We start from the raw sequence: 72,089 nt of genomic DNA, 5'->3' as shown, positions 1-72,089 counted from the left end.
TTCATCTTTCCGAAGAGTTCGTGACAATGTGTACAAAGAAATCGGCCCTTTTTTTCGTTCGCGAAAACTATATTCAGTGTTATGAACCGCAATATCTTGGAAAATCTTTCGAAATAAAGGCTGAAAAGAGCATACAGAGGACTATCTATAGTCTGAGAGCACTATAGATCGGGAAGCTTGCTAGAAAATTTTTCGATAAAATACGAAAAAATTCTCAGGCAGCGAAAAAAAGTACCCTAAAACTCGAAAAATTTCCACTCCCAAAATCGCAACGATCATTTTTCGGCGAAAAAACATCGAATTCTACGCGAAAATGCTCAAAACATGTCGAAAATCGATGATTTTCACTTTCCGAAGAGTTCGTGACAATGTGTAGAAAGAAATCGGCCCTTTTTTTCGTTCGCGAAAACTATATTCAGTGTTATGAACCGCAATATTCTTGGAAAATCTTTCGAAATAAAGGCTGAAAAGAGCATACAAGGACTATTCTATAGTCTGAGAGCACTTATAGATCGGGAAGCTTGCTAGAAAATTTTTCGATAAAATACGAAAAAATCTCAGCAGCGAAAAAAAAGTACCCTAAAACTCGAAAAAATTTCACTCCCAAATCGCAACGATCATTTTTCGGCGAAAAAACATCGAATTCTACGCGAAAAATGCTCAAAACATGTCGAAATCGATGATTTCATCTTTCCGAAGAGTTCGTGACAATGTGTACAAAGAAATCGGCCCTTTTTTTCGTTCGCGAAAAATATTCAGTGTTATGAACCGCAATATTCTTGAAAATCTTTCGAAATAAAGGCTGAAAAGAGCATACAGAGGACTATTCTATAGTCTGAGAGCACTTATAGATCGGGAAGCTTGCTAGAAAATTTTTCGATAAAATACGAAAAAATTCTCAGGCAGCGAAAAAAAAGTCCCCTAAAACTCGAAAAAATTTCACTCCCAAATCGCAACGATCATTTTTCGGCGAAAAAACATCGAATTCTACGCGAAAATGCTCAAAACATGTCGAAAATCGATGATTTTCATCTTTCCGAAGAGTTCGTGACAATGTGTACAAAGAAATCGGCCCTTTTTTCGTTCGCGAAACTATATTCAGTGTTATGAACCGCAATATCTTGGAAAATCTTTCGAATAAAGGCTGAAAAGCATACAGAGGACTATTCTATAGTCTGAGAGCACTTATAGATCGGGAAGCTTGCTAGAAAATTTTTTCGATAAAATACGAAAAAATTCTCAGGCAGCGAAAAAAAAGTACCCTAAAACTCGAAAAAATTCACTCCCAAAATCGCAACGATATTTTTCGGCGAAAAAACATCGAATTCTACGCGAAAAATGCTAAAACATGTCGAAAATCGATGATTTTTATCTTTCCGAAGAGTTCGTGACAATGTGTACAAGAAATCGGCCCTTTTTTTCGTTCGCGAAACAAAATATTCAGTGTTATAACCGCAATATTCTTGGGAAAATCTTCGACTAAAGGCTGAAAAGAGCATACATAGGACTATTCTATAGTCTGAGAGCACTTATAGATCGGGAAGCTTGCTAGAAATTTTTCGATAAAATACGAAAAAATTCTCAGGCCAGCGAAAAAAAAAGTACCCTAAAACTCGAAAAAATTTCACTCCCAAATCGCAACGATTATTTTTCGGTGAAAAAACATCGAATTCTACGCGAAAAATGCTCAAAACATTGTCGAAAATCGATGATTTCATCTTTCCGAAGAGTTCGTGACAATGTGTACAAAGAAATCGGCACTTTTTTTCGTTCGCGAAAACAATATTCAGTGTTATGAAACCGCAAATTCTTGGAAAATCTTTCCAATATAAGGCTGAAAAGAGCATACATAGGACTATTTTATAGTCTGCGATCATTTATTTAGATCGGGAAGCTTGCTAGAAAATTTTTTCGTAAAATACGAAAAAAATTCTCAGGCAGTCGAAAAAAAAGTACCCTAAAACTCGAAAAAATTTCACTCNACTGCGCGACGTGTACGGAACTCTTACACTAAAAATTTTATAATTCAAGCAATATAAGTAAATTGGATAATTATTAACTATTTTGTTAATAATTTATTATATATTATGAGAAGTCTTCTTCCAAGTTAATTAAATTGTTAACGTATAAAAAGACTATCTTGAAAAGACTTGTCTTGTATAAGGAAATAATCGTGTTGAAGAGAGGACTTTCAAGCACAAATGTATAAGTATAAAATAATTATACAGAGGTAATTAAGATTTAAGTGTTAAGAGTATAGAGGTTGCCGGTAGACTGCCGAGAGGAGTCTCTAAGCTCCCCACGTCGAGTCCCGTACGGCAGAGTGGAGGTACCCCCACTCGCGCTAGGTGCTTCCTCCACTACCGATTTACCAACCCGTGGGAAAGGAATCTGCTGATCTTTTAAGTTGCACGTGTGTGAATAAATATTAGTTACAATCAAGCTCTAAACTGCTGTCGTCAGCTGGGAATGGAATTTGCCTCGAAAAAATATCATTTACTATCAAGCGCTAATTCCCGGTAGCGGCTAAAGTATCAGGTTACTATCAGGCAGAAATTCCCAGAACTGCACGTGCGCCTTATACTTGAGCCAAGAGATTTCCTTTCATTGCACGTGTGCTTTATTACGACTGTGGGAATATCTTATGTGCTGGCTAGCATTATTGCCTTATATAAATGTTATTAACTATTTGTTTATTAATTATTAATAATTGTTGGAGTTTATTCTCAATTAGAAGAAAAAATGAAATATGTAATAATATTTGTATTTTAGCAAATTTAATAAGGCCAAATGCTAGTAGTAATCATTATATTATCCAAGTATTAAATAATAGTGTCGGTAATGTAGGAGCACGAAGTCGGTATTACCGACTTCCACTTATCGAAAGATCCGCTTACCGACCTAAGTTGTCGGTAAGACAGGTTTCTCTATGAACGACAATTGACATTTGTTCTACTATTACCGTCTGCTGCCAAAATGATATTTATCGATGGTCGTTCATAAGAGTACTTAATACAAAATAGAATTTACAGTGAATATAATGTAAATTATTATACGGTTATATGTTATACAAAGGTAAAATATTTTAATAATCGTATCGTAACATGTGTATGTGTAATTTGTACAAGTAAAAATATAAGTGATAAAATTTCAAAAATTTTCGTATATGTGACGGAAGGACAAATCACAATCCGGATGGTACGTTTTGGTATATCGAATCGTCACTAAGACGTGACACCTCCCCCCTTAAAGAAGAAGCAACCAAGAAACTATTTTCTGGTGCTTCGTAAAGAATCAATAGCACTGTGGGGAATTGTCTTCCAAATCGAAACGTACACGCTTACATGACTTTTGAGGTTGAGAATCGCTTGTGATTTGATCTTCCCGTTGTTCCGATACGATTTCCCTTAATTCTACTTCTTTTACGTCTACTGGTGGACTTTGGCGCCCACCTCCGTTTTTCAGGTGCAATAATAGGTGTTAATGACCCCCAAATAGCGCCAAGAAGGTGCAGACTCCACCCATACACCGTATGCAATGCATAACCGCGCAAAATAGAATCGATCACTAATTTTAATAGTTTGAAGATGAAGACTATACCTAATATTGCCGCACTGACGGTTCCGAACTTTAATAGTCCATTCCACATACGTGTGGTAACCTTTTCGGTTAGTTTTTGCATTTCACTTTCACTCACAGATTCACAAAATTTAATGTTTCCGGTTTATTTCCTTTCCGGCGGCTCCTCTTGCGATATGATTTATTATTGAAGGTTGTTCCATTGGGAACATGACGTGGTCCCGTAGATTTTCCAGGTCCGCTTGCGAATAGATACCACTTGTCGCGCGAGAGAGCCCGCATCGGTATATTTCCAATTTGCTTCGGTTTGTGGTTGTAAGATATGTGGTTCTTTAACATAAGTTGGTTTTGGCAGTAGTTGATACCAGACGCCTTCGACAAAGTATACATGTGGGAGTAAAGAATTACAGGGCTCCTGCGTGCCTCTGCTTACTAAAATTCTAGATTTAGGTCTTAGGAACATACTTGCGTTTTGGTATGTTACCGGAAGTTCTCGAAAACAACTATCTGTGTGTCTAATTTTAACTGGAACAGGGGTGCATTTAATGATGTGCGCTACTTCTCCACCGATGATTGCCATATATCCTGGGCCCTTCATAATTGTTACCGCAAAAACGTCAGGGAGTAGTACCGCAAGTGCGAGTGCGTTTTTGATGACTTCCTTTTTCTAGTTTGCATCGTTGTTGTAGGACATTATTATATAAATTTTCCATTTGGTTTTGATGATGTTTTTCCACATAAACAAATTTGGAATTGACATAAGTAAATAAATCCATATTGTTGGTTGATAATTTTGTTCTTGATGTGAATGTCCTATCTCGTCCAGTTTCCAGGATAAATAATTTTGGATGCTCGGTCCTTATGAGTTTGTAACCGCATACGTTTTCTTCTTGTTTTCCCATTAATGCGAATGTCGTTTCGCCCTCAGTCACTGCGTAGATGTGCGAATTATTGTCGAGTGTTGTCATTTTAACCGCTTCTCCCTCGTATAGCGCAGAATACATCTCGAAATGGCACGATGACCTTGGAATGACTGTCCAGAATGCATTCCCATTCTCATCGGTGAAGCAAGTCTCTCCGAGAAGGAACACTGGATGTGTCCTCTTAATGCTATGGAATTATCTTTGATTTTAACTATTCCCGTATACGTTCTTATATTCGTACGCACTACCCCTTGAACCACGACACTTTCCCACGTTCCGTCGGCGTCGGAATATTGCGTTCCTTGGCACCTGCCGTCGATGCCGATTGAACCTGCCAGCGTTATACTTCGAAAGTCCGTTGTGTTGACTTTAAGACCACTTATTTGAGTGAAAGAGTTTAATGAAAGAGTTCCCGTTTTAATGATCGAACCGCACACTTCGCGTGAGATTTCGAGTAAGTACACGCGACGACCGTTATGCACGGCTGAGATGTGCGAACTCATCCCGCAATAGTATATTGTTCTGTCGATTTCTACTCTGCACTGAAACACCATGGTACTATCGTAGTCTACTAATTGTAACAGTTGCACGTATGTTTTTGTTTTGTTGACAGTTGTATTGGGGAGGTCGCATTCTCCTGTCTCCAGTAGTGAGACCGTTGTGATGTTCGCCGCCGTGCCTCCGCAATCGTAGCCAAGTAATGCGGATACTACGGTGATGTGGTAAATGACAAGGATGCCCAGTATCGTCTTCATTTTATACGCAAAACTAAAAGATATTTATTTTATATATTTTTGGCGATTTTGACCTTGTCCTTGTGTACGATTCTACATTTATTCTTAAAGTTAATCTTAATATTGTTTTTAGGGAGCAGTTCTAGAATCTGGTGGGGGCCGGAATATTGACTGCCGAGTTTTGTCGTTGGTTCTTTTAAAAGATATATATATTGACCAACCTTTAAGTCTTGACCTCGAGCATTTCGATCGTAGTAAAATTTTGATCTAATTTTAGCTCCCACCAGGTTTTGTCTTGCTATGTTCTGAGATGTCTTAATTTTATTAACGAGATCTAAATAGTATTCTAAATATGTACTGTCTAAAGCTGCATTTGTATGTATGTCTGCGGAAGGTATGTTAGCTTGTTTTGCGAATATCAGTTCGTGAGGGGTAAACCTAGTTCCCTCGTGTGTACTGGTGTTATAGGCGAACATGGCGTGTGTTAACCACTTATCCCACTCGCTCTTTTTGTCTATATAATGTTTTAAATATTCTATTAGTACAATATGAGACCTCTCTAGTGATCCATTTGACTGAGGATGGAACGCCGTAGTTCTTATTTGTTTTAAATTATATTGTTTGGCTATTGCCTTTAAAAGTGAACTAGTAAAGTTTGTTCCCTGGTCAGTCAATATGGATCGAGGTGCCCCGAAAACATTGCAAACATTATGAACTAACCCTTCAGCAATATCTATTGACGTAGTCGTTTGTAATGGTATAGCAATAAAATATTTTGTAAGTGCGTCCTGTATTGTAAGAATATATTTATTTCCTGATTTAGTTTCAGGGAGTGGCCCGACTATGTCCATAGATATTTTGTCGAATGCCGCTCCTGGCGTATCAGTAAGTATCATTGGTTCTTTGGACTTTACTCTTACTAATTTCTTTAATTGGCAACTTGTACAATTTTTAATAAAATCGCTAATGTCCTTTTTCATATTTGGCCAATGATACTTATGCCGAATTTTATTATATGTTTTTGTGACGCCTTTGTGCCCACCAATAGGCGAGGAGTGGCATTCGGCAAGAATGTCATCTCGCTGTTCTAACTTAGGAACTAAAATTTGATTTAAACAGATAGTAATGCAGCAATTTTCTGAATCAAACGTATTACATAATTTCTTTTGAATCCGAGGCCATAATATGCCATCTAAGCTTGGTGTCTTGGCTATGCTTATAGATTTTAAGTCGAGCTCTCGTACTACTGAGAGCAAGGAGCCAATTGCCTCGTATATCGTTTCCACTTTTGCGCTGTTTGCGATGTTTTCCTTTATAGGGATAATTATTAATTTATGTTTCCCTATGTTAGATACTTTGGCACGAGCTAAGGTCAAATCTTTTAAGTGTGGAATAAGTTTTGTTTGTTCTAGTAGTTTAGCACCAGTATCGCAAGGTGTGCCGTTTAAATCAGTAAATATTACAATATTGTCGTGCCTTAATTGTAGAGAGTCTCGTGAGACTCCTACATTTTGTGTTATCATATTTAAATTATTGTTTGTTTTTTGCTGTGTGTGTGGAGAGTATAGTCGTTCGAAGTCACTAGAGCTTTCACTGTCTGTATTTTCGTTCTCTAGTGTTGGTGTTGCTGGTCGTGACGCGTTGTCGAGGTCATCTGTGCCGTCAGTTGTCACGTCGGGGTCACTGTCCTCGTTATCTGTCATCGTGTCCTTGGTTTCAAAATGAACAATACTATCGTCGGAATCGTATGTGTTTATAGGAAGTACTTTTTTAATTTCTGTCGGATTCCGTGATAGGGCGTCAGCGTTAGCATTTGCAGTTCCTGGTTTATAAATAATTTTAAACGTATACTCAGCCAATTTCAAACTCCACTTTACTAATCTTGATGTCGGGTCTTTTACCGACTTAAGCCAAACTAGTGGTTTGTGATCAGTTATAAGGGTAAATTCTCGGCCGTACAAATATGGCCTAAAATAATTTGTAGCGAAGACTATTGCCAATAACTCTCTTTCAATAGTAGAATAATTCATTTCAGCTTTATTTAAAATTCGCGAGCAATAGGAGATGGGTAAATCCTTACCGACGGGGCCTTGACTCAACACGGCGCCGATTGCATAACCGGATGCGTCCGTTGTAACGTTAAAAGGCAAAGAAAAATTTGGATACTGTAGAATTGGTTCTTTGCATAAGGCATCACGCAATGAGCAAAATGCGTTTTCTTGGGTGGATTCCCATCTGAAATAAGCCTCCTTTTTAAGTAAATCAGTTAGAGGTTTTGCTACTTTTGAAAAAGCTGGTATAAATCTTCTGTAATATCCAGCAAGACCTAAAAATTGGCGAATTGATTTAATGTTTGTTGGACGCGGAAATTGTTTTACTGCTTCTAATTTTTTTGGATCAGGCTTTACGCCGTTTTCTCCTATAATATGGCCCAAATAAGCTACTTCTCGTCTGAGGAATTCACATTTGTCGGGCTGCAGTTTTAGATTTGCTATACGAAGACAATGAGCGAGTTTATTAAATTTCGCTCGATGCTCGCTGAGTGATCTCGCGTAAAGAACCACGTCATCCAAATATACAAACATTTCTTCGCCCTGTAAACCGGTCAAGACATGGTCCATTAACCTCTGAAAGGTTGCTGGAGCGTTTTTTAATCCAAATGGCATTCTATTAAATTCATAATGACCATGCGGGGTCGAGAAAGCTGTCTTGGCGCGGTCATCCGGATGCATTTCGATTTGATGAAATCCGGATTTCAGGTCAAAAGTAGAAAAATATTTTGCCGCGCCGAGTTGGTCAAGTATCTCCGTAATATTTGGTATAGGGTACGCATCTCCTACCGTTTTTTCGTTAAGATTCCTATAATCGATCACCATCCGCCACTTTGGGTTACCCTTTGAGTCCGACTTTTTCGGTACTATCCAAATGGGTGAATTATAAGGTGAAAGAGATGGCCTTATTATGCCATCGTTGAGCAACTCCGAGGTTTGTTTCTTTACTTCTTCCTTATGTATTGGCGGAAATCTATATTGTCTGGTGTGCACCGGAATATCATCGGTAGTAATTATTCGATGTTGTAAAAGGTTGGTGCAACCAAGCGGTTCGCCAGGAAGATGAAAAATATCTGCATTTTTGTCTAATAATTTAGAAACAGATTCTGCCTCTTCTGTATTTAGTGATCAAGGCGGAGGAGTGCTCTAACGGAGTCTGGTCTGGAGAAGGTTGGAGTTTTAGGAGATTCTTGAATTTTACTTGTTTCAGTTGGATCAGCGCAAGGTAATTCGGATATATTATAAAGGGTGTGCAAGCATTCGTTTAAGTTATCAACTTCGGATGTGGATTTATAGGAATCACATGGTAAACTTGGAAGAGTTCCTATATTATATGCCAAAAGTTCCAATTTTGGAATTTGTAATGAAACAAATCTCGAAGTTGTATTAATGAGTCTGAAATAGGCTTTTCCGTCTATATTTTCTACCAGTGCTTCGCCGGCATAAACTCCCTTTGGAAGCTGTAATCGCGGAATATAACCGTCTTTAACATCGGCGTTTATAACGTGACAGAAAATTACCCTCGACGTTCTAGGTGGAATGCTAACCTTGTCGCCGACCGTAAATGGAATTTCTTTATATTTTACAATAAGCACTTCCTTGATATAGTCAACTTTTGTCGGAATGGAACGAAGGAACTCGTTGCCTAATATTCCATCCGTAGAAATAGGGAAGTGATTGTCTATTGCGTGAAATGTGGTCTTCTCTCCGAAAATAACGAGTTCGACAGTACCTAATGTCTTTTGTATGCCGGGAGAGATACCAGTTAGTTGCACTATTCTTTCTGTGTTTATAATTGTCCTTTTAGTTAAATTTTTTATTTTAATCAAGTTAATATCCGCGCCTGTGTCTATCATAAGTGTCACTGCTTCTCTCAACCGTGGAGAAGTCGCGGTGACACATGGAGCCGTCCAAATATTATTTCGTCTTATGTGTTTGATTTCGACGGGCCCGCTTTCGGACTTGGGCTTCGTGGACGCTCCTTGGGAGTGGGGGAGCGACGCGCGTCTTCGTTCGCGCCCCTTTTCAAGTTTCCCGAATTGAAATTCTCGATTTTATATTTAAGTTTCCTACACTCGAGAATTTGGTGCCCAAGGTTTTTACAATACTGGCATTTCTTAAATGGGGTCTTTTTCTTGGAAGGAGACCTAGATTTAGTAGGGGATCCAGGCCTACCAGGAGGTTTTTGCTCGGTTTTGGAAGGGAAGGGATACCCATTCTTTTGCCAACAACTGTTTTCTAAATGCCCATTTTTTTTACAATAATTACAGTTAATAGTACTATTAATTGGTCTGATGTTCGCGACGCGATTTTTACTTATTGAAGTACCTAACTTATCGTCTTCCTCTTTGATCCGTTTGTCTATCCTAAGGAGGCAGACTAAGACTCGTCAAAGTTATTATATCTTTCAAATCTTAATTCAGTTTTATAGTTTCGAGGAAGACCCTTAATGAACGCGTCCAATCCCTCCCCTCGATCGCCCTCCGTCCCGCGGTCCAAACGCCCTGACTCCCTCGCCGTTTCGTCTAGAATTGACTGAGTGAGTTCTTTCACCCGTTCAAAATAATCGAGCGCGTGTTCACCCGGTTTCATAAATTCCATAGAGAGCTTTCCTCTATAATAATTTGACCCGCGGGAAGGGAGGAACGCGTCCTTCAGCCTATCTATAAGGCGTTCGACCCTGTCGATCCCAAGGCCCTCCGTTACTAGACGCATGACCACCAAGTTTCGAAAGAAGCAATCTAGTGAGGGACGCCTCCACTCGGGTGAATAACCCGCTGGCAATGAAGTCAAGCGCGCGCCGACACGCCCTAGAAAACTGCATCACGGTGAGGTTGTGCCCGTCGAACTTCGGGACATCTCCACACATTCCCGCAACTTAAAGAGGATTTTGGCAAATGGAAGGGGGGGGGCAAAAGGAGCTATTCTCTTCATATCCCTAATTTCGCGCCTCAAATCCTCGATCTCTCTTCTCTTTCGTTCCACTACCAAAATCAGGCGTTAGTGTTCTCCGTCTTGGAGTTTGGGCTGGAGAGGTTGGACGCGGAGATGGACCCGGAGTACCAGGGGTATAGGTTAAAGGGACGAAGGAGCCACCGGAGGATCAGAACGCTCAAAACCCGGAAACCTAGCATATTATCGCCTAGGGATCTTCTAAACTCTTCCTCTTTCAACGCGAGTCTCCTCTCCCTACGTTCTAGCTCTAATTCCCTGTTACTAAGTTCCTCCTGTTTCCTAAGTGTTTCCTCTTGTGTTTTACTCAATAAATCCTGAATATTCATTATTTCTCCATCTTTTTGCGCATAGCGGAATCCATATCGCCGAGAACGATTGGGTATCCGGTCTACTTTTTCTTTGTTCTTGAGACATTTTGAATTTGTAAATAAAAGTTACGGTTTCTTAAAAATGCGAATAAATTGACAAGTTAAATCTCCTATCAGGCAATCGAATTTATTTGCGATCTATCTATTAGCTATCCCACCGCTGCCACCAGTTTTACTTCCTGTGACGTCCCAGATGGGGTTGTCAAGAGGAGTAAGAACAAATTTTAATCTTCCTTTTCCCGGTCAATCTTTTCAGAATTTACTCGGTTAAGAAGAGTGCCCTATTTTGAGTCAATCCGTGGAGCCGGACTTTACTCGGGATCTGGGCTAGATGATCTTAGGGAAGCCAATAAGAGGTAATAACTTGTAAGGTTATGATGGATGAGGGGTACTTACCCTTGAAATAGATGAATATGTCCTTTAGAAAATACGATTTGTGCTGAATGCCGATAATCCACGGACCCAAGCTCCTTAGAATCAATTGCGTTGATTAGGTAGTCACAGGATTTCGGTGTAAAAAGGTTTTGTTATTAAATGAATATCACTTGATTAATAGGTAAAACTAAAGTATATTCTTCAATGTTAAAACAAACAAGAGTTGCACAAGTGGTTTACACAATTTTGATCACTTGTTGTAACTGTCACACGGATATATTACAAATGTAACACGGATTATAAATGTGGCGTGTTAAAGTGCGTTTACTGTACGCAAATTGTAATAATCGATTATAACTGCGCGACGTGTACGAACTCTTACATAAAAATTGTATAATCAAGCAATAATAGTAAATTGGATAAATTATTAACTATATTTTGTTAATAATTTATTATATATTATGAGAAAGTCTGTCTTCCAAGTTAATTAAATTGTTAACGTATAAAAAAGACTATCTTGAAAAAGACTTGTCTTGTATAAGAAATAATCGTGTTGGAAGAGAGACTTTTCAAGCACAAATGTATAAGTATAAAATAATTAACAGAGGTAATTAAGATTTAAGTGTTAAGAGTATAGAGGTTGCCGGTAGACTGCCGGAGAGGAGTCTCTAAGCTCCCCACGTCGAGTCCCGTACGGCAGAGTGGGAGGTACCCCCACTCGCGCTAGGTGCTTCCTCCACTACCGACTTTTACCAACCCGTGGGAAAGGAATCTGCTGATCTTTTAAGTTTGCACGTGTGAATAAATATTAGTTACAATCAAGCTCTAAACTGCTGTCGTCAGCTGGGAATGGAATTTGCCTCGAAAAAATATCATTTACTATCAAGCGCTAATTCCCGGTAGCGACTAAAGTATCAGGTTACTATCAGGCAGAAATTCCCAGAACTGCACGTGCGCCTTATACTTGAGCCAAGAGATTTCCTTTCATTGCACGTGTGCTTTATTACGACTGTGGGAATATCTTATGTGCTGGCTAGCATTATTGCTTTATATAAATGTTATTAACTATTTGTTTTATTAATTATTAATAATTGTTGGAGTTTATTCTCAATTAGAAGAAAAAATGAAATATGTAATAATATTATTTGTAGCAATCATTTAAATAAGGCCAAATGCTAGTAGTAATCATTATATTATCCAAGTATTAAATAATAAGTGTCGGTAATGTAGGAGCACGAAGTCGGTATTACCGAATTTCACTTATCGAAAGATCCGCTTAACGACCTAAGTTGTCGGTAAGACAGGTTCTCTATGAACGACAATTGACATTTGTTCTACTATTACCGCTGCTGTCAAAAATGATATTTATCGATAGTCGTTCATAAGAGTACTTAATACAAAATAGAATTTACAGTGAATATAATGTAAATTATTATACGGTTATATGTTATACAAAGGTAAAATATTTTAATAATCGTATCGTAACTATGTGTATGTGTAATTTGTACAAGTAAAATATATAAGTGATAAAATTTCAAAAATTTTCGTATATATGACGGAAGGACAAATCACAATCACTGGATGGTACGTTTTGGTATATTGAATCGTCACTAGACGTGACACCTAAATTCGAAAAAATTTCACTCTCAAAATCGCAACGATCATTTTTCGGCGAAAAAATCGAATTCTACGCGAAAAATGCTCAAAACACGTCGAAAATCGATGATTTTTCATCTTTTCGACGATTCGTGACAATGTGTACAAAGAAATCAGCCCTTTTTTTCGTCCGCGAAAACTATATTCAGTGTTGTGAACCGCAATATTCTTGGAAAATCTTTCGAAATAAGGCAGAAAAGAGCATACAGAGGACTATTCTATTCTGAGAGCACTTATAGATCAGGAAGCTTGCTAGAAAATTTTTTTGATAAAATACGAAAAAATTCTCAGGCAGCGAAAAAAAAGTACCCTAAAACTCGAAAAAATTCACTCCCAAAATCGCAACGATCATTTTTCGGCGAAAAAACATCGAATTCTACGCGAAAAATACTCAAAACATGTCGAAAATCGATGATTTTTCATCTTTCCAAAGAGTTCGTGACAATGTGTACAAAGAAATCGGCCCTTTTTTTCGTCCGCGAAAACTATATTCAGTGTTATGAACCGCAATATTCTTGGAAAATCTTTCGAAATAAAGGCTGAAAAGAGAATACAGAGGACTATCTATATTCTGAGAGCACTTATAGATCGGGAAGCTTGCTATAAAGGCCAGCGAAAAAAAAGTACCCTAAAACTCGAAAAAATTTCACTCCCAAAATCGCAACGATCATTTTTCGGCAAAAAAATCGAATTCTACGCGAAAAATGCTCAAAACATATCGAAAATCGATGATTTTTCATCTTTTCCGAAGAGTTCGTGACAATGTGTACAAAGAAATCGGCCCTTTTTTTCGTTCGCGAAAACTATATTCAGTGTTATGAACCGCAATATTCTAGGAAAATCTTTCGAAATAAAGGCTGAATAGAGCATACAGAGGACTATTCTATAGTCTGAGAGCACTTATAGATCAGGAAGCTTGCTAGAAAATTTTTTGATAAAATACGAAAAAATTCTCAGGAAGCGAAAAAAAGTACATAAAACTCAAAAAAATTTCATTCCCAAAATCGCAACAATCATTTTACGGCGGAAAAACATCGAATTCTACGCGAAAAAGGCTCAAACATATCGAAAATTGATGATTTTTCATCTTTCCGAAGAGTTCGTAACAATGTATACTGAAAAATCGGCCCTTTTTTTCGTTCGCGAAAACTATATTCAGCGTTATGAACCGCAATTTTTGGAAAATCTTTCGAAATAAAGGCTGAAAAGAGCAAGCAGAAGACTATTCTATAGACTGAGAGCACTTATATATCGGTAAGCTTGCTAGAAAATTGTTTTGATTAAATACGAAAAAATTCTCAGGATGCGAAAAAAAGTAGCCTAAAATTCGAAAAAATTTCACTCCCAAATCGCAACGATCATCTTTCAACGAAAAACCATCGAATTCTACGCAAAAAATGCTCAAAACACGTCGAAAATCGATGATTTTTCATCTTTCCGAAGAGTTCGTGACAATGTGTACAAAGAAATCAGCCCTTTTTTTCGTCCGCGAAAACTATATTCAGTGTTATGAACCGCAATATTCTTGAAAATCTTTCGAAATAAAGGCTGAAAAGAGCATACAGAGGACTATTCTATAGTCTGGGAGCACTTACAGATTGGGAAGCATGTAAGAAATTTTTTCGATAAAATACGAAAAAATTCTCAGGCAGCGAAAAAAAAGTAGTCTAAAACTCGAAAAAATTTCACTCCCAAAATCGCAACGATAATTTTTCGGCGAAAAAACATCGAATTCTACGCGAAAAATGCTCAAAACACGTCGAAATCGATGATTTTTCATCTTTCCGAAGAGTTCGTGACAATGTGTACAAAGAAATCAGCCCTTTTTTTTGTCCGCGAAAACTATATTCAGTGTTATGAACCGCAATATTCTTGGAAAATCTTTCGAAATAAAGGCTGAATAGAGCATACAGAGGACTATTCTATAGTCTGAGAGCACTTATAGATCGGAAGCTTGCTAGAAAATTTTTTCGATAAAATACGAAAAAATTCTCAGGCAGCGAAAAAAAAGTACCCTAAAACTCGAAAAAATTTCACTCCTAAAATCGCAACGATCATTTTTCTGCGAAAAAACATCGAATTCTACGCGAAAAATGCTCAAACATGTCGAAAATCGATGATTTTTCATCTTTCCAAAGAGTTCGTGACAATGTGTACAAAGAAATCGGCCCGTTTTTTTCGTGCGCGAAAACTATATCAGTGTTATGAACCGCAATATTCTTGGAAAATCTTTCAAGATAAAATCTGAAAAGAGCATACAGAGGACTATTCTATAGTCTGAGAGCACTTATAGATCAGGAAGCTTGCTAGAAAATTTTTTGATAAAATACGAAAAAATTCTCAGGCAGCGAAAAAAAGTACCCTAAAACTCGAAAAAATTTCACTCCCAAAATCGCAACGATATTTTTCGGCGGAAAAACATCGAATTCTACGCGAAAAAGGCTCAAAACATATCGAAAATCGATGATTTTTCATCTTTCCGAAGAATTCGTGATGTGACGTCCCAGATGGGGTTGTCAAAAAGGAGTAAGAAACAATTTTCAATTTCCCTTTTTCCCGGTCAATCTTTTCCAGAATTTACTCGGTTAGGAAGAGTGCCCTGTTTTGAGTCAATCCGTGGAGCCGGACTTTACTCGGGATCTGGGCAAAAGGAACTTTTATCCCAAAATAAGTAAAATCTTTTACTTACCTTGGGGCTGCTGCTCATAGGTGTTGAAATGGTTGATAGATGTTGATTCCGTCAGTGATTTGGATTGACTTCCCTGATAATAATTGAGGATTTTGCCAACAGGATTTTAATTCCAATTCACAATACACGATATTAGGTAAAAACAAATATATTCTAAATAACAGTTGATATTAAAAATTATACACTGAGTTTACACAACTTATGTTCGCAATATTAGAAAGAAAACGACGTGTCACAGAGCAAACGTAACTTAACGCAGTATATCAAAGATGCGAGAACGTAACCTTATATAATAGTTGTACAAAAATATTCAAGATTTATATCTTAAAAGAAGAGTTGATGTTTTATAAGTATAAGGTTTGTCGATAGACTAAAGAAAAAGAAACTATAAAAAGAAGAAATTATATCGAGTAAGAACTATAAATGAGCAAGTAACTATTATAAATGAACCATAATGAGCAAGAAACTATAATAAAATGAACCATGCGCTTAAATCTTTTCCCACTTTTATACTTTCTCTCCTATATTTAAATATCGTAGTTAGCTACAGATCACGTGATCGCCGTGCGATCACGCGATCACGCAAACACGCGCTTTTCATTCTTGGATCACGTGATCAGCGTGTTCTCTTTTATTTTCTTATATTTGACTGAAATATATATATGTGTATATATGTTACAATGAAGGTTGAGAACACTTACGCGATCCGCGCGCGATCACGTTTTCTTCATGCTTGGATCACGTGATCGACGTGTTTACGACTACGTACGCAAAAGGAATAGATCACGTATCGGCGTGTTTATTAATAGACAAAGAAAAGGGAATGGATCACGTGATCGGAGTGTTCTCTTTTAATTTCTTATATTAATCTTCAAATATATATATATATATATATTAAATATTATAAATATAATATATAAATATAATTAAATAATTAATTATTAATTATATTAAATTAAAATATAATATAATTTCATATAAATACATTATATTATTATATAAAATATATATATATATATATATAATATGTGTTACGATAAGAGTTGAGAACACTTACATATCGCGTAAAGTCGTCGTTAAGACGTTATACATGGTTGTTTACGAACGACTATTTCTAAACTCTTACTTTATTAAATTTTGTTTTTATACTATTATTAGCATATATATATAATACTAAATTATATATATATATATAGATATGTATGTGGGAAGGGAAATTAGATAAAGGGGCTATGAATTAAGATATGAATATTCGAGAACGATCATTGCTAAATATATCCGTATTTCAAGGAAAAACAAAGTTGTTTGTCAGTTAGGAAGGGATAGAAAAAATTTAAGAAGAAACGTTAAGATAGGAATATTGGGGAACTATCGTTGCTAAATATATACGCCTTTAGGAAGCAAACAGCTATTATTGTATCAGATTAATTTGTATTCACATTAAAACATTCTATTCAACTTTATATTGGAATCCTACATGTATATATATTAATAATATTTTATTATTAATATATTATTATTCTTTCTTAATATTAAAACGATGGTCATTCATGGAAATGCCTATAAAGTTAACAAATCGGGTAAACGTCGTCACTAGGACGTGACACCTCCCCCCTTAGAGAGAAGCAGGGAATTTTGTTTTTGTTAATTGTCGGAAAACATTTCCGTTTATTCCCATAATTTTTGGCTAATTAATTCAGTGTAAAGAAATATTTTTTTTAAATTTATCTAAATTTTCTTATGTATAAAGTTCTATCTTTTCGGTTATTCGAAAAGTTTTTGACGAGAAGAAAAAAAAAATATATAAAATAAACATTCCTATGTTTCGACATCAATATGTCAAGTATATATTTATAAATTAGTACGAACTTCTCGATTTATTAATCCAAGTAATTCTTTGAATTGCTGATAGACGCATTTCTTATATATATATTATTAATCAATATTATTATATTTATGTAATAATCTAATACGATATATGAATATTATGTGAGATAAAACATGTCACACGCACACATATATATATAAGAATATTTATAAAAATTAACAAAAGCAAAATGAACTGATGTAGTATTAGTCGATTATAAGTATATGCTAGAACTTATGTAATAAAGTATAATTATAGAATCATACAATAATAAACGAAAAACTCAAATATTATTGTTCTATATTATCAATAGAAAATTTCAAACGAAATATATATGGCAATATGATTCACAATGAAATAGTATAGCAATTATAATAAATACTACTTGCAAAATTTTTTTTTTTTTTTTTTTTAATATGCGTGATTTGCTACGAAAAGTGCAGCATCGCCGGCAGCATCTGTGAAACTTCCCGCGTACTGGCCAAGTGCCGATTCGCCGTTGGCCTTAGTCCTCTTGATAAGTTCTTCCTGTCCAGCTGTTACTTGATCGTTCCTGTTACCTTCTTGAGCGGTGGACAATCCGAAGAAGAGGCCTCGGTGAACTTGAATGCCATCAGGAAGGATTTCGGGCTCAACAATCGGTACGATTCTTGCGCTCTGACAAATTGAAACGTAACGAGCGAAAACATTTGCGTTTTCTAAAAAAAAAATGGCAAGTTCTTTTTAGGCGTATGCTTTGTAATTTTAAGAACGCATCTCCACTTGGCGAAATGACAGCTATCCTTCTGTACTGGACGCAACGTGCTTGGAGGTGAACTATCTGGAGTGGTTATCGGTGAACCCAACAGTGTAGCTGGTAAAGATTTACTTCCTTTATTTAGATTTATTTCTTCTTCGACCAGTGTCACAGAAGATTGTGGTTTGTTAAACTTATTAGACATCATTTGGTTAGCTACATGAACAATGGATTTTCCACAAAAAGCTGGTTCACCATTAAATCCATCATCAGTTCCTTCAGATTTAGCTGGTTTTACGTTTCCAGTTAATGTTTAATAACTTGAAAAGGTACATTCAGTCCACCATCTCTTGACGAAAGTTTCTTCTGCATTCAATGTCCAAAATCACAATTTCTACCATTGGAGGTCGTCTAATCCCTGAGTCGTACATTCATCGTTTGTAGCAAAGAGTAGCACGACACCCTTATCAACCTTGATTCCAGGAATGATGTTACGTTGTTTCAAAAGCTCTAAGAATAGCGTACCGTTATTAGCCTTCTGATATAGAGTCTCATGGAACAGAATCACACCGGAGATATGTTGTCCAATGACGTCCTTTGCCGCAGTAAAAATGTAATTGTCTGTATGTTCTACGGTTATCCTCATTGTTCTCTATAATGATGTCCTTTAGGCGTTTACCGTTCGTGGTCGTAGATTCGTCAGCAGCGAGAATTCCTTTTTAGGAGCTACGATCTGTTCAGCAATCCTCTTCTCTTCTTCCTTTAGCTTAGGAACGGCCTTGATGTACATTTTATCTACCATTTTTTTTATTATCACGATGGATTTGACTGTCGTTATCGAAAATATGCACAAACGTTATTAATTTACGTTTGGAAAGAGAATGCTTATTTTTTACAAATTTTAACTTTATCTTTGTGGACGATTCTGCTTCCATTCTTATAACTAATTCTTACATTATTTCTCGGAAGCACTTCTAAAATTTGGTAGGGGCCAGAGTATTGGTTACCAAGTTTAGTGGTTGGTTGTTTTAAAAGGTAAATGTTTTGACCAACCGAAAGATTCTGACCTCGAGCATTTCGATCGTAATATATTTTTGATTTGATCTTAGCTCCTACCAAATTTCGTCTTGCAACAGTCTGAGATGTTTTAATTTTATTAACTAGATCTAAATAATACTCTAGGTATGTGCTGTCTAATGCTACATTTGTATGTATGTCTGCGGAAGGTATGTTTGCTTGTTTTGCAAAAACTAGTTCGTGAGGGGTAAATCTAGTTCCCTCGTGCGTACTGGTGTTGTATGCAAACATGGCGTGTGTTAACCATTTATCCCACTCGCTCTTTTTATTTATATAATGTTTTAAATATTCCACTAGAACAATGTGAGATCTTTCTAGTGATCCATTCGACTGAGGATGGAACGCCGTAGTTTTTATTTGTTTCAAATTATACTGTTTAGCTATTGCCTTTAAAAGCGAACTAGTAAAGTTTGTTCCCTGGTCAGTCAATATGGATCGTGGTGCCCCGAAAACATTGCAAACATTATGGACTAATCCTTCGGCAATATCTATGGACGTAGTTGTTTGTAATGGTATGGCAATGAAATATTTAGTGAGTGCGTCTTGTATAGTAAGAATATATCTATTTCCTGATTTCGTTTCAGGGAGTGGTCCGACTATGTCCATAGCTATTTTGTCGAATGCCGCTCCCGGCGTATCGGTAAGTACCATTGGTTCTTTGGACTTTACTCTTACTAATTTTTTTAACTGACAACTTGTACAGTTTTTGATAAAATCACTTATGTCCTTTTTTAAATTTGGCCAATGATACTTATGCCGAATTTTATTATACGTTTTTGTGACGCCTTTGTGTCCACCAATAGGCGAGGAGTGGCATTCGGCAAGGATGCCCTCTCGCAGTTCTAACTTAGGAACTAAAATTTGATTTAAACAGATAGTAATGCAGCAATTTTCTGATTCAAACGTGTTACATAAATTCTTTTGAATCCGAGGCCATAATATGCCGTCTAAGCTTTGTGTCTTGGCGATGCTTACAGATTTTAAGTCGAGCTCTCGTACTACTGAGAGCAAGGAACCAATTGCTTCGTATATCGTTTCCAATTTTGCACTGTTTGCGATGTTTTCCTTTATAGGGATAATTATTAATTTATGTTTCCCAATGTTAGTTACTTTGGCACGAGCTAAAGTCAAATCTTTTACATGTGGAATAAGTTTTGTTTGTTCTAGTAGTTTAGCACCAGTATCGCAAGGTGTGCCGTCTAAATCGGTAAATATTACAATATTGTCGTGCCTTAATTGTAGAGAGTCTCGTGAGACTCCTACATTTTTTGTTATCATATTTAAGTTATTGTTTGTTCTTGGTTGTGTCTGTGGAGAGTATAGTCGTTCGTAGTCACTAGAGTTTTCACTGTCTGTATTTTCGTCCTCTAGTGTTGGTGTTGCTAAACGTGACGTGTTGTCGAGGTCATCTGTGCCGTTAGCTGTCACGTCGGGGTCACTGTCCTCGTTATCCGTCATCGTGTCCTTAGTTTCAAAATGAACGGTACTATCGTCGGAATCGTATGTGTTTATAGGAAGTACTTTTTTAGTTTCTATCGGATTTCGTGATAGAGCGTCAGCGTTAGCATTCGCAGTTCCTGGCTTATAAATGATTTTGAACGTATACTCAGCCAATTTCAGACTCCACTTAACTAATCTTGATGTCGGGTCTTTTACCGACTTTAGCCAAACTAGTGGTTTGTGATCAGTTATGAGGGTAAATTCTCGGCCGTACAAATATGGCCTAAAATAATTCGTAGCGAAAACTATTGCCAATAATTCTCTTTCAATAGTTGAATAATTCATTTCAGCTTTATTTAAAATTCGCGAGCAATAGGAGATGGGTAAATCCTTACCGACGGGGCCTTGACTCAACACGGCGCCGATTGCATAACCGGATGCGTCCGTTGTGACGTTAAAAGGCAAAGAGAAATTTGGATATTGTAAAATTGGTTCTTTGCACAAGGCATCACGCAGTGAGCAAAATGCGTTTTCATGGGTGGATTCCCATCTGAATAAAGCCTCCTTTTTAAGTAAATCTGTTAGAGGTTTTGCTACTTTTGAAAAAGCTGGTATAAATCTTCTGTAATATCCAGCAAGACCTAAAAATTGGCGAATTGATTTAATATTGTTGGGACGCGGAAATTCTTTCACTGCTTTTAATTTTTTTGGATCAGGCTTTACGCCGTTTTCTCCTATAATATGGCCCAAATAAGCTACTTCTCGTCTGAGGAATTCGCATTTATCGGGCTGCAGTTTTAGATTTGCTATACGAAGACAATGCGCGAGTTTATTAAATTTCGCTTGATGCTCATTGAGTGATCTCGCGTAAAGAACCACGTCGTCCAAATATACAAACATTTCTTCGCCTTGTAAACCGGTCAAGACATGGTCCATTAACCTCTGAAAGGTTGCTGGAGCGTTTTTTAAACCAAATGGCATTCTATTAAATTCATAATGACCATGCGGGGTCGAGAAGGCTGTCTTGGCGCGGTCATCCGGATGCATTTCGATTTGATGAAATCCGGATTTCAGGTCAAAAGTAGAAAAATATTTTGCCGCGCCGAGTTGGTCAAGTATCTCCGTAATATTTGGTATAGGGTACGCATCTCCTACCGTTTTTTCGTTAAGATTCCTATAATCGATCACCATCCGCCACTTTGGGTTACCTTTTGAGTCCGACTTTTTCGGTACTATCCAAATGGGTGAATTATAAGGTGAAAGAGATGGTCTTATTATGCCATCGTTGAGCAACTCCGAGGTTTGTTTCTTTACTTCTTCCTTATGTATTGGCGGAAATCTATATTGTCTGGTGTGCACCGGAATGTCATCGGTAGTAATTATTCGATGTTGTAAAAGGTTGGTGCAACCAAGCGGTTCGCCAGGAAGATGAAAAATATCTGCGTTTTTGTCTAATAATTTGGAAACAGATTCTGCCTCTTCTGTATTTAGGTGATCAAGGCGAAGGAGTGCTCTAACAGAGTCTGGTCTGGAGAAGGTTGGAGTTTTAGGAGATTCTTGAATTTTACTTGTTTCAGTTGGATCAGCGCAAGGTGATTCGGATATATTATAAAGGGTGTGCAAGCATTCGTTTAAGTTATCAACTTCGGATGTGGATTTATAGGAATCACATGGTAAATTTGGAAGAGTTCCTATACTATATGCCAAGAGTTCCAATTTTGGAGTTTGTAGTGAAACAAATCTCGAAGTTGTATTGATGAGTCTGAAATAGGCTTTTCCATCTATGTTTTCTACCAGTGCTTCGCCGGCATAAATTCCCTTTGGAAGCTGTATTCGCGGAATATAACCATCTTTAACATCGGCGTTTATAACGTGGCAGAAAATTACCCTTGAAGTTCTAGGTGGTATGCTAACCTTGTCGCCGACCGTAAATGGAATTTTTTTATTCTTTACTATAAGCACTTCCTTGATATAGTCGACATTTGTCGGAATGGAACGAAGGAACTCGTTGCCTAATATTCCATCTGTAGAAATAGGGAAGTGATTGTCTATTACGTGAAATGTGGTCTTCTCTCCGAAAATAACGAGTTCGACAGTACCTAACGTTTTTTGTGTGTCGGGAGAGATACCAGTCAGTTGAACTATTCTTTTGTGTTTATAATTGTCTTTTTAGTTAAATTTTTTATTTTAATTAAGTTAATATCTGCGCCTGTGTCTATCATAAGTGTCACTGCTTCTCTCAACCGTGGAGAAGTCGCGGTGACACATGGAGCCGTCCAAATATTATTTCGTCTTATGTGTTTGATTTCGACGGGCCCGCTTTCGGACTTGGGCTTCGTGGACGCTCCTTGGGAGTGGGGGAGCGACGCGCGTCTTCGTCCGCGCCCCTTTTCAAGTTTCCCGAATTGAGATTCTCGATTTTATATTTAAGTTTTCTACACTCGAGAATTTGGTGCCCAAAGTTTTTACAATACTGGCATTTCTTTAATGGGGTCTTTTTCTTGGAAGGAGACCTAAATTTAGTAGGGGATCCAGGCTTACTAGGAGGTTTTTGCTCGGAATTGGAAGGGAAAGGATACCCATTCTTTTGCCAACAATTGCTTTCCAAATGCCCATCTCTTTTACAATAATTACAGTTAATAGTACTGTTAATTGGTCTGACGTTCGCGACGCGATTTTTATTTATCGAAATACCTAACTTATCGTCTTCCTCTTTGATCTGTTTGTCTATTTTAAGGAGGCAGATTAAGACTTCGTCAAAGTTATTATATCTTTCAAATCTTAATTCTGTTTTATAGTCCCGAGGCAGACCCCTAATGAATGCGTCTAATCCTTCTTTCTCGATTGCTATTTCCATCCCGTGTTCTAAACGCCCTGACTCTTTCGCCGCTTCGTCTAGAACCGACTGGGTGAGTTCTCTTACTCGTCCAAAATAATCGAGCGCGTGTTCGCCCGGTCTCATAAATTCCGTAGAGAGCTTTCCCCTATAATAACTTGATCCGCGGGAAGGCAGAAATGCGTCTTTTAGTCTATCAATAAGGTGTTCTACTCTATCGACCTTAAGGCCTTCCGTTACTAGGTATGCATGACCATTAAGTCTTGAAAGGAGTAGTCTAGTGAGAGACGCTTCTACTTCGGGTGAATAACCTGCTGGTAATGAATCAAGCGCGCGCCGACACGCCCTACAAAACTGCGTTACGGTGATGTTGTATCCGTCGTACTTTGGGACATTTTCTATATATTCCCGTAATTTTAAAGAGGAATTTGACAAATGGGAAGGGGGAGCAAAAGGAGCTATTCTTTTCATATTTCTAATTTCATGCCTTAAATCCTCGATCTCTCTTCTTAATTCGCCTTCACTATCAAAGTCAGGTGTTAGCGTTCTCCGTCTTGGAACTGGAGCTGGAGAATTTGGACGTGGAGAAACTAAACGTGGAGAACCAGGGGTAAAAGTTAAAGGGACGAAGGGGTCCACCGGAGGATCAGAACGTTCGAAACCACGAAAACCTGGCATATTATCGCCTAAGGATCTTCTGATCTCTTCTTCCTTTAACGCGAGTCTCCTCTCTCTAAGTTCTAGTTCTAATTCCCTGTTACTGAGTTCTTCCTGTTTTCTAAGTGTTTCTTCTTGTGTTTTACTGAGTAAATCCTGAATATTCATTATTTCTCCATCTTTTTACGCATAGCGGAATCCATCTCGCCAGAACGATTGGGGTATCCGGTCTACTTTTTCTTTGCTCTTGAGACATTTTGAATTTTATAAATAAAAGTTACGGTTTCTTAAAAAAAAAATGAGAAAAAAAAAATTGACAAGTTAAATCTCCTATCAGGCAACCGAATTTATTTGCGATCTATCTATTAGCTATCCCACCGCTGCCACCAGTTTTTGCTTCCTGTGACGTCCCAGATGGGGTTGTCAAAAAGGAGTAAGAAACAATTTTTAATTTTCCTTTTTCCCGGTCAATCTTTTCCAGAATTACTCGGTTAGGAAGAGTGCCCTGTTTTGAGTCAATCCGTGGAGCCGGACTTTACTCGGGATCTGGGCAAAAGGATCTTTTATCCCAAAATAAGTAAAATCTTTTACTTACCTTGGGGCTGCTGCTCGATAGGTGTTGAAGATGGTTGATAGATGTTGATTCCGTCAGTGATTTGGATTGACTTCCCTGATAATAATTGAGGATTTTGGCCAACAGGATTTTAATTCCAATTCACAATACACAGTTTACACAACTTATGTTCGCAATATTAGAAAGAAAACGACGTGTCACAGAGCAAACGTAACTTAACGCAGTATATTAAAGATGCGAGAACGTACCCTTATATAATAGTTGTACAAAAATATTCAAGATTTATATCTTAAAAGTAGAGTTGATGTTTTATAAGTATAAGGTTTGTCGATAGACTAAAGAAAAAGAAACTATAAAAAAGAAATTATATCGAGTATGAACTATAAATGAGCAAGTAACTATTATAAATGAACCATAATGAGCAAGAAACTATAATAAAATGAACCATGCGCTTAAATCTTTTCCCACTTTTATACTTTCTCTCCTATATTTAAATATCGTAGTTAGCTACAGATCACGTGATCGCCGTGCGATCACGCGATCACGCAAACACGCGCTTTTCATTCTTGGATCACGTGATCAGCGTGTTCTCTTTTATTTTCTTATATTTGACTGAAATATATATATATGTGTTATATATGTTACAATGAAGGTTGAGAACACTTACGCGATCCGCGCGCGATCACGTTTTCTTCATGCTTGGATCACGTGATCGACGTGTTTACGACTACGTACGCAAAAGGAATAGATCACGTGATCGGCGTGTTTATTAATAGACAAAGAAAAGGGAATGGATCACGTGATCGGAGTGTTCTCTTTTAATTTCTTATATTAATCTTCAAATATATATATATATATATAAATATTATTACAATATATAAATATAATATAATAATATAAATATAATTAAATTAAATTATTAATTATATTAAATTAAAATATAATATAATTTCATATAAATACATTATATTATTATATAAAATATATATATATATATATATGTGTTACGATAAGAGTTGAGAACACTTACATATCGCGTAAAGTCGTCGTTAAGACGTTATACATGGTTGTTTACGAACGACTATTTCTAAACTCTTACTTTATTAAATTTTGTTTTTATACTATTATTAGCATATATATATATACTAAATTATATATATATATATATAGATATGTGTGGGAAGGGAAATTAGATAAAGGGGGGCTATTATATATGAATAAGGAAGAATTGCTAAATATGTATTGTCAGAAAAACAAGTTGTTTGTCAGTTAGGAAGGGATAGAAAAATTTAAGAAGAAACGTTAAGATAGGAATATTGGGGAACTATCGTTGCTAAATATATACGCCTTTAGGAAGCAAACAGCTATTATTGTATCAGATTAATTTGTATTCACATTAAAACATTCTATTCAACTTTATATTGGAATCCTACATGTATATATATAAATATATTTTATATTAATATATTATTATTCTTTCTTAATATAAAACGATGGTCATTCATGGAAATGCCTATAAAGTTAACAAATCGGGTAAACGTCGTCACTAGGACGTGACACTAGAAAGCTTCCCGATCTAGTGCTCTCAGACTATAGAATAGTCCTATTATGCTCTTCTCAGCCTTTATTTCGAAAGATTTTCCAAGAATATTGCGGTTATAACACTGAATAGTTTCCGAACGAAAAAAACCGATTCTTTGTACACATTGTCACGAACTCTTCGAAAGATGAAAATCATCGATTTTCGACATGTTTTGAGCATTTTCGCGTAGAATTCGATGTTTTTTCGCTGAAAAATGATCGTTTGCGATTTTAGGAGTGAAATTTTTTCGAGTTTTAGGGTACTTTTTTTCGCTGCCTGAGAATTTTTTCGTATTTTATCGAAAAAATTTTCTAGCAAGCTTCCCGATCTTAAGTGCTCTCAGACTATAGAATAGTCCTCTGTATGCTCTTTTCAGCCTTTATTTCGAAAGATTTTCCAAGAATATTGCGGTTCATGAACACTGAATATAGTTTTCGCGAAACGAAAAAAAGGGCCGATTTCTTTGTACACATTGTCACGAACTCTTCGGAAAGATGAAAAATCATCGATTTTTGACATGTTTTGAGCATTTTTCGCGTAAGAATTCGATGTTTTTTCGCCGAAAAATGATCGTTGCGATTTTGGAGTGAAATTTTTTCGAGTTTTAGGGTACTTTTTTTTCGCTGCCTGAGAATTTTTTCGTATTTTATCGAAAAAATTTTCTAGCAAGCTTCCCGATCTATAAGTGCTCTCAGACTATAGAATAGTCCTCTGTATGCTCTTTAGCCTTTATTTCGAAAGATTTTCCAAGAATATTGCGGTTCATAACACTGAATATAGTTTTCGCGAACGAAAAAAGGCCGATTTCTTTGTACACATTGTCACGAACTCGTTCGGAAAGATGAAAAATCATCGATTTTCGACATGTTTTGAGCATTTTTCGCGTAGAATTCGATGTTTTTTCGCCGAAAAATGATCGTTGCGATTTGAGTGAAATTTTTTCGAGTTTTAGGGTTTTTTTTCGCTGCCTGAGAATTTTTTCGTATTTTATCGAAAAAATTTGACGTCCAGAAGAGGACTGCCAAGGAGCAAGAACATTTTAGATAATTCTCCGATCCGATACCGACTTTCTTGCTGTCTTCTCGGCAAAGAGAATAAATGCCCTATTTTGGGTCAGCCTGTAGAGCCAGTACTTTACCCGGGATCTGGGCTAGAAGCGGAACTTAACTCTTTAATGTAAGAGATGACAACTTACCTTGATGTTAATATTGCTCTATGATTTTACGGAATCCTCGGAGTGTGGTCCCCTGTGCTGATTTCCGGAGCTCCTTAATTCCAATTGTGCTAGTGTTGAATTTTGAAGATAGGTACAAGGAATCAGGTGCAAAAGGAGCTTAGTTGTTGGTTCGAAACAATTCCAAAAATTTTAGGTAAAATAACAGTATATTCTTAAGTAAACTTTAACAATAAACAACACAAGGTTATGCACAGTATAACTCACAATACGAACACAGACAATAGCAAATGTAGAACTTTTATAAATGTAAAGATTAAGAAACAATTATCGAAAAACTCGTTTACAAACGTAGCAAACTTAGTAATAGATGTCGAATTCAATAACAGATGTCGAACCTAATAGCAATTGTCATACTACGAAACAAATATCGAACTTAGTCGACGCAGAAATAGTAGACAAAGGTTCGACGCGAAACACTCGACTTACGGTGTTAGGTCTTACTGATCGACTCACGGTAACAGATATTAAATTGTAAAAACCGTCAAAATTACTAAGGTTCACGCAATAGACTAATTTATGAAGCGAACTAATCAAAGTATTGTAGTAGACTTTTTATGTGTTTTAAGTATAATGGTTGCCGGTAGACTGCCGGCGAGGAGTCTCTAAGCTCCCCACGTCGAGTCCCGTACGGCCGAGTGGGAGGTACCCCCACTCGCGCTAAATGCTTCCTCCACTACCGACTTTTACCAACCCGTGGGAAAGGAATCTGCTGATCTTTTAAGTTTGCACGTGTGAATAAATATTAGTTACAATCAAGCTCTAAACTGCTGTCGTCAGCTGGGAATGGAATTTGCCTCGAAAAAATATCATTTACTATCAAGCGCTAATTCCCGGTAGCGACTAAAGTATCAGGTTACTATCAGGCAGAAATTCCCAGAACTGCACGTGCGCCTTATACTTGAGCCAAGAGATTTCCTTTCATTGCACGTTTGCTTTATTACGACTGTGGGAATTTTATGTTCCAGCTAACATTATTACTTTATATAAATGTTATTAACTATTTGTTCTATTAATTAATAATAACTGTTAAAATTTATTCCCAATTAAAAGAACAACAAAATATATAACAACGTTATCTGCAGCAACCATTTAATTAAAGATGAATGCAAACAGCAATTGTTATATCAACCAAATGTTAATAACAAGTGTCGGTAATGTAGGAGCACGAAGTCGGTATTACAGACTTCCACTTATCGACAGACCTGCTTACCGACCCTATTGGTAGGTAAGGTAGGTTTTCACATGAACGACAATTGATCTGTACCATTCTAATTTCCATATGCTAACAAAAATGCAAATATCGATGGTCGTTCATGAGAGTACTTATTAGATAAAAGTGCAAATTATACAATATGTAGAGAAAAACATCGCGTACTAAAATATTAGAATACAAAACAATATAGATACAAATTCGTTAATGAAGAAAAAGCAAATATTAACGCTAAATATAGAATTATGACAAAATTCGATTTACTATAAATACTTGAATTTTCGAAATTAGTTGTCACTATGACGTGACACCTCCCCCCTTTAAGAGAAGCACGTAGGAATTCATTTTCTACTGCTTCGTAAAGAGCGAAATTTCTGAAGGATTTCGTCGTCCGCATAAAACCGCAATTGCTTACCGGGTGATTCCTCGGTTTGCGAGCTGCTTGTAGCCGTAGTTGGTTGATTGCTATCGGCTAAACTGTTTACTGTTTCGGACTGCTCCGTGGTGATTTCACGGAGTTCGGTTTCGGTTGATGCAGCTCGGCGATCCTTACTGTTCTTTAACTGGAGAAGTAGGCCCGTTATTGAGCCCCAAATAGCGCCCAATAGATGGATGCTCCACCCATATACCGTGTGTAGGGCGTAACCACGCAAGATGGAATCAACGACCAATTTTATTATTTTAAATATAAATATTACTCCTAGTATTGCCGCACTGACTGACCCGAATTTCAAAAGTCCGTTCCACACTTTCGAGGTAACACTTTCCGCAAATTTGTTAAATTCGTTCTTACTCACAAAGTTCATAAAATTTAATGTTTCTGTTTGCACTTTTTGACCGGTTGCCCCCCTGGCAATATTGTTCAGTATAGAGGGCTGTTCTATAGGGAACATTACGTGGTCCCTAAGATTGTCCAGATCCGCCTGTGTGTAAATACCACTGGTTGCCAAGGATCCCGCGTCGGTATATTTCCACAACACTTCCGTGTCTGGTTCCAAAATTTGCGGATCCTTTACGTAAGTTGGCTTTGGCAGCAACTGGTACCAAACACCTTCAACCAGATATTCTTGTGGTAGTAGTGCGCTGCAGGATTCTTCGGTGCCCTTACTTACCAAAATTCTGGATTTTGGTTTAAGGAACATGCTGGTGTTTTGATATGTCACTGGGAGTTCACGATAACATTCTCCCGCGTGTCTAACCTTTACAGGAACCGGTGTGCATTTGATAATATGTGCAACTTCACCGCCTATCACTGCCATGTATCCTGGTTTTTTCATTACTGTATACGCAAAGACATCAGGAAGGATCGCGGCCAAGGCTAACGCATTTCTGATTACTTGCTGTTCCAGATTACATCTTTGTTGTAGTACACTGTGGTATAGAGCTTCCAACTGGTCACGATGATGCCTTTCAACATACACAAATTTCGAGTTCACGTAGGCGAACAAATCCATATTGTTAGGTGTTATTTTCGCTTTGATGTGAACGTTCTTCCCCGCTGTGTTTCTAAAATGAACAGCTTCGGATGTTCTGTCGTGATCAAACTATACCCACAGAGATGGTGTTCTTCCTTGCCCATTAATGCGAAAGTCGTATCCCCCTCTGTCACCGTATACATTGTTGACAGTAGTGAAATGGTAACAGGCGAAACTATTTTTGTTGCTGTGCCTTCGTATAAAGCTGTGTATTGTTCGAAGTTGCACGCCGATTTAGGAATTATTGTCCAAAATGCACTCCCGTTTTCGTCCGTGAGGCATGTTCCTTCCGAAAAGGTGCACCGCACATTTCCCCGTAGTGAGATCACATTATCCTTCACTCTCACTGTTCCCGTATATGTTCTTATATTTGTTCGTACTACACTTTGCACTACTACACCGTCCCATGTTCCGTCGGTATCTGCGTATTGTGTGCCGAGGCACTTACCGTCGGTGGCTATGGAGCCTGCTAACGTAACACTCCGAAAATCGGTCGTATTTACTCGAAGTCCAGTCAATTGAGTGAACGAATTTAAAGAAAGTGTACCGGTATTAATAATCGATTTGCAAACGTCGGCAGACACGTCCATCAGATATACGCGGCGCCCGTTATGAACAGCTGATATATGCGAGCTCATGCCGCAGTAATAAATGACACGGTCAACTTCAATCCGACACTGGTATACCGGTGTTGTATCGTAGTCAGTCAGCTGCAACAGCTGTATGTACGTCTTCGTCTTATTGGGTGTTGTGGTGGGGAGATTGCAGTCCCCCGTCTCCAGCGGTGACACAGATGTTATATTCGCAGCTGTCCCGCCGCAATCGTAACCCAACAATGCGGAAGCTATGGTGACGTAACCGATGATGATGCAGCAAAGTTCGGAATGCATCCTTTCTGTTGCAGATGTACAGGTCTTTACAAAAATTTCTTATAATAGATTCATACAAAGGTTATATATGTGATAATTATGCAAGAATTGTCCTAATTTTTATTTCTAGTTAATTTAACTTTGTCTCGATGGACAATCCTACTTCCATTTTTATAACTAATTTTTATGTTATTATTACGTAGAATCTCTAGAATCTGGTGGGGGCCAGTGTACTGGTCTCCAAACTTAGAAGTTGGTTGTTTCAACAAATAGACGTTATTTCCGACCTCAAGTTTTTGGCCGCGAGAATTTTGATCATAATAAAATTTGGATTTTATTTTTGCGCCCACCAGGTTCCTTCTTGCTATTTTCTGAGCTGACCTAATTTTATGAACTAAATCTAAATAGTATTCTAAATAGGTATTCTCTAGGGCAACGTTCGTAAGCACCTCTCCCGAGGGAGCATTCGCTTGTCTTCCGAATACCAATTCATGAGGTGTGAACCTAGTTCCCTCATGTGTGCTAGTATTGTATGCGAACATAGCATGAGTGAGCCAATTATCCCACTCGCTCTTCTTACTAATAAATTGTTTTAAGTATTCTATTAATACAATGTGCGAACGCTCAAGTGACCCATTTGACTGTGGGTGAAATGCTGTGGTTTTTATTTGCTTACAACGGTACTGTTTAGCAATTGCCCTTAGTAAGGAGCCTGTGAAATTTTTCCCTTGATCAGTCAGAATTGAGCGTGGCGCTCCGAATATATTACAAAAATTATGGACCATGCCTTCCGCAATATCAACTGATGTAGCTGTCTTCAGAGCTACTGCAACGAAAAATTTTGTTAGTGAATCCTGTATGTGAGAATATATTTATTGCCCTTTTTTGTTTCCGGAAGTGGTCCAACAATGTCCATGGCAATTTTGTCGAATGCCGCTCCTGGCGTATCGGTTAGTATCATTGGCTCCTAGACTTTATTCTAACTAATTTCTTTAATTGACATCCTTCGCAATTTCTAATGTATTCTTGTATGTCTTTTTTCATATTGGGCCAATGATACTTCTGCCTAATTCTGTTATAAGTTTTTGTTACACCCTTATGTCCACCGATAGCCGAAGAGTGGCATTCTGCAAGAATGTCATTACGCTTTTCCTGTTCTGGGATTAGAATTTCATTAAGACAAATTACTATTTTGCAAATTTCAGATTCAAAAGTATTTTGAAGTTTCCTTTGGACGTGCGACCATGGGATGCCATCGATATTATTTGTCTTAGAAATACTTACAGATTTAAGTCCCAATTCGCGGGTAACAGAAAGTAAAGCGCCAATTGCTTCTACCAGAGTTTCGAATTTTGTAGAGTTCTCAGCTTGTTCCTTTATAGGTATTATTACTAGTTTATATTTTCCGATGTTAGTTACCCTAGCTCGAGCTAACACTAAATGTTCTGATTTCGGGAGCCGTTTGGCTTTATCCAAAAGTTTGGCGCCATCGTCACAAGGTGTACCGCTAAGATCCGTAAATACTATCAAGTTATCTCGCCTTAAATGCAGAGAGTCCCTTGTCTCGAATATATTTTCCGTTATCATTCTTGAACGCATATCTACTCTCGTCGGTGTGTACGGAGAAAACAATTTATCGTAGTCAGCTGAGTCACTGGCACTCTCGACGTCAGAGTATTCATTGTCTGTTTCTGTTATCTTAGCGTCAGCTGTCGAGGGTAACGTCACGTCGAGATCGTCTGTCCCGTCAGCTGTTTCGTCGAGGTCATAGTCTTCGTTTTCTGTTAATGCGCGTCTGACATTGAACCTAATAGGGCTGTCGTCCGAATCGTCCGCATATACAGGGAGTACGCTCCTCGTCTCCACTGGATTTCGGGATAAGGCATCTGCGTTAGCATTAGCAATTCCAGGCTTATACACAATTTTGAACGAATAGTCAGCTAACTTCAAACTCCATTTTACGAGTCTCGAAGTCGGATCTTTAATTGACTTGAGCCAAACTAGCGGTTTGTGATCAGTTATCAGAGTAAACTCTCGCCCGTATAAATAAGGCCTAAAATAATTTGTCGCATATACTACTGCCAGAAGTTCTCTTTCAATTGTAGAGTAGTTCATTTCTGCTTTATTCAAAATTCGCGAGCAGTATGAGACAGGCAGATCCTTCCCGACAGGACCTTGACTCAAGACGGCACCAATTGCATAGCCGGATGCATCTGTTGTTACGTTAAAGGGCAAGTTAAAATTTGGAAACTGTAGTATCGGTTCCTTGCACAATGAGTCCCTTAACGAGCAAAATGCATTTTCTTGGGTACTTTCCCAGCGAAATAAAACATCCTTTTTTAATAAATCTGTCAATGGTTTAGCAACCTTAGAAAAGGCAGGAATAAACCTTCTATAATATCCGGCAAGTCCCAAAAATTGTCGAACAGATTTAGCGTTTTTCGGTCGCGGAAATTCTCTGACAGCGTCTAATTTTTTTGGATCAGGTTTAACACCGTTCTCCCCGATGATGTGTCCCAAATAGATTACCTCCCGCCTTAAAAATTCACATTTATCGGGTTGTAACCTCAAATTGGCCTTACGGAGTCTTTGCGCGAGTTTATCAAATTTTGCTTCATGCTCGCTAAGTGACCTTGCGTAAAGAACGACATCATCCAAGTAAACAAACATTTCCTCGCCCTGTAAACCGGTCAAGACATGATCCATCAACCGTTGAAAAGTTGCTGGAGCGTTTTTTAAGCCGAATGGCATTCTACTAAATTCAAAATGACCGTACGGGGTCGAGAACGCTGTCTTTTCTCGGTCATCCGGATGCATTTTAATTTGGTGAAATCCGGATTTCAAATCAAATGTCGAAAAATATCTTGCCGCGCCGAGTTGGTCTAATATTTCGGTTATGTTAGGTATAGGATAAGCGTCTCCTACTGTTTTTTCATTTAAATTCCGATAATCGATCACCATCCGCCATTTGGGATTTCCTTTGGAATCCGCCTTTTTAGGTACAATCCATATTGGAGAATTGTACGGTGAGAGAGATGGCCTAATTATTCCGTCTTTCAGCAATTCAGATGTCTGTTTCCTAACTTCTTCCTTGTGAACCGGAGGGAATCTATATTGTTTTGTGTACACCGGAACATTGTCACTAGTAATGATCTTATGTTGCAAAATATCGGTGCATCCAAGCGGTTCGCCTGGCAAATGGAAGATATCAGCGTTTGCTGCAATTAATTTTGAAACAGATTCAGCCTCTTCCGTATTCAAATGTTCGAGACGGAGGAGGGATTTTACGGATTCTACTCGAGAGGGTGGTAAGGTTGATTCAGATTTCGGATCACCCCTCTTCGGAGTTTCATTAGCGGAGGTGGATGCAAAAATGGTATGTACATAATGCAAATATTCGGATTGATCGGGATCGCAGATTTCGGACAAAGGATCGGAGTTATTTGGTGCAGAATTCGGAAGAGTACCTAGACTATAATCAAATAATTCCAATCTCTGAATTGCTAAAGAGACAGGTTTCGAAGTCGTGTTTATTACCTTAAAATATGCTTTCCCGTTTTCGTTTTTAACTAAAGCTTCACCTGCATAGACTCCAGGTGGGAGCTGTAACTGAGGGATATATCCCTCTTTTACTTCAGTATTCGCGACGTAGCAGTAGCAAATTTGAGACATTCTTGAAGGAATGCAAACACTCTCGTCTGTGACAAACGGAATTACCTTTTCGCGAAATTTAAGACATCCACTAGTATAATCAATGGTAGCAGATTTTGATTGTAGGAACTCGGTTCCCAAAATACCATTCGATTGAATAGGGAAATTTCCTTCTACTAAGTGGAATTTAACGTCCTCCCCAAATATGCGAACCTTGGCAGTGCCAAGCGTGTTATGTCTGTCTTGGGAGATACCCGTTAACTGTACTGTCTCCGTAGCGTCTGTTTCTGTCGATTTACGTAGTACGTTAGATTTTATCAAATTGATTTCCGCGCCAGTGTCGATCATCAATGTCACGGTGCCAGTCAGTTCTTGAGAGGTACCAGTGACACATGGAGCCCTAATAACCGGTTCGTACATTATTTGCCTGATTGCGACTGTTCCGGTTTCGGTTGCGGAGATCTTGGACGCGGTTTGGGAGAGGGGGAACGGCGTGCGTCCGCCGCCGGACCCTTCCCGTCGTTTCCCTGGTTCTGATTATTTCGTTTATCATTATTATATTTTAGTGATCGACACTCGTATTTCCAATGGCCTAATTTTTGCAATAATTACAATGACCTTCTCTTCGTTTAACCGATTTATTAGATGAATTTGATGGACTTGGTGAATTTTTCCTGACTTTCTTTTTAGCCAGCAATTGTTTTCCTTATGACCCTGCTTTTTGCAGTGATTACAGACTATTATTTCCTTAATTTGTCTGATATTCGCGACACGGCTCCTATAAGTAGGAGAAGCCGTTCTTTTTGCGTCGTCTTGAATTTGTTTGTCAATTCGCAGCAAACAAATTAAGGCTGAACTAAAATCGGTATACCGTTCGAATCGCAATGCAGTTCGGTAATCTGACGGAAGACCGCGAATGAAGGCGTCAAGGCCTTCCTCTTCTATTTTGCGCTCAACAGATCGTTCTAAACGCCCAACCTGCTTCGATTCCTCATCAATTATTGACTGAGTTAGACCACGGACGCGACTAAAGTAATCAAGAACGTGCTCCTTTGGCTTTTTAAACTCGGTTGCTAGTTGTCCGCGATAGTAATTCGTCCCGTGTGCTGGCAAGAAAGCATCCTTCAGCCGATCTATTAATTGCTCTACTTTAGTTATTTTCAGATCCTCTACAACAACGTATGCGTGTCCGTTTAATTTTGAGATAAGCAGCTGGTTAGTGAAGTTTCTGTTTCGGCAGAATAACAAGCGGGCAAAGAATCAAGAGCTCTTTTACAAGCTCTCGCAAACTGAATAACCGAGATGTTGTGACCATCGAACCTCGGTACCGCTTCCACAATTTCACGCAATTTAACCGAAGCATTCGTTGTACGCGGAGAGGAGAGGGCGGACGAGATGCAGCAACTACTCCCCTCAATAAATCTAATTCACGCTTTAGTCGCTCATTTTCTGTTTTCAAATCGTTACTATTTGGCAAAGGAGTAACGATAGTTTGACGCGGTGGAACAGGCCGTGGAGAACTGGATGGCGACAAATTTGGTGTTCTTGATATGGTGATAAATGAGTCTACCGGAGTTCGCGATCGTTCAAATCCTCGAAAGCCGCCAAAATCTTCGCCCATAGACCTACGAATTTCTTCTTCCCTTAATTCTAGTTTACGTTCTCTATGTGCTAACTCTTTTCTTTTATTTTCAATCTCGCTCTCTCTCCTGTCTAGTTCCTCCTGTCTTTTATAACTTTCCAACTGCAACTTATTTAACTGTTCTTGGAACAAAATGATTTCTTCCATTCTTTTCCTTATTAATAATTCCTTTTCCGCTAATTCATCATTGAATCCACCCATCGCCCCGTCAGAGATGGGAGAATCTGTTCTAACGCGTGTACGGTCTGTTGCCATTTTAACTACTATGAAATATTTTCTTTTATATGTGAATTATAGCAATGATCCCACACTGAGGATTCGAGCTAAATTAGGTTAAGACTCTCACTTCCCTTTTTCTATCCCACCGCTGCCACCAGTTTTTGCCTTCCTGTGACGTCCTAGAAGAGGACTGCCAAGGAGCAAGAACAATTTTAGATAATTCTCCGATCCGATACCGACTTTCTTGCTGTCTTCTCGGCAAAGAGAATAAATGCCCTATTTTGGGTCAGCCTGTAGAGCCAGTACTTTACCCGGGATCTGGGCTAGAAGCGGAACTTAACTCCTTTAATGAGTAAGAGATGACAACTTACCTTGATGTTAATATTGCTCTATGATTTTACGGAATCCTCGGAGTGTGGTCCCCTGTGCTGATTTCCGGAGCTCCTTAATTCCAATTGTGCTAGTGTTGAATTTTGAAGATAGGTACAAGGAATCAGGTGCAAAAGGAGCTTAGTTGTTGGTTCGAAACAATTCCAAAAATTTTAGGTAAAATAACAGTATATTCTTAAGTAAACTTTAACAATAAACAACACAAGGTTATGCACAGTATAACTCACAATACGAACACAGACAATAGCAAATGTAGAACTTTTATAAATGTAAAGATTAAGAAACAATTATCGAAAAACTCGTTTACAAACGTAGCAAACTTAGTAATAGATGTCGAATTCAATAACAGATGTCGAACCTAATAGCAATTGTCATACTACGAAACAAATATCGAACTTAGTCGACGCAGAAATAGTAGACAAAGGTTCGACGCGAAACACTCGACTTACGGTGTTAGGTCTTACTGATCGACTCACGGTAACAGATATTAAATTGTAAAAACCGTCAAAATTACTAAGGTTCACGCAATAGACTAATTTATGAAGCGAACTAATCAAGTATTGTAGTAGACTTTTTATGTGTTTTAAGTATAATGGTTGCCGGTAGACTGACGGCGAGGAGTCTCTAAGCTCCCCACGTCGAGTCCCGTACGGCCGAGTGGGAGGTACCCCCACTCGCGCTATGCTTCCTCCACTACCGACTTTTACCAACCCGTGGGAAAGGAATCTGCTGATCTTTTAAGTTTGCACGTGTGAATAAATATTAGTTACAATCAAGCTCTAAACTGCTGTCGTCAGCTGGGAATGGAATTTGCCTCGAAAAAATATCATTTACTATCAAGCGCTAATTCCCGGTAGCGACTAAAGTATCAGGTTACTATCAGGCAGAAATTCCCAGAACTGCACGTGCGCCTTATACTTGAGCCAAGAGATTTCCTTTCATTGCACGTTTGCTTTATTACGACTGTGGGAATTTTATGTTCCAGCTAACATTATTACTTTATATAAATGTTATTAACTATTTGTTCTATTAATTAATAATAACTGTTAAAATTTACTCCCAATTAAAAGAACAACAAAATATATAACAACGTTATCTGCAGCAACCATTAATTAAAGATGAATGCAAATAGCAATTGTTATATCAACCAAATGTTAATAACAAGTGTCGGTAATGTAGGAGCACGAAGTCGGTATTACAGACTTCCACTTATCGACAGACCTGCTTACCGACCCTATTGGTAGGTAAGGTAGGTTTTCACATGAACGACAATTGATCTGTACCATTCTAATTTCCATATGCTAACAAAAATGCAAATATCGATGGTCGTTCATGAGAGTACTTATTAGATAAAAGTGCAAATTATACAATATGTAGAGAAAAACATCGCGTACTAAAATATTAGAATACAAAACAAATATAGATACAAATTCGTTAATGAAGAAAAAGCAAATATTAACGCTAAATATAGAATTATGACAAAATTCATTTACTAAAATAATTTTCGAAATTAGTTGTCACTATGACGTGACATAGGAGTTACGGTTTCGTAAATAAAAAATTCTCAGGCAAAAAAAAGTAGAAAACTCGAAAACATTTCGAGTATGAACTAAAATCGACGAACATATTTTTCGGCGAAAAATCGTAGTACGCGATGCAAACATGTCGAATAAAATGACCATGCGCTTAAATCTTTTCCCATTTTTAACTTTCTTCCTATATTTAAATATCGTAGTTAGCTACAGATCACGTGATCGCCGTGCGATTTACTATAAATACTTGAATTTCGAAATTAGTTGTCACTATGACGTGACATGGTTTAAAAAACGCTCCAGCAAACCTTTCAGAGGTTAATGGACCATGTCTTGACCGGTTTACAAGGCGAAGAAATGTTTGTATATTTTGACTACGTTGTTTACGCGAGATCACTCAATGAGCATCAAGCGAAATTTAATAAACTCGCGCATTGTCTTCGTATAGCAAATCTAAAACTGCAGCCCGATAAATGATATTCCTCAGACGAGAAGTAGCTTTTGGGCCATATTATAGGAGAAAACGGCGTAAAGCCTGATCCAAAAAAATTAAAAGCAGTGAAAGAATTTCCGCGTCCCAACAATATTAAATCAATTCGCCAATTTTTAGGTCTTGCTGGATATTACAGAAGATTTATACCAGCTTTTTCAAAAGTAGCAAAACCTCTAACAGATTTACTTAAAAAGGAGGCTTTATTCAGATGGAATCCACCCATGAAAACGCATTTTGCTCACTGCGTGATGCCTTGTGCAAAGAACCATTTTACAATATCCAAATTTCTCTTTGCCTTTTAACGTCACAACGGACGCATCCGTTATGCAATCGGCGCCGTGTTGAGTCAAGGCCCCGTCGGTAAGGATTTACCCATCTCCTATTGCTCGCGAATTTTAAATAAAGCTGAAATGAATTATTCAACTATTGAAAGAGAATTATGGCAATAGTTTTCGCTACGAATTATTTTAGGCCATATTTGTACGGCCGAGAATTTACCCTCATAACTGATCACAAACCACTAGTTTGGCTAAAGTCGGTAAAAGACCCGACATCAAGATTAGTTAAGTGGAGTCTGAAATTGGCTGAGTATACGTTCAAAATCATTTATAAGCCAGGAACTGCGAATGCTAACGCTGACGCTCTATCACGAAATCCGATAGAAACTAAAAAGTACTTCCTATAACACATACGATTCCGACGATAGTACCGTTCATTTTGAAACTAAGGACACGATGACGGATAACGAGGACAGTGACCCCGACGTGACAGCTAACGGCACAGATGACCTCGACAACACGTCACGTTTAGCAACACCAGCACTAGAGGACGAAAATACAGACAGTGAAAACTCTAGTGACTACGAACGACTATACTCTCCACAGACACAACCAAGAACAAACAATAACTTAAATATGATAACAAAAAATGTAGGAGTCTCACGAGACTCTCTACAATTAAGGCACGACAATATTGTAATATTTACCGATTTAGACGGCACACCTTGCGATACTGGTGCTAAACTACTAGAACAAACAAAACTTATTCCACATGTAAAAGATTTGACTTTAGCTCGTGCCAAAGTAACTAACATTGGGAAACATAAATTAATAATTATCCCTATAAGGAAAACATCGCAAACAGTGCAAAATTGGAACGATATACGAAGCAATTGGTTCCTTGCTCTCAGTAGTACGAGAGCTCGACTTAAAATCTGTAAGCATCGCCAAGACACAAAGCTTAGACGGCATATATGGCCTCGGATTCAAAAGAATTTATGTAACACGTTTGAATCAGAAAATTGCTGCATTACTATCTGTTTAAATCAAATTTTAGTTCCTAAGTTAGAACTGCGAGAGGGCATCCTTGCCGAATGCCACTCCTCGCCTATTGGTGGACACAAAGGCGTCACAAAAACGTATAATAAAATTCGGCATAAGTATCATTGGCCAAATTTAAAAAAGGACATAAGTGATTTTATCAAAAACTGTACAAGTTGTCAGTTAAAAAAATTAGTAAGAGTAAAGTCCAAAGAACACAATGTATACTACCGTAGCGCCGGAGCGGCATTCGACAAAATAGCTATGGACATAGTCGGACCACTCCCTGAAACGAAATCAGGAAATAGATATATTCTTACTATACAAGACGCACTCACTAAATATTTCATTGCCATACCATTACAAACAACTACGTCCATAGATTTGCCGAAGGATTAGTCCATATGTTTGCAATGTTTCGGGGCACCACGATCCATATTGACTGACCAGGGAACAAACTTTACTAGTTCGCTTTTAAAGGCAATAGCTAAACAGTATAATTTGAAACAAATAAAAACTACGGCGTTCCATCCTCAGTCGAATGGATCACTAGAAAGATCTCACATTGTTCTAGTGGAATATTTAAAACATTATAAAATAAAAGAGCGAGTGGGATAAATGGTTAACACACGCCATGTTTGCATACAACACCAGTACGCACGAGGGAACTAGATTTACCCCTCACGAACTAGTTTTTGCAAAACAAGCAAACATACCTTCCGCAGACATACATACAAATGTAGCATTAGACAGCACATACCTAGAGTATTATTTAGATCTAGTTAATAAAATTAAAACATCTCAGACTTTGCAAGACGAAATTTGGTAGGAGCTAAGATCAAATCAAAATATATTACGATCGAAATGCTCGAGGTCAGAATCTTTCGGTTGGTCAAAACATTTACCTTTTAAAAAAACCACACTAACTTGGTAACCAATACTCTGGCCCCTACCAAATTTTAGAAGTGCTTCCGAGAAATAATGTAAGAATTAGTTATAAGAATGGAAGCAGAATCGTCCACAAAGATAAAGTTAAAATTTGTAAAAAATAAGCATTCTCTTTCCAAACGTAAATTAATAACGTTTTGTGCATATTTTCGATAACGACAGTCAAATCCATCGTGATAATAAAAAAAATGGTAGATAAAATGTACATCAAGGCCGTTCCTAAGCTAAAGGAAGAAGAGAAGAGGATGCTGAACAGATCGTAGCTCCTAAAAAAGGAATTCTCGCTGCTGACGAATCTACTACGAACACGAACGGTAACGCCTAAAGGACATCATTATAGAGAACAATGAGGATAACCGTAGAACATACAGACAAACATTTTTACTGCGGCAAAGGACGTCATTGGACAATATCTCCGGTGTGATTCTGTTCCATGAGACTCTATATCAGAAGGCTAATAACGGTACGCTATTCTTAAGCTTTTGAAACAACGTAACATCATTCCTGGAATCAAGGTTGATAAGGGTGTCGTGCTACTCTTTGCTACAAACGATGAATGTACGACTCAGGGATTAGACGACCTCCAATGGTAGAAATTGTGATTTTGGACATTGATAGAAGAAACTTTCGTCAAGAGATGGTGGACTGAATGTACCTTTTCAAGTTATTAAACATTAACTGGAAACGTAAAACCAGCTAAATCTGAAGGAACTGATGATGGATTTAATGGTGAACCAGCTTTTTGTGGAAAATCCATTGTTCATGTAGCTAACCAAATGATGTCTAATAAGTTTAACAAACCACAATCTTCTGTGACACTGGTCGAAGAAGAAATAAATCTAAATAAAGGAAGTAAATCTTTACCAGCTACACTGTTGGGTTCACCGATAACCACTCCAGATAGTTCACCTCCAAGCACGTTGCGTCCAGTACAGAAGGATAGCTGTCATTTCGCCAAGTGGAGATGCGTTCTTAAAATTACAAAGCATACGCCTAAAAAGAACTTGCCATTTTTTTTTTTAGAAAACGCAAATGTTTTCGCTCGTTACGTTTCAATTTGTCAGAGCGCAAGAAGTACCGATTGTTGAGCCCGAAATCCTTCCTGATGGCATTCAAGTTCACCGAGGCCTCTTCTTCGGATTGTCCACCGCTCAAGAAGGTAACAGGAACGATCAAGTAACAGCTGGACAGGAAGAACTTATCAAGAGGACTAAGGCCAACGGCGAATCGGCACTTGGCCAGTACGCGGGAAGTTTCACAGATGCTGCCGGCGATGTTGCACTTTTCGTAGCAAATCACGCATATTAAAAAAAAAAAAAAAAAAAATATTTTGCAAGTAGTATTATTATAATTGCTATACTATTCATTGTGAATCATATTGCCATATAATTTCGTTTGAAATTTTCTATTGATAATATAGAACAATAATATTGAGTTTTTCGTTTATTATTGTATGATTCTATAATTACTTTATTACATAAGTTCTAGCATATACTTATAATCGACTAATACTACATCAGTTCATTTTGCTTTTGTTAATTTTTATAAATATTCTTATAATATATAGTGTGCGTGTGACATGTTTTATCTCACATAATATTCATATATCGTATTAGATTTTACATAAATATAATAATATTGATTAATATATATATATAAGAAATGCGTCTATAGCAATTCAAAGAATTACTTGGATTAATAAATCGAGAAGTTCGTACTAATTTATAAATATATACTTGACATATTGATGTCGAAACATAGGAATGTTTATTTATATATTTTTTTTCTTCTCGTCAAAAACTTTCGATCCGTTGCGTCTGTTTCCGTCGATTTACGTAATACGTTAGATTTATCAAATTGATTTCCGCGCCAGTGTCGATCATCAATGTCACGGTGCCAGTAAGTTCTTGAGAGGTACCAGTGACACATGGAGCCCTAATAACCGGTTCGTACTTTATTTGCCTGATTGCGACTGTTCCGGTTTTGGTTGCGGAGATCTTGGACGCGGTTTGGGAGAGGGGGAACGGCGTGCGTCCGCCGCCGGACCCTTCCCGTCGTTTCACTGGTTCTGATTATTTCGTTTATCATTATTATTTTAGTGATCGACACTCGTATTTCCAATGGCCTAATTTTTTGCAATAATTACAATGACCTTCTCTTCGTTTAACCGATTTATTAGATGAATTTGATGGACTTGGTGAATTCCTTCCTGACTTTCTTTTTAGCCAGCAATTGTTTTCCTTATGCCCCTGCTTTTTGCAGTGATTACAGACTATTATTTCCTTAATTTGTCTGATATTCGCGGCACGGCTCCTATAAGTAGGAGAAGCCGTTCTTTTTGCGTCCTCTTTAATTTGTTTGTCAATTCGCAGCAAACAAATCAAGGCTTAACTAAAATCGGTATACCGTTCGAATCGCAATGCGGTTCGGTAATCTGACGGAAGACCGCGAATGAAGGCGTCAAGGCCTTCCTCTTCTATTTTGCGCTCAACAGATCGTTCTAAACGCCCAACCTGCTTCGATTCCTCATCAATTATTGACTGAGTTAGACTACGGACGCGACTAAAGTAATCAAGAACGTGCTCCTTTGGCTTTTTAAACTCGGTTGCTAGTTGTCCGCGATAGTAATTCGTCCCGTGTGATGGCAAGAAAGCATCCTTCAGCCGATCTATTAATTGCTCTACTTTAGTTATTTTCAGATCCTCTACAACAACGTATGCGTGTCCGTTTAATTTTGAGATAAGCAGCCTGGTTAGTGAAGTTTCTGTTTCGGCAGAATAACAAGCGGGCAAAGAATCGAGAGCTCTTTTACAAGCTCTTGCAAACTGAGTAACCAAGATGTTGTGACCATCGAACCTCGGTACCGCTTCCACAATTTCACGCAATTTAACCGAAGCATTCGTTGTACGCGGAAGAAGAGAGGGCGGACGAGATGCAGCAACTACTCCCCTCAATAAATCTAATTCACGCTTTAGTCGCTCATTTTCTGTTTTCAAATCGTTACTATTTGGCAAAGGAGTAACGATAGTTTGACGCGGTGGAACAGGCCGTGGAGAACTGGATGGCGACAAATTTGGCGTTCTTGATAATGTGATAAATGAGTCTACCGGAGTTCGCGATCGTTCAAATCCTCGAAAGCCGCCAAAATCTTCGCCTATAGACCTACGAATTTCTTTTTCCCTTAATTCTAGTTTACGCTCTCCATGTGCTAACTCTTTTCTTTGATTTTCAATCTCGCTCTCTCTCCTGTCTAGTTCCTCCTGTCTTTTATAACTTTCCAACTGCAAATTATTTAACTGTTCTTGGAACAAAATGATTTCTTCCATTCTTTTCTTATTAATAATTCTTTTTCCGCTAATTCGTCATTGAATCCACCCATCGCCCCGTAAGAGATGGGAGAATCTGTTCTAACGCGTGTACGGTCTGTTGCCATTTTAACTACTATGAATATTTTCTTTTCATATATGTGAATTATAGCAATGATCCCACACTGAGGATTCGAGCTAAATTAGGTTAAGACTCTCACTTCCCTTTTTCTATCCCACCGCTGCCACTTTTTTGCTTTCCTGTGACGTCCTAGAAGAGGACTGCCAAGGAGCAAGAACAATTTAGATAATTCTCCGATCCGATACCGACTTTCTTGCTGTCTTCTCGGCAAAGAGAATAAATGCCCTATTTGGGTCAGCCTGTAGAGCCAGTACTTTACCCGGGATCTGGGCTAGAAGCGGAACTTAACTCCTTTAATGAGTAAGAGATGACAACTTACCTTGATGTTAATATTGCTCTATGATTTTACGGAATCCTCGGAGTGTGGTCCCCTGTGCTGATTTCCGGAGCTCCTTAATTCCAATTGTGCTAGTGTTGAATTTGAAGATAGGTACAAGGATCAGGTGCAAAAGGAGCTTAGTTGTTGGTTCGAAAACAATTCCAAAATTAGGTAAAATAACAGTATATTCTTAAGTAAACTTTAACAATAAACAACACGAGGTTATGCACAGTATAACTCACAATACGAACACAGACCTAGCACATGTAGAACCTTTTATAAATGTAAAGATTAAGAACCCAATTATCGAAACTCGTTTACAAACGTTAGCAACTCGTACTAAATGTCGAATTCAATAACAGATGTCGTACCTAATCGCATTGTATACTACGAAAAAATATCGAACTTAGTCGACGCAGAAATAGGTAGACAAAGGTTCGACGCGAAACTCGACTTACGGTGTTAGGTCTTACTGATCGACTCACGGTAACAGATATTAAATTTGTAAAACCGTCAGAATTACTAAGGTTCACGCAATAGACTAATTTATGAAGCGAATAATCCGTATTGTGGTAGACTTTTATGTGTTTAAGTATAATGGTTGCCGGTAGACTGACGGCGAGGAGTCTCTAATCTCCCCACGTCGAGTCCGTACCTGCCGAGTGGGAGGTACCCACACTCGCGCTAGTGCTTCCTCCACTACCCGGAGCTCTTAATTCCAATTGTGGCTAGTGTTGAATTTTGAATAGGTACAAAGAATCAGGTGCAAAAGGAGCTTAGTTGGTTCGAACAATTCCAAAAATTTTAGGTAAAATAAAGTAGATTCTTAAGTAAACTTTAACAATAAACAACAAGGTTATGCACAGTATAACTCACAATACGAACACAGACAATAGCAAATGTAAAACTTTTATAAACGTAAAGATTAAGAAACAATTATCAAAAAATCGTTAAAACGTAGCAAACTTAGTAATAGATGTCGAATTCAATAACAGATGTCGAACCTAATAGCAATTGTCATACTACGAAACAAATACGAACTTAGTTGACGCAGAAATAGTAGACGAAGTTTCGACGCGAAACACACTCGACTTACGGTGTTAGGTCTTACTATCGACTCACGGTAACAGATATTAAATTGTAAATACCGTCAAAATTACTAAGGTTCACGCAATAGACTAATTTATGAACGAACAATCAAAGTATGTAGTAGACTTTTATGAGTTTTAAGTATAATGGTTGCCGGTAGACTGACGGCGAGGAGTCTCTAAGCTCCCCACGTCGAGTCCCGTACGGCCGAGTGGAGTACCCCCACTCGCGCTAGGTGCTTTCTCCACTACCGACTTTTACCAACCCGTGGGAAAGGAATCTGCTGATCTTTTAAGTTTGCACGTGTGAATAAATATTAGTTACAATCAAGCTCTAAACTGCTGTCGTCAGCTGGGAATGGAATTTGCCTCGAAAAAATATCATTTACTATCAAGCGCTAATTCCCGGTAGCGACTACAGTATCAGGCTACTATCAGGCAGAAATTCCCGAACTGCACGTGCGCCTTATACTTTAGCCAAGAGATTTATTTTCATTGCACGTGTGCTTTATTACGACTGTGGGAATTTTATGTTCCAGCTAACATTATTACTTTATATAAATGTTATTAACTATTTTTCTATTAATTAATAATAACTGTTAAATTTTACACCCAATTAAAGAACAACAATATATAACAATGTTATTTGTAGCAACCATTTAATTAAAGATAAATGCAAAGCAATTGTTATATTAACCAAATGTTAATAACAAGTGTCGGTAATGTAGGAGCACGAAGTCGGTATTACAGACTTCCACTTATCGACAGACCTCCTTACCGACCCTATTGGTAGGTAGGTAGGTTTCACATGAACGACAATTGATCTGTACCATTCTAATTCCATATGCTAACAAAATGCAAATATCGATGGTCGTTCATGAGAGTACTTATTAGATAAAAGTGCAAATTATACAATATGTAGAGAAAAACATCGCGTACTAAAATATTAGAATACAAAAAATATAGATACAAATTTGTTAATGAAGAAAAGCAAATATTAAAGCTAAATATATAGAATTATGACAAAATTCAGATTTACTATAAATACTTGAATTTTCGAAATTAGTTGTCACTATGACGTGACACCTCCCCCCTTTAAGAGAAGCACGAAGGAATTCATTTTCTACTGCTTCGTAAAGAGCGAAATTTCTGAGGATTTCGTCGTCTGCATAAAACCGCAATTGCTTACCGGCTGATTCCTCGGTTTGCGAGCTGCTTGTAGCCGTAGTTGATTGATTGCTATCGGCTAAACTGTTTACTGTTTCGGACTGCTCCGTGGTGATTTCACGGAGTTCGGTTTCGGTTGATGCAGCCGGCGATCCTTACTGTTCTTTAACTGGAGAAGTAGGCCCGTTATTGAGCCCCAAATAGCGCCTAATAGATGATGCTCCACCCATATACCGTGTGTAGGGCGTAACACGCAAGATGGAATCAACGACCAATTTTATTATTTTAAATATAAATATTACTCCTAGTATTGCCGCACTGACTACCCGAATTTCAAAAGTCCGTTCCACACTTCGAGGTAACACTTCCGCAAATTTGTTAAATTCGTTCTTACTCACAAAGTTCATAAAATTTAATGTTTCTGTTTGCACTTTTGACCGGTTGCCCCCCTGGCAATATTGTTCAGTATAGAGGGCTGTTCTATAGGGAACATTACGTGGTCCCTAAGATTGTCCAGATCCGCCTGTGTGTAAATACCACTGGTTGCCAAGGATCCCGCGTCGGTATATATCCACAACACGTTCCGTGTCTGGTTCCAAAATTTGCGGATCCTTTACGTAAGTTGGCTTTGGCAGCAACTGGTACCAAACACCTTCAACCAGATTTCTTGTGGTAGTAGTGCGCTGCAGGATTCTTCGGTGCCCTTACTTACCAAAATTCTGGATTTTGGTTTAAGGAACATGCTGGTGTTTTGATATGTCACTGGGAGTTCACGATAACATTCTCCCGCGTGTCTAACCTTTACAGGAACCGGTGTGCATTTGATAATATGTGCAACTTTACCGCCTATCACTGCCATGTATCCTGGTTTTTTCATTACTGTATACGCAAAGACATCAGGAAGGATCGCGGCCAAGGCTAACGCATTTCTGATTACTTGCTGTTCCGATACATCTTTGTTGAGTACACTGTGGTATAGAGCTTCCAACTGGTCACAATGATGCCTTTCAACATACACAAATTTCGAGTTCACGTAGGCGAACAAATCCATATTGTTAGGTGTTATTTTCGCTTTTGATGTGAACGTTCTTCCCCGCTGTGTTTCTAAAATGAACAGCTTCGGATGTTCTGTCGTGATCAAACTATACCCACAGAGATGGTGTTCTTCCTTGCCCATTAATGCGAAAGTCGTATCCCCCTCTGTCACCGTATACATTGTTGACAGTAGTGAAATGGTAACAGGCGAAACTATTTTTGTTGCTGTGCCTTCGTATAAAGCTGTGTATTGTTCGAAGTTGCAGGCCGATTTAGGAATTATTGTCCAAAATGCACTCCCGTTTTCGTCCGTGAGGCATGTTCCTTCCGAAAAGGTGCACCGCACATTTCCCCGTAGTGAGATCACATTATCCTTCACTCTCACTGTTCCCGTATATGTTCTTATATTGTTCGTACTACACTTTGCACTACTACACCGTCCCATGTTCCGTCGGTATCTGCGTATTGTGTGCCGAGGCACTTACCGTCGGTGGCTATGGAGCCTGCTAATGTAACACTCCGAAAATCGGTCGTATTTACTCGAAGTCCAGTCAATTGAGTGAACGAATTTAAAGAAAGTGTACCGGTGTTAATAACGATTTGCAACGTCGGCAGACACGTCCATCAGATATACGCGGCGCCCGTTATGAACAGCTGATATATGCGAGCTCATGCCGCAGTAATAAATAACACGGTCAACTTCAATCCGACACTGGTATACCGGTGTTGTATCGTAGTCAGTCAGCTGCAACAGCTGTATGTACGTCTTCGTCTTATTGGGTGTTGTGTGGGGAGATTGCAGTCCCCCGTCTCCAGCAGTGACACAGCTGTTATATTCGCAGCTGTCCCGCTGCAATCGTAACCCAACAATGCGGAAGCTATGGTGACGTAACCGATGATGATGCAGCAAAGTTCGGAATGCATCCTTTCTGTTGCAGATGTACAGGTCTTTACAAATTTCTTATAATAGATTCACACAAAGGTTATATATGTGATAATTATGCAAGAATTGTCCTAATTTTTATTTTGTCACGTCCTAGTGACGATTCAATATACAAAACGTACCATCCAATGATTGTGATTGTCCTTCCGTCATATATACGAAAATTTTTGAAATTTCATCACTTATATTTTTTACTTTTACAAACTACACATACACACAGTTACGATACGATTATTTAAATAATTTACCTTTTATCACATATAACCGTATATAATTTACATTATATTTACTGTAAATTCTCTTTTGTATTAAATACTCTTATAAACGACCATCGATAAATATCATTTTGACAGCATATGGTAATAATAGAACATATATCAATTGTCGTTCATAGAGACACCTGCCTTACCGACAACTTAGGTCGGTAAACGGATCTTTCAATAAGGGGAAGTCGGTAATACCGACTTCGTGCTCCTACATTACCGACACTTATTATTAATTACTTGGATATATAATGGTTGCTGCTAGCATTTAGCCTTATTTAAATGATTGCTACAAATAATATTATTACATATTTCATTTTTCTTCTAATTGAGAATAAACTCTAACAATTATTAATAACTAATAAAACAAATAGTTAATAACATTTATATAAGGTGATAATGTTAGCTGGAACATAAAATTCCCACAGTCGTAATAAAGCACACGTGCAATGAAAGGGAATCTCTTGGCTCAATATAGGGCGCACGTGCAGTTCTGGGAATTTCTGCCTGATAGTAACCTGATACTTTAGTCGCTACCGGGAATTAGCGCTTGATAGTAAATGCTATTTTTTCGAGGCAAATTCCATTCCCAGCTGACGAAAGCAGTTTAGAGCTTGATTGTAACAATTATTTATTCACACGTGCAAACTTAAAAGATAAGCAGATTCCTTCCCACGGGTTGGTAAAAGTCGGTAGTGGAGGAAGCACCTAGCGCGAGTGGGGGTACCTCCCACTTGGCCGTACGGGACCCGACGTGGGGAGCTATAGACTCCTCGCCGTCAGTCTACCGGCAACCTCTATACTCTTAACACTTAAATCTTAATTACCTCTGTTAATTATTTTATACTGATACATTTTGTGCTCGAGAGTCTCTCTTCCAATATAACAACTTCTCATTTAAGACGAGTCTTTTCAAGATAGTCTTTTTGCGTTAACAATTTAGTTAACTTGGAAGACAGACTTTCTCATAATATATAATAAATTATTAACAAAATATAGTTAATAATTTATCCAATTTACTATTATTGCTTGATTATACAATTTTATGTAAGAGTTCGTACACGTCGCCGCAGTTATAATTGATATTACAATTTGCGTACAGTAAACGCACTTTAACACGCCACATTTATAATCCGTGTTACATTTGTAATATATCCGTGTGACAGTTACAACAAGTGATCAAAATTGTGTAAAACACTTGTGCAAACTCTTGTTTGTTTTAACATTGAAGATATACTTTAGTTTACCTATTAATCAAGTGATATTCATTTAATAACAAAACCTTTTTACACCGAACATCCTGTGACTACCTAATCAACGCAATTGATTTTAAGGACCTTGGGTCCGTGGATATCGGCATTCAGCACAAATCGTATTTTCTAAAGGACATATTCATCTATATCAAGGGTAAGTACCCCTCATCCATCATAACCTTACAAGTTATTACCTTTTTGGCTTCCCTAAGATCATCTAGCCCAGATCCTTGGTAGAGTACCGGCTTAACGGACTGATCAAAAATAGGGCAAAATCGTTCTAACCGTGTAGATTTTCTATATTCAAAAGAAATTGACCGGGATAAGGAACGAATTTTTGTTTTTTTTTTTGTGGGGTTTCTCGTTTAAACTTCGGGACGTCACAATTCTAGTTAATTTAACTTTTGTCGATGGACAATCCTACTTCCATTTTATAACTATTTTTATGTTATTATTACGTAGAATCTCTAGAATCTAGTGGGGGCCAGTTGTACTGGTCTCCAAACTTAGAAGTGGTTGTTTCAACAAATAGACGTATTTCCGACCTCAGTTTTTGGCCGCGAAAATTTTGATGATAATAAATTTGGATTTATTTTTGCGCCCACCAGGTTCCTTCTTGCAATTTTCTGAGCTGACCAAATTTTATGAACTAAATCTAAATAGTATTCTAAATAGGTATTCTTCTAGGGCAACGTTCGTAAGCACCTCTCCCGAGGGAGCATTCGCTTGTCTTCCGAATACCAATTCATGAGGTGTGAACCTAGTTCCTAATGTGTACTAGTATGGTATGCGAACATAGCATGAGTGAGCCAATTATCCCACTCGCTCTTCTTACTAATAAATTGTTTTAAGTATTCTATTAATACAATGTGCGAACGCTCAAGTGACCCCATTTGACTATGGGTGAAATGCTGTGGTTTTTATTTGCTTACAACGGTACTGTTTAGCAATTGCCCTTAGTAGGAGCCTGTGAAAATTTTCCCTTGATCAGTCAGAATTGAGCGTGGCGCTCCGAATAATTACAAAATTTATGGACCATGCCTTCCGCAATATCAACCTATGTAGCTGTCTTCAGAGCTACTGCAACGAAAAATTTTGTTAGTGAATCCTGTATAGTGAGAATATATTTATTTCCTTTTTTTGTTTCGGAAGTGGTCCAACAATGTCCATGGCAATTTTGTCGAATGCCGCTCCTGGCGTATCGGTTAGTATCATTGGCTCCCTAGACTTTATTCTAGCTAATTTCTTTAATTGACATCCTTCGCAATTTCTAATGTATTCTTGTATGTCTTTTTTTATTGGGCCAATGATACTTCTGCCTAATTCTGTTATAAGTTTTTGTTACACACTTATGTCACCGATAGCCGAAGAGTGGCATTCTGCAAGAATGTCATTACGCTTTTCTTGTTCTGGGATTAGAATTTGATTAAGACAAATTACTATTTTGCAAATTTCAGATTCAAAGTATTTGAAGTTTCCTTTAGACGTGCGACCATGGGATGCCATCGATATTATTTGTCTTAGAATACTTACAGATTTAAGTCCCAATTCGCGGGTAACAGAAAGTAAAGCGCCAATTGCTTCTACCAGAGTTTCGAATTTTGTAGAGTTCTCAGCTTGTTCTTTTATAGGTATTATACTAGTTTATATTTCCGATGTTGTTACCCTAGCTCGAGCTAACACTAAATGTTCTGATTTCGGGAGCCGTTGGCTTTATTCAAAAGTTTGGCGCGATCGTCACAAGGTGTACCACTAAGATCCGTAAATACTATTAAGTTATCTCGCCCTTAAATGCAGAGAGTCTCTTGTCTCGAATATTTTCACGATTATAATTCACGATTTAGTCTTTCATTTTCTGATTTCAAACTCTTTACTATTTGGCCAAAGGATAACGATAGTTTGACGCGGTGGAACAGGCCGTGGAGAACTGAATGGCGACAAATTTGGCGTTCTTGATATGGTGATAAATGAGTCTACCGGAGTTCGCGATCGTTCCAATCCTCGAAAGCCGCCACAATCTTCGCCCATAGACCTACGAATTTCTTCTTCCCTTAATTCTAGTCTACGCTCTCTATGTGCTAACTCTTTTCTTTAATTTTCAATCTCGCTCTCTCTCCTGTCTAGTTCCTCCTGTCTTTTATAACTTTCCAACTGCAAATTATTTAACTGTTCTTGGAACAAAATGATTTCTTCCATTCTTTTCTTATTAATAATTCTTTTTCCGCTAATTCGTCATTGAATCCACCCATCGCCCCGTCAGAGATGGAAGAATCCGTTCTAACGCGTGTCGGTCTGTTGCCATTTTAACTACTATGAATATTTTCTTTTTATATGTAAATTATAGCAATGATCCCACACTGAGGATTCGAGCTAAATTAGGTTAAGATTCTCACTTCCCTTTTTTATCCCACCGCTGCTACCAGTTTTTGCCTTCCTGTGACGTCCTAGAAAGGACTGCCAAGGAGCAAGAACAATTGTAGATAATTCTCCGATCCGATACCGACTTTCTTGCTGTCTTCTCGGCAAAGAGAATAAATGCCCTATTTTGGGTCAGCCTGTAGAGCCAGTACTTTACCCGGGATCTGGGCTAGAAGCGGAACTTAACTCCTTTAATGAGTAAGAGATGACAACTTACCTTGATGTTAATATTGCTCTATGATTTTACGGAATCCTTGGAGTGTGTTCCCCTGTGCTGATTTCCGGAGCTCCTTAATTCTAATTGTGCTGGTTTGAATTTTGAAGATAGGTACAAGAATCAGGTGCAAAAGGAGCTTAGTATTTGGTTCGAAACAATTCCAAAAATTTTAGGTAAAATAACAGTATATTCTTAAGTAAACTTTAACAATAAACAACACAAGGTATGCACAGTATAACTCACAATACGAACACAGACAATAGCAAATGTAGAACTTTTATAAACGTAAAGATTAAGAAACAATTATCAAAAACTCGTTTAAAACGTAGCAAACTTAGTAATAGATGTCGAATTCATAACAGATGTCGAACCTAATAGCAATTGTCATACTACGAAACAAATATCGAACTTAGTTGACGCAGAAATAGTAGACGAAGGTTCGACGCGAAACACTCGACTTACGGTGTTAGGTCTTACTGATCGACTCACGGTAACAGATATTAAATTGTAAAAACCGTCAAATTACTAAGGCTTACGCAATAGACTAATTTATGAAGCGAACTAATCAAGTATTGTAGTAGACTTTTTATGTGTTTAAGTATAGTGGTTGCCGGTAGACTGACGGCGAGAAGTCTCTAAGCTCCCCACGTCGAGTCCCGTACGGCCGAGTGGGAGGTACCCCCACTCGCGCTAGGTGTTCCTCCACTACCGACTTTTACCAACCCGTGGAAAGGAATCTGCTGATCTTTTAAGTTTGCACGTGTGAATAAATATTAGTTACAATCAAGCTCTAAACTGCTGTCGTCAGCTGGGAATGGAATTTGCCTCGAAAAAATATCATTTACTATCGAGCGCTAATTCCTGGTAGCGACTACAGTATCAGGCTACTATCAGGCAGAAATTCCCGGAACTGCACGTGCGCCTTATACTTTAGCCAAGAGATTTATTTTCATGCACGTGTGCTTTATTACGACTGTGGGAATTTTATGTTCCAGCTAACATTATTACTTTATATAAATGTTATTAACTATTTGTTCTATTAATTAATAACTGTTAAATTTTACACCCAATTAAAAGAAAACAAATATATAACAATGTTATTTGTAGCAACCATTTAATTAAGCTAAATGCAAATAGCAATTGTTATATTAACCAAATGTTAATAACAAGTTCGGTAATGTAGGAGCACGAAGTCGGTATTACAGACTTCCACTTATCAACAGACCTCCTTACCGACCCTATTGGTAGGTAAGGTAGGTTTTCACATGAAACGACAATTGATCTGTACCATTCTAATTTTCCATATGCTAACAAAAATGCAAATGTCTATGGTCGTTCATGAGAGTACTTATTAGATAGTACTTATTAGATAAATGTGCAAATTATACAATATGTAGAGAAAAACATCGCGTACTAAAATATTAGAATACAAAACAATATAGATACAAATTTGTTAATGAAGAAAAAGCAAATATTAACGCTAAATATATAGAATTATGACAAAAATTCGATTTACTAAATACTGGAATTTTCGAAATTAGTTTTCACTATGACGTGAATCTCGACGTGACGTTACCCTCGACAGCTGACGCTAAGATAACAGAAACAGACAATGAATACTCTGACGTCAGAGTGCCAGAGACTCAGCTGACTACGATAATTTGTTTTTCCGTACACACACGACGAGAGTAGATATGCGTTCAAGATTGATAACGGAAAATATATTCGAGACAAGGGACTCTCTGCATTTAAGGCGAGATAACTTGATAGTATTTACGGATCTTAGCGGTACACCTTGTGACGATGGCGCCAAACTTTTGAATAAAGCCAAACGGCTCCCGAAATCAGAACATTTAGTGTTAGCTCGAGCTAGGGTAACTAACATCGGAAAATATAAACTAGTAATAATACCTATAAAGGAACAAGCTGAGAACTCTACAAAATTCGAAACTCTGGTAGAAGCAATTGGCGCTTTACTTTCTGTTACCCGCGAATTGGGACTTAAATCTGTAAGTATTTCTAAGACAAATAATATCGATGGCATCCCATGGTCGCACGTCAAAGGAAACTTTAAAATACTTTTGAATCGAAATTTGCAAAATAGTAATTTGTCTTAATCAAATTCTAATCCCAGAACAGGAAAAGCGTAATGCATTCTTGCAGAATGCCACTCTTCGGCTATCGGTGGACATAAGGGTGTAACAAAAACTTATACAGAATTAGGCAGAGGTATCATTGGCCCAATATGAAAAAAGACTACAAGAATACATTAGAAATTGCGAAGGATGTCAATTAAGAAATTAGTTAGAATAAAGTCTAGGGAGCTAATGATACTAACCGATACGCCAGGAGCGGCATTCGACAAAATTGCCATGGACATTGTTGGACCACTTCCGGAAAAAAAAGGGCAATAAATATATTCTCACCATAACAGGATTCACTAACAAAATTTTCGTTGCAGTAGCTCTGAAGACAGCTACATCAGTTGATATTGCGGAAGGCATGGTCCATAATTTTTGTAATATATTCGGAGCGCCACACTCAATCTGACTGATAAGGGAAAAATTTCAAGGCTCCTTACTAAGGGCAATTGCTAAACAGTACGTTGTAAGCAAATAAAACCACAGCATTTCACCCAAGTCAAATGGGTCACTTGAGCGTTCGCACATTGGATTAATAGAATACTTAAACAATTTATTAGTAAGAAGAGCGAGTGGGATAATTGGCTCACTCATGCTATGTTCGCATACCATACTAGTACACATAGGAAACTAGGTTCACACCTCATGAATTGGTATTCGGAAGACAAGCGAATGCTCCTCGGGAGAGGTGCTTACGAACGTTGCCCTAGAGAATACCTATTTAGAATACTATTTAGATTTAGTTCATAAAATTTGGTCAGCTCAGAAAATTGCAAGAAGGAACCTGGTGGGCGCAAAAAAAATCCAAATTTATTATCATCAAAATTCTCGCGGCCAAAAACTTGAGGTCGGAATAACGTCTATTTGTTGAAACAACCAACTTCTAAGTTTGGAGACCAGTACACTGGCCCCCACCAGATTCTAGAGATTCTACGTAATAATAACATAAAAATTAGTTATAAAAATGGAAGTAGGATTGTCCATCGAGAAAGTTAAATTAACTAGAAATAAAATTAGGACAATTCTTGCATAATATCACATATAACCTTTGTATGAATCTATTATAAGAAATTTTTGTAAGACCTGTACATCTGCAACAGAAGGATGCATTCCGAACTTTGCTGCATCATCATCGGTTACGTCACCATAGCTTCCGCATTGTTGGGTTACGATTGCGGCGGGACAGCTGCGAATATAACATCTGTGTCACTGCTGGAGACGGGGGACTGCAATCTCCCCACCACAACACCCAATAAGACGAAGACGTACATATAGCTGTTGCAGCTGACTGACTACGATACAACACCGGTATACCAGTGTCGGATTGAAGTTGACCGTGTTATTTATTACTGCGGCATGAGCTCGCATATATCAGCTGTTCATAACGGGCGCCGCGTATATCTGCTGGACGTGTCTGCCGACGTTTGCAAATCGACTATTTAATACCGGTACACTTTCTTTAAATTCGTTCACTCAATTGACTGGACTTCGAGTAAATACAACCGATTTTCGGAGTGTTACATTAGCAGGCTCCATAGCCACCGACGGTAAGTGCCTCGGCACACAATACGCAGATACCGACGGAACATGGGACGGTGTAGTAGTGCAAAGTGTAGTACGAACAAATATAAGAACATATACGGGAACAGTGAGAGTGAAGGATAATGTGATCTCACTACGGGGAAATGTGCGGTGCACCTTTTCGGAAGGAACATGCCTCACGGACGAAAACGGGAGTGCATTTTGGACAATAATTCCTAAATCGGCGTGTAACTTCGAACAATACACAGCTTTATACGAAGGCACAGCAACAAAATAGTTTCGCCTGTTACCATTTCACTACTGTCAACAATGTATACGGTGACAGAGGAGGATACGACTTTCGCATTAATGGGCAAGGAAGAACACCATCTCTGTGGGTGTAGTTTAATCACGACAGAACATCCGAAGCTGTTCATTTTAGAAACACAGCGGGGAAGAACGTTCACATCAAAAGCGAAAATAACACCTAACAATATGGATTGTTCGCCTACGTGAACTCGAAATTTGTGTATGTTGAAAGGCATCATCGTGACCAGTTGGAAGCTCTATACACAGTGTACTACAACAAAGATGTAATCTGGAACAGCAAGTAATCAGAAATGCGTTAGCCTTGGCCGCGTCCTTCCCTGATGTCTTTGCGTATACAGTAATGAAAAAACCAGGATACATGGCAGTGATAGGCGGTAAAGTTGCACATATTATCAAATGCACACCGGTTCCTGTAAAGGTTAGACACGCGGGAGAATGTTATCGTGAACTCCCAGTTACATATCAAAACACCAGCATGTTCCTTAAACCAAATCCAGAATTTGGTAAGTAAGGGCATCGAAGAATCCTGCAGCGCACTACTCCCACAAGAATATCTGGTTGAAGGTTTTTGGTACCAGTTGCTGCCAAAGCCAACTTACGTAAAGGATCCGCAAGTTTTGGAACCAGACACAAAAGTGTTGTGGAAATATACCGACGCGGGATCCTTGGCAACCAGTGGTATTTACACACAGGCGGCTCTGGACAATCTTAGGGACCACGTAATGTTTCCTATAGAACAACCCTCTATACTGAACAATTTGCCAGGGGGGCAACGGTCAAAAGGTGCAAACAGAAACATTAAATTTTATGAACCTTGTTTTTTTCTCCTCTGTGTTTTCTCTACATATTGTATAATTTGCACTTTTATCTAATAAGTACTCTCATGAACGACCATCGATATTTGCATTTTTGTTAGCATATGGAAATTAGAATGGTACAGATAAATTGTCGTTCATGTGGGAACCTACCTTTCCTAAAAATAGGGTCGGTAAGCAGGTCTGTCGATAAGTGGAAGTCTGTAATACCGACTTCGTGCTCCTACATTACCGACACTTGTTATTAACATTTGGTTAATAACAATTGTGACGTCCCAGATGGGGTTGTCAAAAAGGAGTAAGAAACAATTTTTAATTTTTCTTTTTCCCGGTCATCTTTTCCAGAATTACTCGGTTTAGGAGGAGTGCCCTGTTTTGAGTCAATCCGTGGAGCCGGACTTTACTCGGGATCTGGGCAAAGGATCTTTTATCCCAAAATCCCAAAAGGTAAGTAAAATCTTTTACTTACCTTGGGGCTGCTGCTCGATAGGTGTTAAAGATGGTTGATAGATGTTGATTCCGTCAGTGATTTGGATTGACTTCCCTGATAATTATTGAGGATTTTGGCCAACAGGATTTTTATTCAAATTCACAATACACGATATTAGGTAAAAACAAAATATTCTGAATAACAGTTGATATTAAAAATTATACACTGAGTTTACACAACTTATGTTCGCAATATAGAAAGGAAACGACGTGTCACAGAGCAAACGTAACTTAACGCAGTATAAAGATGCGAGAACGTAACCTTATATAATAGTTGTACAAAAATATTCAAGATTATATCTTAAAAGTAGAGTTGATGTTTTATAAGTATAAGGTTTGTCGATAGACTAAAGAAAAAGAAACTATAAAAAAAAGAAATTATATCGAGTATGAACTATAAATGAGCAAGTACACTATTATAAAATGAACCATGCGCTTAAATCTTTTCCCCTTTTATACTTTCTCTCCTATATTTAAATATCGTATTTAGCTACAGATCACGTGATCTGTAAATCACTAATAAATAAAATAAAAAATTAATCTTTTTGTCTTCATTTTATTTGGTGATAAAATTATTTTTAACTTCTATAGTACCGTACTACAATCAATTAAAGCATAAAACTATTTTTTTAGATCATAAATATTCCTAGAAAAATTGCATTAGTATGTTCTTTTCGTTAGGAAGTAGTTTAATAAGTGTTCATCAATAATTAAAAATGAAAATTATAGAACGAAATGTAATTTAATCAGCTATAAAAAAAAGCAGTTGACTTTTTAAGTTCGATAAAAAATCATCTTTGTAGAGAATTTAATTTCCTACAAAACCAACCAAGGGGTTTTTAATATTTGGTATATTGAATTGTCTATAACCAAAAAATAAGTGAAAAAAAACTTTTTTTGGCGAAATTTCTTATTTTAGCGAGCGCTAACTGAAAATGAAGATAGATGGCTCAAATTTTGACACAATTTTTTTTTCGTCACTCTCAACGAAATTTTGATATGGACCGAAAAAAAAAATATAGTCGAATTATTTGGCACAGTCTAATATATATTTATAATATTTTATTATTAATATATTATTATTCTTTTTAATATTAAAACGATGGTCATTCATGGAAATGCCTATAAAGTTAACAAATCGGGTAAACGTCGTCACTAGACGTGACACCTCCCCCCTTAGAGAGAAGCAGGGAATTTTGTTTTTGTTAATTGTCGGAAATATTTCCGTTTATTCCCATAATTTTTGGCTAATTAATTCAGTGTAAAGAAATATTTTTTAAATTTATCTAAATTTTCTTATGTATAAAGTCCTCTCTTTCGGTTATTCGAAAAGTTTTTGACGAGAGAAAAAAAAAAATATAAAATAAATTCATGTTTCGACATCAATATGTCAAGTATATTTATAAATTAGTACGAACTTCTCGAAATTATTAATCCAAGTAATTCTTTGAATTGCTGATAGACGCATTTCTTATATATATATATTAATCATATTATTGTATTTATGTAATAATCTAATACGATATATGAATATTATGTAAGATAAAACATGTCACACGCACATATTATATATATATATATATATATATATATATAATAACAATATTTATAAAAATTAACAAAAGCAAAATGAACTGATATGGTATTAGTCGATTATAAGTATATGCTAGAACTTATGTAATAAAGTATAATTATAGAATCATACAATAATAAACAAAAACTCAAATATTATTATTCTATATTATCAATAGAAAATTTCAAACGAAATATATATTGCAATATGATTCACAATGAAATAGTATAGCAATTATAATAAATACTACTTGCAAAATTTTTTTTTTATATGCGTGATTTGCTACGAAAAGTGCAGCATCGCCGGCAGCATCTGTGAAACTTCCCGCGTACTGGCCAAGTGCCGATTCGCCGTTCCTTAGTCCTCTTGATAAGTTCTTCCTGTCCAGCTGTTACTTGATCGTTCCTGTTACCTTCTTGAGCGGTGGACAATCCGAAGAAGAGGCCTCGGTGAACTTGAATTCCATCAGGAAGGATTTCGGCTCAACATCGGTACGATTCTTGCGCTCTGACAATTGAAACGTAACGAGCGAAAACATTTGCGTTTTCTAAAAAAAAAATGGCAAGTTCTTTTTAGGCGTATGCTTTGTAATTTTAAGAACGCATCTCCACTTGGCGAAATGACAGCTATCCTTCTGTACTGGACGCAACGTGCTTGGAGGTGAACTATCTGGAGTGGTTATCGGTGAACCCAACAGTGTAGCTGGTAAAGATTTACTTCCTTTATTTAGATTTATTTCTTCTTCGACCAGTGTCACAGAAGATTGTGGTTTGTTAAACTTATTAGACATCATTTGGTTAGCTACATGAACAATGGATTTTCCACAAAAAGCTGGTTCACCATTAAATCCATCATCAGTTCCTTGAGATTTAGCTGGTTTTACGTTTCCAGTTAATGTTTAATAAGTAAAAAGGTACATTCAGTCCACCATCTCTTGACGAAAGTTTCTTCTGCATTCAATGTCCAAAATCACAATTTCTACCATTGGAGGTCGTCTAATCCCTGAGTCGTACATTCATCGTTTGTAGCAAAGAGTAGCACGACACCCTTATCAACCTTGATTCCAGGAATGATGTTACGTTGTTTCAAAAGCTCTAAGAATAGCGTACCGTTATTAGCCTTCTGATATAGAGTCTCATGGAACAGAATCACACCGGAGATATGTTGTCCAATGACGTCCTTTGCCGCAGTAAAAATGTAATTGTCTGTATGTTCTACGGTTATCCTCATTGTTCTCTATAATGATGTCCTTTAGGCGTTTACCGTTCGTGGTCGTAGATTCGTCAGCAGCGAGAATTCCTTTTTCAGGAGCTACGATCTGTTCAGCAATCCTCTTCTCTTCTTCCTTTAGCTTAGGAACGGCCTTGATGTACATTTTATCTACCATTTTTTTTATTATCACGATGGATTTGACTGTCGTTATCGAAAATATGCACAAACGTTATTAATTTACGTTTGGAAAGAGAATGCTTATTTTTTACAAATTTTAACTTTATCTTTGTGGACGATTCTGCTTCCATTCTTATAACTAATTCTTACATTATTTCTCGGAAGCACTTCTAAAATTTGGTAGGGGCCAGAGTATTGGTTACCAAGTTTAGTGGTTGGTTGTTTTAAAAGGTAAATGTTTTGACCAACCAAAGATTCTGACCTCGAGCATTTCGATCGTAATATATTTTTGATTTGATCTTAGCTCCTACCAAATTTCGTCTTGCAACAGTCTGAGATGTTTTAATTTTATTAACTAGATCTAAATAATACTCTAGGTATGTGCTGTCTAATGCTACATTTGTATGTATGTCTGCGGAAGGTATGTTTGCTTGTTTTGCAAAAACTAGTTCGTGAGGGGTAAATCTAGTTCCCTCGTGCGTACTGGTGTTGTATGCAAACATGCGTGTGTTAACCATTTATCCCACTCGCTCTTTTTATTTATATAATGTTTTAAATATTCCACTAGAACAATGTGAGATCTTTCTAGTGATCCATTCGACTGAGGATGGAACGCCGTAGTTTTTATTTGTTTCAAATTATACTGTTTAGCTATTGCCTTTAAAAGCGAACTAGTAAAGTTTGTTCCCTGGTCAGTCAATATGGATCGTGGTGCCCCGAAAACATTGCAAACATTATGGACTAATCCTTCGGCAATATCTATGGACGTAGTTGTTTGTAATGGTATGGCAATGAAATATTTAGTGAGTGCGTCTTGTATAGTAAGAATATATCTATTTCCTGATTTCGTTTCAGGGAGTGGTCCGACTATGTCCATAGCTATTTTGTCGAATGCCGCTCCCGGCGTATCGGTAAGTACCATTGGTTCTTTGGACTTTACTCTTACTAATTTTTTTAACTGACAACTTGTACAGTTTTTGATAAAATCACTTATGTCCTTTTTTAAATTTGGCCAATGATACTTATGCCGAATTTTATTATACGTTTTTGTGACGCCTTTGTGTCCACCAATAGGCGAGGAGTGGCATTCGGCAAGGATGCCCTCTCGCAGTTCTAACTTAGGAACTAAAATTTGATTTAAACAGATAGTAATGCAGCAATTTTCTGATTCAAACGTGTTACATAAATTCTTTTGAATCCGAGGCCATAATATGCCGTCTAAGCTTTGTGTCTTGGCGATGCTTACAGATTTTAAGTCGAGCTCTCGTACTACTGAGAGCAAGGAACCAATTGCTTCGTATATCGTTTCCAATTTTGCACTGTTTGCGATGTTTTCCTTTATAGGGATATTATTAATTTATGTTTCCCAATGTTAGTTACTTTGGCACGAGCTAAAGTCAAATCTTTTACATGTGGAATAATTTTTTTGTTCTAGTAGTTTACACCAGTATCGCAAGGTGTGCCGTCTAAATCGGTAAATATTACAATATTGTCGTGCCTTAATTGTAGAGAGTCTCGTGAGACTCCTACATTTTTTGTTATCATATTTAAGTTATTGTTTGTTCTTGGTTGTGTCTGTGGAGAGTATAGTCGTTCGTAGTCACTAGAGTTTTCACTGTCTGTATTTTCGTCCTCTGTGTGGTGTTGCTAAACGTGACGTGTTGTCGAGGTCATCTGTGCCGTTAGCTGTCACGTCGGGGTCACTGTCCTCGTTATCCGTCATCGTGTCCTTAGTTTCAAAATGAACGGTACTATCGTCGGAATCGTATATGTTTATAGGAAGTACTTTTTTAGTTTCTATCGGATTTCGTGATAGAGCGTCAGCGTTAGCATTCGCAGTTCCTGGCTTATAAATGATTTTGAACGTATACTCAGCCAATTTCAGACTCCACTTAACTAATCTTGATGTCGGGTCTTTTACCGACTTTAGCCAAACTAGTGGTTTGTGATCAGTTATGAGGGTAAATTCTCGGCCGTACAAATATGGCCTAAAATAATTCGTAGCGAAAACTATTGCCAATAATTCTCTTTCAATAGTTGAATAATTCATTTCAGCTTTATTTAAAATTCGCGAGCAATAGGAGATGGGTAAATCCTTACCGACGGGGCCTTGACTCAACACGGCGCCGATTGCATAACCGGATGCGTCCGTTGTGACGTTAAAAGGCAAAGAGAAATTTGGATATTGTAAAATTGGTTCTTTGCACAAGGCATCACGCAGTGAGCAAAATGCGTTTTCATGGGTGGATTCCCATCTGAATAAAGCCTCCTTTTTAAGTAAATCTGTTAGAGGTTTTGCTACTTTTGAAAAAGCTGGTATAAATCTTCTGTAATATCCAGCAAGACCTAAAAATTGGCGAATTGATTTAATATTGTTGGGACGCGGAAATTCTTTCACTGCTTTAATTTTTTTGGATCAGGCTTTACGCCGTTTTCTCCTATAATATGGCCCAAATAAGCTACTTCTCGTCTGAGGAATTCGCATTTATCGGGCTGCAGTTTTAGATTTGCTATACGAAGACAATGCGCGAGTTTATTAAATTTCGCTTGATGCTCATTGAGTGATCTCGCGTAAAGAACCACGTCGTCCAAATATACAAACATTTCTTCGCCTTGTAAACCGGTCAAGACATGGTCCATTAACCTCTGAAAGGTTGCTGGAGCGTTTTTTAAACCAAATGGCATTCTATTAAATTCATAATGACCATGCGGGGTCGAGAAGGCTGTCTTGGCGCGGTCATCCGGATGCATTTCGATTTGATGAAATCCGGATTTCAGGTCAAAAGTAGAAAAATATTTTGCCGCGCCGAGTTGGTCAAGTATCTCCGTAATATTTGGTATAGGGTACGCATCTCCTACCGTTTTTTCGTTAAGATTCCTACAATCGATCACCATCCGCCACTTTGGGTTACCTTTTAGTCCGACTTTTTCGGTACTATCCAAATGGGTGAATTATAAGGTGAAAGAGATGGTCTTATTATGCCATCGTTGAGCAACTCCGAGGTTTGTTTCTTTACTTCTTCCTTATGTATTGGCGGAAATCTATATTGTCTGGTGTGCACCGGAATGTCATCGGTAGTAATTATTCGATGTTGTAAAAGGTTGGTGCAACCAAGCGGTTCGCCAGGAAGATGAAAAATATCTGCGTTTTTGTCTAATAATTTGGAAACAGATTCTGCCTCTTCTGTATTTAGGTGATCAAGGCGAAGGAGTGCTCTAACAGAGTCTGGTCTGGAGAAGGTTGGAGTTTTAGGAGATTCTTGAATTTTACTTGTTTCAGTTGGATCAGCGCAAGGTGATTCGGATATATTATAAAGGGTGTGCAAGCATTCGTTTAAGTTATCAACTTCGGATGTGGATTTATAGGAATCACATGGTAAATTTGGAAGAGTTCCTATACTATATGCCAAGAGTTCCAATTTTGGAGTTTGTAGTGAAACAAATCTCGAAGTTGTATTGATGAGTCTGAAATAGGCTTTTCCATCTATGTTTTCTACCAGTGCTTCGCCGGCATAAATTCCCTTTGGAAGCTGTATTCGCGGAATATAACCATCTTTAACATCGGCGTTTATAACGTGGCAGAAAATTACCCTTGAAGTTCTATGTGGTATGCTAACCTTGTCGCCGACCGTAAATGGAATTTTTTTATTCTTTACTATAAGCACTTCCTTGATATAGTCGACATTTGTCGGAATGGAACGAAGGAACTCGTTGCCTAATATTCCATCTGTAGAAATAGGGAAGTTATGTCTATTACGTGAAATGTGGTCTTCTCTCCGAAAATAACGAGTTCGACAGTACCTAACGTTTTTGTGTGTCGAGAGAGATACCAGTCAGTTGAACTATTCTTTTTGTGTTTATAATTGTCTTTTTATTAAATTTTTTATTTAATTAAGTTAATATCTGCGCCTGTGTCTATCATAAGTGTCACTGCTTCTCTCAACCGTGGAGAAGTCGCGGTGACACATGGAGCCGTCCAAATATTATTTCGTCTTATGTGTTTGATTTCGACGGGCCCGCTTTCGGACTTGGGCTTCGTGGACGCTCCTTGGGAGTGGGGAGCGACGCGCGTCTTCGTCCGCGCCCCTTTTCAAGTTTCCCGAATTGAGATTCTCGATTTTATATTTAAGTTTTCTACACTCGAGAATTTGGTGCCCAAAGTTTTTACAATACTGGCATTTCTTTAATGGGGTCTTTTTCTTGGAAGGAGACCTAAATTTAGTAGGGGATCCAGGCTTACTAGGAGGTTTTTGCTCGGAATTGGAAGGGAAAGGATACCCATTCTTTTGCCAACAATTGCTTTCCAAATGCCCATCTCTTTTACAATAATTACAGTTAATAGTACTGTTAATTAGTCTGACGTTCGCGACGCGATTTTATTTATCGAAATACCTAACTTATCGTCTTCCTCTTTGATCTGTTTGTCTATTTTAAGGAGGCAGATTAAGACTTCGTCAAAGTTATTATATCTTTCAAATCTTAATTCTGTTTTATAGTCCCGAGGCAGACCCCTAATGAATGCGTCTAATCCTTCTTTCTCGATTGCTATTTCCATCCGTGTTCTAAACGCCCTGATCTCTAAACCGTCGTGACTCTTTCGCCGCTTCGTCTAGAACCGACTGGGTGAGTTCTCTTACTCGTCCAAAATAATCGAGCGCGTGTTCGCAGCCGGTCTCATAAATTCCGTAGAGAGATTTCCCCTATAATAACTTGATCCGCGGGAAGGCAGAAATGCGTCTTTTAGTCTATCAATAAGGTGTTCTACTCTATCGACCAAGGCCTTCCGTTACTAGGTATGCATGACCATTAAGTCTTGAAAGGAGTAGTCTAGTGAGAGACGCTTCTACTTCGGGTGAATAACCTGCTGGTAATGAATCAAGCGCGCGCCGACACGCTACAAAACTGCGTTACGGTGATGTTGTATCCGTCGTACTTTGGGACATTTTCTATATATTCCCGTAATTTTAAAGGAATTTGACAAATGGGAAGGGGGGAGCAAAAGGAGCTATTCTTTTCATATTTCTAATTTCATGCCTTAAATCCTCGATCTCTCTTCTTAATTCGCCTTCACTATCAAGTCGGTGTTAGCGTTCTCCGTCTTGGAACTGGAGCTGGAGAATTTGGACGTGGAGAAACTAAACGTGGAGAACCAGGGGTAAAGTTAAAGGGACGAAGGGGTCACCGGAGATCAGAACGTTCGAAACCACGAAAACCTGGCATATTATCGCCTAAGGATCTTCTGATCTCTTCTTCCTTTAACGCGAGTCTCCTCTCTCTAAGTTCTAGTTCTAATTCCCTGTTACTGGTTCTTCCTGTTTTTCTAAGTGTTTCTTCTTGTGTTTTACTGAGTAAATCCCTAATATTCATTATTCTTCCATCTTTTTACGCATAGCGGAATCCATCTCGCCGAGAACGATGGGGTATCCGGTCTACTTTTTCTTTGCGCTTGAGACATTTTGAATTTTATAAAAAAAGTTACGGTTTCTAAAAAAAAAAAAAAAAAAAAAAATTTGACATTATTAAATCTCCTATCAGGCAACCGAGGAATCCATCTCGCCAAGAACGAGGGGGTATCCGGTCTACTTTTTCTTTGCTCTTGAGACATTTTGAATTTTATAAATAAAAGTTACGGTTTCTTAAAAAAAAAATGAGAAAAAAAAATTGACAAGTTAAATCTCCTATCAGGCAACCGAATTTATTTGCGATCTATCTATTAGCTATCCACCGCTGCCACCAGTTTTTGCTTCCTGTGACGTCCCAGATGGGGTTGTCAAAAAGGAGTAAGAAAAAATTTTTAATTTTCCTTTTTCCCGGTCAATCTTTTCCAGAATACTCGGTTAGGAAGAGTGCCTGTTTTGAGTCAATCCGTGGAGCCGGACTTTACTCGGGATCTGGGCAAAAGGATCTTTTATCCCAAAATAAGTAAAATCTTTTACTTACCTTGGGGCTGCTGCTCGATAGGTGTTGAAGATGGTTGATAGATGTGATTCCGTCAGTGATTTGGATTGACTTCCCTGATAATAATTGAGGATTTTGGCCAACAGGATTTTAATTCCAATTCACAATACACGATATTAGGTAAAAACAAAATATATTCTAAATAACAGTTGATATTAAAAATTATACACTGAGTTTACACAACTTATGTTCGCAATATTAGAAAGAAAACGACGTGTCACAGAGCAAACGTAACTTAACGCAGTATATTAAAGATGCGAGAACGTACCCTTATATAATAGTTGTACAAAAATATTCAAGATTTATATCTTAAAAGTAGAGTTGATGTTTTATAAGTATAAGGTTTGTCGATAGACTAAAGAAAAAGAAACTATAAAAAAAGAAATTATATCGAGTATGAACTATAAATGAGCAAGTAACTATATAAATGAACCATAAATGAGCAAGAAACTATAATAAATGAACCATGCGCTTAAATCTTTTCCCACTTTTATACTTTCTCTCCTATATTTAAATATCGTAGTTAGCTACAGATCACGTGATCGACGTGCGATCACGCGATCACGCGATCACGTGCTCCGCATGCTTGGATCACGTGATTGACGTGGCTACGTACGCAAAGGAAATGGATCACGTGATCAGAGTGTTCTCTTTTATTTTCTTATATTTGACTGAAATATATATATGTGATATATGTTACAATGAAGGTTGAGAACACTTACGCGATCCGCGCGCGATCACGTGTTCTTCATGCTTGGATCACGTGATCGACGTGTTTACGACTACGTACGCAAAAGGAATAGATCACGTGATCGGCGTGTTTAGAATAGACAAAGAAAAGGGAATGGATCACGTGATCGGAGTGTTCTCTTTAATTTCTTATATTAATCTTAAAATATATATAGATTATTAAATATTATTACAATATATAAATAGAATATAATAATATAAAAGATAATTAAATAATTAAATTAATTAATAAAATTAAAATATATATAATTTCATATAAATACATTATATTATTAATAATATATATATAATATACAAATATGTGTTACGATAAGAGTTGAGAACACTTACATATCGCGTAAAGTCGTCGTTAAGACGTTATACATGGTTGTTTACGAACGACTATTTCTAAACTCTTACTTTATAAATTTTGTTTTTATAATAATATTAGCATATATATACAATACTAAATTATATATATATAATATATATATATATAGATGTATATGATAATAATATTTTATTATTAATATATTATTATTCTTTCTTATATTAAAACGATGGTCTTCATGGAAATGCCTATAAAGTTAACGAATCGGGTAAACGTCGTCACTAGGACGTGAAACTGTAATTACTCCAAATATTAAAAATTTAAAAATGTATTAGTATAGCCAATTTAAAGGTCTATAATTGCCTCACAACATAATGCTAAACATAAATATTTATATACATAAGTTGTTTTAATAAAAAGACGTAATTTGTACACAAAACCTAAAAAACTAGAAAAAAACAATTTTTAAAATGTTTTAAAACAGTCATTTTAAAGCTCTTGAAATGCTCTAAACCTGAGAAAAACTTAAGTATTTAAAATATTTAGTGTATCTAAAAACAAGGTAGGCAGATGTACACAAAAACTCATAACTCGAAAACTAACAGATTCTAAAATGTTTTAAAACAGTCTTTTTAAGCTCTTGAAAAGCTCTAAAACATGATGAAAAACTTATGTATTTAAATACATAGAGTTTCTAAAAACTAATAAGGCAGCTTCAATCATATACTGTAATTACTAAATATCTTAAAATTAAAATGTATTATTATAGTTATTTTAAAGATACATAAGTGCCCAACAACATGATGCTAAATATAAGTATTTATATAGATAAGTTGTAAAATAAAAAGATGAAATTTGTAAACATAACCTACAATAACTCGAAAGCTAACAAATTCTAAAATGTTTCCAAAAAGTTATTTTAAAGCTGTTCAAATGCTCTAAAACCTGATAAAAAACTTATGTATTTAAAATACATAGAGTTTCTAAAAACTAGGAAGGCATCTTCAATTATATAATGTAATTACTCGAAATCTTACAAATTTTAAAATGTATTAGTATAGCATACATAAAGGTCTATAAGTCCCTAACAACATGATGCTAAACATAAGTATTTAGTATACATAAGTTGTTTTAATAAATAGATGTAATTTGTACACAAAACCTAAAATAACTAGAAAAAAACAATTTCTAAAATGTTTTAAAACAGTGATTTTAAAGCTCTTGAAATGCTCTAAGACCTGAGAAAAAAACTTAAGTATTTAAAATATTTGGTGTATCTAAAAACAACGTAGGCAGATGTACATGTGACGTCCTAGAAGAGGACAGCCAAGGAGTAAGAACAATATTAGATAATTCTCCGATCTGATACTGACTTTCTTGCTGTCTTCTCGGCAAAGAGAATAAATGCCCTATTTTAGGTCAGCCTGTAGAGCCAGTACTTTACCCGGGATCTGGGCTAGAAGCGGAACTTAACTCCTCTAATGAGTAAGAGATGACAACTAACCTTGATGTTAATATTGCTCTATGATTTTACGGAATCCTCGGAGTGTGGTCCCCTGTGCTGATTTTCGGAGCTCCATAATTCCAATTGTGCTAGTGTTGAATTTTGGAGATAGGTACAAGGAATCAGGTGCAAAAGGAGCTTAGTTGTTGGTTCGAAACAATTCCAAAAATTTTAGGTAAAATAACAGTATATTCTTAAGTAAACTTTAACAATAAACAACACAAGGTAATGCACAGTATAACACACAATACGAACACAGACAATAGCAAATGTAGAACTTTTATAAACGTAAAGATTAAGAAACAATTATCAAAAAACTCGTTTACAAACGTAGCAAACTTAGTAATAGATGTCGAATTCAATAACAGATGTCGAATCTAATAGCAATTGTCAAACTACGAAACAAATATCGAACTTAGTCGACGCAAAAATAGTAGACAAAGGTTCGACGCGAAACACTCGACTTACGCTGTTAGGTCTTACTGATCGACTCACGGTAACAGATATTAAGTTGTCAAAATTACTAAGGTTCACGCAATAGACTAATTTATGAAGCGAACTAATCAAGTATTGTAGTAGACTTTTTATGTGTTTTAAGTATAATGGTTGCCGGTAGACTGACGGCGAGGAGTCCCTAAGCTCCCTAAGTCGAGTCCCGTACGGCTGAGTGAGAGGTACCCCCACTCGCGCTAGGTGCTTCCTCCACTACCGACTTTTACTAGCCCGTGGGAAAGGAATCTGCTGATCTTTTAAGTTTGCACGTGTGAATAAATATTAGTTACAATCAAGCTCTAAACTGCTGTCGTCAGCTGGGAATGGAATTTGCCTCGAAAAAATATCATTTATTATCAAGCGCTAATTTCCGGTAGCGACTAAAGTATCAGGTTACTATCAGGCAGAAATTCCCAGAACTGCTCGTGCGCCTTATACTTAAGCCAAGAGATTTCCTTTCATTGCACGTTTGCTTTATTACGACTGTGGGAATTTTATGTTCCAGCTAACATTTTACTTTATATAAATGTTATTAACAATTTGTTCTATTAATTAATAATAACTGTTTAAATTTATTCTCTATTTTATTTGTAGCAACCATTTAATTAAAGATAAATGCAAATAGCATTTGTTATATTACCCAAATTTAATAACAAGTGTCGATAATGTAGGAGCACGAAGTCGGTATTACAGACTTCCACTTATCGACAGACCTGCTTACCGACCCTATTGGTAGGTAAGGTAGGTTTTCACATGAACGACAATTGATCTGTACAATTCTAATTTCCATATGCTAACAAAAATGCAAATCGATGGTCGTTCATGAGAATACTTATTAGATTAAAGTTCAAATTATACAATATGTAGAGAAAAACATCGCGTACTAAAATATTAGAATACAAAACAATATAGATACAAATTTGTTAATGAAGAAAAAGCAAATATTACCGCTTAATATATAGAATTATGACAAAATCAGATTTACTATAAATACTTAAATTTTCGAAATTAGTTGTCACTATGACGTGACAATTTATAGTAAATCTGAATTTTGTCATAATTCTATATATTTAGCGTTAATATTTGCTTTTCTTCATTAACAAATTTGTATCTATATTGTTTTGTTTTCTTTTATTTTAGAACGCGATGTTTTTATCTACATATTGTATAATTTGCACTTTTATCTAGTAAGTACTCTCATGAACGACCATCGATATTTGCATTTTTGTTAGCATATGGAAATTAGAATGGTACAGATCAATTGTCGTTCATGTGAAAACCTACCTTACCTACCAATAGGGTCGGTAAGCAGGTCTGTCGATAAGTGGAAGTCTGTAATACCGACTTCGTGCTCCTACATTACCGACACTTGTTATTAACATTTGGTTAATATAACAATTGCTATTTGCATTTATCTTTAATTAAATTGTTGCTACAAATAACATTGTCATATATTTTGTTGTTCTTTTAATTAGGAGTAAATTTAACAGTTATTATTATTTAATAGAACAAATAGTTAATAACTTTTATATAAAGTAATAATGTTAGCTTGAACATAAAATTCCCACAGTCGTAATAAAGCA

At 37.3% G+C, this 72,089-nt stretch overlaps 2 protein-coding genes, 2 long non-coding RNA genes and 3 pseudogenes across 4 annotated transcripts; 1 reads left to right on the top strand and 6 right to left on the bottom strand.

The window, feature by feature from the left end:
- Positions 1-16,833: 16,833 nt before the first annotated feature.
- LOC122514827 lies at positions 16,834-30,001 on the bottom strand. The gene is made up of 2 exons (XM_043631905.1): positions 28,858-30,001; positions 16,834-16,937 (listed from the first exon to the last, which is right to left on the bottom strand). Exon 1 carries the CDS (start codon positions 29,998-30,000, stop codon positions 28,888-28,890), a length of 1,113 nt encoding a protein of 370 aa, XP_043487840.1. The 5' UTR covers position 30,001; the 3' UTR covers positions 16,834-16,937; positions 28,858-28,887.
- On the bottom strand, positions 17,609-18,141 carry LOC122514998 (fructose-bisphosphate aldolase-like). Its single transcript, XM_043632134.1, has 2 exons — positions 17,989-18,141; positions 17,609-17,854 (listed from the first exon to the last, which is right to left on the bottom strand). The coding sequence occupies exons 1-2, from the start codon at positions 18,139-18,141 to the stop codon at positions 17,609-17,611; spliced, it is 399 nt and encodes a 132-aa protein (XP_043488069.1).
- Positions 17,612-18,799, bottom strand: LOC122514829 (annotated as a pseudogene).
- Positions 30,002-41,272: 11,271 nt separating the features above from the next.
- LOC122514828 lies at positions 41,273-42,405 on the top strand (annotated as a pseudogene).
- LOC122514831 lies at positions 41,841-42,276 on the bottom strand. Its single transcript, XR_006303126.1, has 2 exons — positions 42,163-42,276; positions 41,841-42,055 (listed from the first exon to the last, which is right to left on the bottom strand). It is a non-coding gene; the product is annotated as an uncharacterized LOC122514831 (long non-coding RNA).
- An 18,629-nt stretch (positions 42,406-61,034) lies between the features above and the next one.
- Positions 61,035-61,726, bottom strand: LOC122514830 (annotated as a pseudogene).
- Positions 61,727-67,528: 5,802 nt separating this feature from the next.
- LOC122514826 lies at positions 67,529-67,823 on the bottom strand. Its single transcript, XR_006303125.1, has 2 exons — positions 67,719-67,823; positions 67,529-67,588 (listed from the first exon to the last, which is right to left on the bottom strand). It is a non-coding gene; the product is annotated as an uncharacterized LOC122514826 (long non-coding RNA).
- Between the last annotated feature and the right edge of the window lie 4,266 nt (positions 67,824-72,089).

The sequence above is a fragment of the Polistes fuscatus genome, unplaced genomic scaffold (genome assembly GCF_010416935.1).
Source record: "Polistes fuscatus isolate 324 unplaced genomic scaffold, CU_Pfus_HIC Scaffold16, whole genome shotgun sequence".
Taxonomy (NCBI): Eukaryota; Metazoa; Arthropoda; class Insecta; order Hymenoptera; family Vespidae; genus Polistes; species Polistes fuscatus.
This window is presented reverse-complemented; position numbering and strand designations above follow the sequence as displayed.

Excerpts from the sequence above, each read along its gene's own strand:
- LOC122514998 (XM_043632134.1), bottom strand. The coding sequence starts at position 18,141 with ATGATGTCTAATAAGTTTAACAAACCACAATCTTCTGTGACACTGGTC. Across the intron at positions 17,855-17,988 it reads CTCCAAGCACGTTGCGTCCA|AGCGCAAGAATCGTACCGAT; the intron begins GTACAGAAGGAT and ends TCAATTTGTCAG.
- LOC122514827 (XM_043631905.1), bottom strand. The coding sequence starts at position 30,000 with ATGGATTTGTTCGCCTACGTGAACTCGAAATTTGTGTATGTTGAAAGG.